The sequence below is a fragment of the Gossypium raimondii genome, chromosome 11 (genome assembly GCF_025698545.1).
Source record: "Gossypium raimondii isolate GPD5lz chromosome 11, ASM2569854v1, whole genome shotgun sequence".
In the NCBI taxonomy this organism is placed as follows: domain Eukaryota; kingdom Viridiplantae; phylum Streptophyta; class Magnoliopsida; order Malvales; family Malvaceae; genus Gossypium; species Gossypium raimondii.
This window is the reverse complement of record NC_068575.1, coordinates 22,256,476-22,328,564: the sequence shown is the minus strand read 5'-3', so window position 1 is coordinate 22,328,564 and position 72,089 is coordinate 22,256,476. Positions and strand designations below refer to the sequence as shown.

Genomic DNA, 72,089 nt, shown 5'->3' with positions numbered 1-72,089 from the left:
CTCAGACGAATGGCCATTTGAAACTCTAATGGAGAAATTAAACAAATTCTGGAAAAGTGGTAAATCCATCTCAAAAAGACTGGTCTACTGGATTGGATGAAGCCTTATGGGAATATCGAATTGTATTTAAAACACCATTAGGGATGTCACCTTTTAAACTTGTTTACAGTAAGCCTTGTCATTTACCTATTGAACTTGAGCATAAAACATTTTGGGCAATTAAGAAGTTAAACATGGATTGGGTTGTTGCTGTTGGTGAGATTTCTAGAATTGAATGAGATGGAAGAGTTTCAAACACAAGAATATGAGAATGCTCATTTGAATGAGGAAAAGACAAAGCGATGGCATGATGCCAGAATTTTGCCAAGGCAATTTGAACCTAGACAGTAGGTATTATTCTTCAATTCCAGGCTCAGATTATTTCCTAGTAAGTTAAATGTCAATGGTCTGCATGATATTGTTGTTGCTAAAGACCTAAGAACAAGTGCTACATTCAAGGTCAATGGACAACGCTTGAAGCATTACTGTTGTGCTCCTATCTAGCATGACAAGCAAAGCGTTAGCCTTCGTGATGTTTGAATTTTTTTTTCATTAATAAGTAGTTTTTTTTGTTTTATCTCCTATTGTTATTTTTATTTTTATCCTCTTTATTTTTAATACAATTTCATTTCCCTTTTTTTATGAACAGGAGCATAATAAAAGAAGCAGGATTTGTTAGTATGTATTGAGTAGCAGATTTTCGGAACATTACAAAAAAATGTTATGCCATGACAAATTGAATGATGAGGTGTTAATAAAAGAGTTAACTAGTTAAAAAATTCCAAAGGAAAGATTTTTAGGTAGTTGTATTTAGTGAATATTGGGAAACCCAAAGCATGAAGCCTACAATGTACGATGTTCTTTCATTTTCCCCCAAAAAGTCTTTTCCATTTTTAAATTTTCCTCCACATCATAACCCTTCTTCCTCACATTTCCCATTCCCTAAAAATTAACATCATTATCTTTTTTTCTTCAAATTGTTCACGTTTCCCACTTCTCACAAAGTTCATATTTTTACAGTTTTCTCGTCTTCAACCTCTCTTCTATTTGTTCTTTACTCTATTATTTTCTTATTTTGTTTCCTTGACTTTCTCTTCATGGCTCATGTAAAGAGTACTTCTAAAACAGCAGAATCTTTACGTGCTGGCGCCCTGTAACTGAAGTTATTCTTCAAAGCTGCTACAGCTAGAAGGTATTCAACTAATATTCTAAAGCATCCATTTTGCTTTGAACGAGGATTTTTATTGAAGGATGAACCCCCATGGGGTATGATGAACCGGTATCCTCGATTGTAAAAATGTACAACTGGAGCAAATTTTGTCTACACCTAAGGGATGTTATGTGTAAAGTGGTATGAGAGTTTTACGCTAGTGTAAATTCCCCAGGTTCTCCCTTCATTTATGTGAGAGGTAAATCTGTACCATTTGATGAAGACCATATTAATGCACAGTTTGGCATTGAGGAGGTTAGAGATGAGCATTCTAAATTTTCCCTAAATATTACAATGAAGGGGTTGGCAAAAGTATTCGAAGATTTATGCGTTGAAGGAACGTAGTGGATTATTTCATGTCAAGAGTGTTACGTGGTTGAAAGAGCTAGATTAAAACCATTTGGGAAGGTGTGGTACCACTTTTTAAAGAGTCGTCTTATGCCCTCTACGCATAACACGACTGTTTCGAAAGAAAGAATGTTGTTATTGCATTCTATTTTAAAATAAGGACAGATAAATGTAGGGAAGATTATCTTCCAAGAGGTTCATAGGTGTGCAAATAACAATGCCAGGAGTTTAAATTTTCCTTCCCTTATTTCTGCTCTATGTAAGACGACAAATGTGCTTTTAGTTGATGCTGAGGACGTTACCCCCAATAAGGGTGGGATAACACGAGTAATTTTTGTCAAGCAACGACAACTGAGTGTAAGAGTATGCCCAAAGATCAATCATGAGATGGTTGTAATAACATATTTGATTTATCATGTTTATTAATATAAGGCAATATAAGGCGTTACCGTTATTATTTCAGTTTCTTTTCTGTGAGTATAAATAAACTATTTTATAATAATGTCCTGAGAAAAATATGATTATTCTTAAAAGGTCCTTAGTCAAGTATTATTGTTGACTAGGACAACAATGATGCATTAAGACTAACATGTAGTTGATTGATGATAAAGAGTTGTCATTGATATGGAGTGTCAAAATCAATGCATGAAGATGTGAATTAGAGAACAAACATATTGGACTGACCCGCTATGAGTTTGTTTCTTGGATTATATGTAATTGTCACAACATTAATCATAGTGATCAATATGTATATGATCCTCAGACTTGAGATCATCATTATCCCAACATCGTGAGTTGTATATTTTGATATAGTCAAACGTACACCATAACTAGTTGTTCTATAAAAGCTGATGGTGGATATACCACAATCTATGTAGAGGGATATGGTTGATCAATATAGGATAAGTCTCTCCTAGATAATGGGAGTAATATCTTAGGCCACTTGATTGAGTGAGACTAGAAATGCATGATCATGCTCAAATAAGTTGATATGAGATGTCATACTTATTTGTATATCATAGTCTACTCAGGATATCAAGGAACGTGGGATGGACTATGCAAGTGTGACTATTCCATGACTTGTGTCCAATCCAGAGATAAAGGACTTAAGGATTAACGCATGAAAGGTTAATCCCAAAAAGGTTATGTCAAATCATGATTTCTTGTAACTTAGGTAGCAATGATGCATTACTAGATGCCACTCATTGTTTGTAACATTAGAATTGTTCTAGTATTACTGCTAACGTTACAAAAACCTACAAGGTCACACCCTATGGTTGAAATGAACGGAATAAAACATAGTTGGTATTGTGTTTGGTTGTCACATGAATTAAAGAATTAATTTAATTGGGTAATCAAATATCGAACATATTATATGTACAAGATTGTTGTACACATAATGAGAACATAGTTCTATTAATATATGAATTTGGTTTGTATATAAATTTAAATAAATTTAGTTAACCGAAATCCTTGTTATAATTAATGTAATTATAATTTTCGGTTTAAAACATTATTATATTTATTTTTAATTATGATTATTGTGTTCGGAAAAAAATTTTATGAATTATGATTCATTATATATATACCAATTATAAGAGGGTTAATGGGTGAGAGTTTAAAAAAAACCCTAAGAAATAAAATCCCAAAATTTTGCTTGTGAAGTCTAGTAGTCGTCAAGCAAAGAATTCTCCAAAACAATTTTGGGGATTTCTTCCGTTCATTGTCAAATCGGGTGAATTACGTAGAGGTCGGAATCACGAAAGGTTGCAGCCTGGTTCGATAGTAGACTAGAATTCTCATTGCCGAGGCGTCGTTGTCTACTCAGATTGAAATTACGGTAATTTCAAAACCATTATTTTACCCCGATTCGTTCCTCGTACATGGATCCATGGGTTGGATTGCCGAAATTATTTTTTATTAATTTTCACTGCGCCATAGGGGTACCGACATTCCCAACATTGAGTTTTCCGTAACATCCCAGCACAGTCAAGCTTCCCCTACCATATGGGTTCCCACAACAACATCTCTCGCCTCTCATGACCAGAAAATCTTGACTTCTCTAAAGCAGTAGAATAGAGGTTGTCTCTGTTTAAGGTGCAGCAATACTAGATGATGGAAGAGTTGGTACAAAGCAACAAATGCTAGGCTCGGTACTGGTCATATGTGAAATATAGGGATTTGGCATTAAAAAGATCCCTCTAAAAAAATTTCGAGACCCATGCCAAAATTTCCTACTTTCCCAACTACTTTGCTCTCGTCTAATGAGTACGAAGAAGAGCCAGTTCCATCCGCTGCCAAAACTGACTCTGTGACTAAAAGAGCCACTATAGATAAAAGAAAAGTTATTGAAGAGAAGTTAGAAAAGTCAACCTCTGCCGAACTAGAGAATGATGTAGAAGGAAAAGAAAAAACAAATGTCCCCACCATTGCACCAGCTACTATGACTAAAAAGGAAAAACTCTTGTATTGACATCTTCACCCACCTCCATGACTACACAGGATCAACCAATCGATCAACTGATCGATGAACTAACGAACACCAACAAAGAAGGTGAGGAAGCTGACCTATGGAAAAGGAAGATGCGATCCAAAGTTAGTGTTCAAAAGTCCACAAAAAAATTGAATGAAGTGCCAACATTCCAGCCCAAGAATGTTAAGTTTTTTTTTCTCTTATGCATTTCATAATTTTTTTTATCATTTGTGTGCACGTTCATACTTGTTATATACTTTTCATGATTTTACATGCATTGAGGACAATACATCCCTTAGGTTTGGGGGTGTATTGTGCATCTAGAGTTGCATTTTTTATTTAGTATGCTCATTTTGGTGTATAGGATATTTTTCCATGGCATAATAACTATTGAAATATTGCTTTGTCTATAAGAAGTACAGTACTTTATGAAGTTTGATGATGAGCTTAATTTTTTTCGATATACCTAGAACAAGTAACAATGGATTGGGTGAAGTTAGCTTAGGTTAAGTTGCTTGGAAATCTATTTCTAAAAATAGGATATCTTATACTCTTTTAATTCTCTTATGAATTTTTGAAAACAAACATTAGTTAAATTGCTACAGCATTTTGTTTAAATAAGTATGCACTCCAATGCTTAGAGTTGCTAAGTAGCTCAGCATCACTTTGTTTGATCCATCGTGCTGTTGATTAGAAATGAGGGTCTAAGTAAGAGTGTTTGATATATAATTTTAGGGGCATTCTACTGTAGCAAAGAACTGATTAGCTGAAAAGGTAATTGTATGCTCCATCCATCTTTTAGTTAAAGGCCTTAGCTTCATAAGTGACTTTTGGTTTAAATTGTGACATGATGTGGTACTTGGCAATTCGGTGTATGCTCTATCGTGATTATCAAGTCAATACCATTTTTTACATGACTAAATCCCATAATATGGTTTCCCTTAAAAAAGAAAAAAAAAGGAAAAAAAAGAATAAATATATGAAAATGTGAATAATATTTTTTGATATGGGTTTAAAGCAAGTGACTCTAGTTTAAGTAACGAATGAACTAAATGAATAAAAAGATATTTGTTATAGGACAAAAGAAAGAATGCATGGGTACATAGGAAATTTTGTTTTTAGGGATAAATTTTTGCACTACCTTTGCTGAACAAACCTTTGACAATCAAATCAGTTTTAGGAAAAGAGAATATTGCTGAAAACGAAGGTATAAATTGTTTTTCGAATAGCTAGGCAGTACAAGAAGGGTTTTTTTGCCCAGGCAAAATGGGTGCATTCATGCATTTAGGTGTATTTTGCTTGAGGACAAGCAATAACTCAAGTTTGGGGCTGTGATAACTGATACGAGTCACAAAGGCCCAATGCAAGCTCAAGGACGTGATGGGCTCAAATTACCACAAGGCCTAATAACGAGGTCAAAGGCCAAACAAATGCATTCAAAACTAAATGGACCCGTTCAAGAATTTATTAGCAAGGCCTTAGATGCGTACACGAAGGAAAAAGAAAATCAAGATTCACTTTCTTGTTTTCAAGAAAATCAAGAAACCGAATCTTGGTCCAATTTTGCTGTTTTGAGTGATTTCAAGAATTAAGAAAATCAAGATGTCAAATCTTAGAAATCTTGGTCCAAGAAATCGAATCTTGCAGCTAAGGCGCATCGAATCTCAGTTACGAGCATCAACGAACCAATTTCGAGAGAGAATGGATTACAAGCCCAAATGCTTGAAGAAATGACCCAATAAGATGTTCCAAGCCCAATCAAGAAATTTAAATTAGAATTAGTTGAAAATCAGGCCAAATTGTCAAAGTGGCCCAATTTGTTAAGTTTTAATTCTTTAAATACTTAGTTTTAATTTTTAGACTTTATGAATAAATTTCTATGTAAAAATTCACTCCAAGATGCCCATTTAAAGTCCTTGGCCTAATTTTCCTTTGAAAGTCCAAAAAAATTAGGGTTTTTTGTTAGTTTTCCTATTAGGACTAGGAAAATAGTTAGAAGGCCTATATGTATGGCTTGGCCAGGCACCCTTATACACATTACACTTGAAGAATACATTGAAAATACATTGAAATCAGATTTGTTTTGTTGAGTGAAAATTCTCTTTGAGTTCTCCAAGAATTTTCTCTTGAGTTTTCTTTAGAAGGAGTTTTAACAATCTTTTTTATTGTGGGAGCCATCTTCAATGTTCTTCTTGCCATTGTTCTTCATTGGAGGGGAGATTAGAGCCGTTTGAAGGGAGTTGTGAAATCTTTCTCGATTTCAAGGCTTCTTAGGACTTTATCTTTATTTTTCTTGCTGTTCAATCTTTTTTATTTTTTGCTTGTGTCGATTTCATTATCTAACTTGTTTAAACTCTCTTATTGCGTCTCCAGCCACGTTCAACCTTCAAGAATCTATTCGGCACCAACCTTGGACAACAAGAAACATTTTGATTTCACAAAACTCCTCTTTATTGCTGTCCAAACCCTAGATCTAATTGATTTCGTGATCTGCTGAGTTTTTTTTAAATTAACTTGTTGTTTTGTGTTCTTCTTTTCAGATTCGACTGTTTGGAACCTATCTTGAATTCAATTCCGTGTTCTTGGCTTCCAAGATTAGCTATTCCTAAGTGTTTTTAATCATTGGCTGATCTTTTATTGATTTGGGTATTTTCGTTTCAGATCTAATTGATTCTAAGCCGAATTTTTTGTTTTCGTTTCAGATCCAAGTGTCTAGCGTTTTCATGGGAGTTTTCCGTGACTTGGCAACTCGATCTTTGTCCACGCGCAACCCTCTATCAATAACTGTTAAAAATAGTTATATTTCATGCCTTTAGACCTAGCTAATTGTTTGTACTTAAGTACATTTTTGGGACATTTCATTTAGCATTTTTAATATTGCGTTAAGACTTGGAGTGTGTTGGAATTAGGTATTTTTAATCACTTATAGTGGAATTTTTTTATGTTTTCGTGTGGCAGGAATAGGTTTCAAAATGAGAAAATAAAAGAGTGAAGTTTTGTCATGGAAAAGCACTAACAGTTTGTCAGCACGGATGCCATGGCAATGCCAGGAAGACCAAGTCAATATTTTTCGCACAACAGTCCCAGCTCAAATTCAAACTTGTACCAAATAAGTCCCTCTAAAAGAGGAGAAGATAATCACGAGTTGTTAGTAGACCCTAACCTAATCTATCTATAAAAGTCAATAAACGGGACCTCACAAATGGCAAACAAGCGAACAAAAAAAAGAATGGGAGAGATCCTTAGGCATTAATAAGGGTTCGACTATTCAAAGGAAAGGAAATCGAAGGTAGCCCTTCTTAGCTATCACAGGACGCTGTGCTGCCGAAATGTGGACTGGGAAAGTAAAAGATGTTTCCCGATGTTCTTTCGTTATTTCTATTAGTGTTCCTTCGAAAGATTGAATCGAAGTAGTTGAATACAATGTTAGATAAAATTTTGGTTTGGAATTTTATTTCCCAGCCATGAGCTAAATCTCATAGGGTTGGGATTACTTTTAAGGGAACCTTAAACTATTTTTATGGATGTAGTATATATCTAATTTACTTTACTATTTCATTTGATTGTTCTTATCTTTTAATTAAAATGCAACGGTCTCTAGACATAGAATACTGTCCGTATACTTATAAATTAATTCTAATTCTGAAAGGGTTGGATTGGTTGGATTAAAATTAAATTATATGAGCTAGTATTCGATACACTTGTAGTCGACTCTAGAGGTAGAGTTGCTATCATACCGAAGGAACCCATGCAAGATATCTAAAAATCCTATAGACACAGGTAAAGAAACTTGAAGTTATGCTCTCACGAGAGGCAGGCCATTTTAAAACTCTTTTGTGCAGTAAAGTAGATGTGATTTTGCAAAGGCATTATTGATAGTAAGGGTCGGTTCTAGGTAATCCTGACCTTCCGAATCAACATCACTCTATACTTAATCTTTGTAATAGTAACTTTGCCAAGGCATATTAACTTGTTTATTTCTTTGTTTACATTCTATTCGGATAATCACTCTCGTTATCGCCATCACACTTTTTCCATAGCATTTCCAATTATTCATCAATTTCATCTATCTTATACATTATCATTCCTTTGAATTATCCCTGCATATTTACCTTAGTTTACCATAGCATCTTATTCGTCAGTCTTGCCATAACATTAACCATATTGCAATAACTTGACCAATTTTGTGCCTCAATATGATCCTCATAGGAACGATATTCACTCATCACTTTATTACTTGAACCGACATGTATACTTGCACAAAATCACACATTATTTTACACATGACAATACCCCTGAAGCAACCCTGAAGTTAAGCATATTGTCCTCGATATCGAGACACAAGACCTAGTGTGTCACGACATTGCCTCTATATGGGAAATATTTAGGATCTAGGGGCGTTCTGGTCTGCACAATCAATTGTCAAGTACGAGGACGGTAGTTGACCTAGGGTTAAGGACGACACCCTCCTTAAAGTCTATAAATAGGCTCATTTAACACATGTTATGGACACCTTTCATATTGTACAATTTTATCTTTAGATTTAGTCTTTAGATTTTCTCTCTTCCTAGGTTTTAGATTTTATTGTCATTCTTGTTATTTACTTTTGTGGAGAGATCAGGTTTGTGAAGTACAATCAAACCCTGTGAGGATTCTACGTTTAATTTTAATACAAATCAGGCTTCTTCTAAACTTTATTCCCTTTGAACTGTATTTTATGTTTATTCTTATTCTCAAGTTTATATTGTTTAAGAGATTCATGAGGAACTAATCCTCTTGTGGGGGACTAGCGAATGGATGTATGATTAATTAACCTTTTTGTAGGGGATTCTTAGTAGATTAGTTGTTTAGGAAAGGAAGAACCTAAAACCCTAAGTCTGACAACCCTAGGAAGTCATTAAGGTGGGAATTAACCCCGATTTGGTATGGCCTCACCGTGAACACCTTAACCCTAAACCAGTCTGGACTATGAGGTCGAGAGATAAGTAGTTCTTATTGACTTGGTATTTTAGTAGAAGAATTGGAAGATCTTGTTGAAGTGTTAACTAGTTGATTGAATAAGAATTGGAAGATACATTTTACTCTTTGATTTCTCAATTTTTCTTTATTTCCTTACTTTATTTTATTATTATTTTTAGTATATTTTATTGAACCCTTTCTTTTATTCTTCGTGCTATAATTCATTTAAAGTACTATTTAGATCTATTTACGCTTAGGTTAGAATTAATTCAGTGCTTGCCTCCTTTAGGTACGATCCTCAGAGTACTTACCTACTCCATTGTAACTATATTACAACCTGACCTGTATACTTGCGGATATCGCTTTTCATACCTTTTGTGCAGGATTTCTACTCTGGACGTTGATATGTCCGGAAGTGGTCAAGTTGTTGTCGCCATTACCGGGGAGGCAACATCATTATATTAATGTTAATTTTTTCCTTTTAATAGAATATTTAGGAATTTTTTAGGTTATAGTTACAAATTTATTTTATTCATACTAATCTTGTCGTTTTGGGTTTAATGTATGACTCATAGTAGGGGAACACCTTTAGAGCCAGTTACAAATCCAGAAAGAATAATCTAAAGGAATCGTTGACAACAATAGCAACAACAACAGCCAATGCAAAATCTATTACCTGCTGGATGAAATTTATCACCATGTGAGAATCCACTGTTCGACGACGCTAACAATTTAGAAGATCCACCACGACCACAACTATCCACAAACAATCTCATGGCACATAATGAGAGGAATCTGATGACACAAACCATTATGGCCAATAATTTTAAAGGGGTATACTAGTCAACCATTATGGCCAATAATTTCAATATTAAGTCATCTATGATCTAGATAATCAAGAATAATTTGCAATTTTGAAGAACAATGATAGAAGATCCAAGTCAGCATCTAAAACAATTCCTCCAACTTTGTGATACCTTCAAAGACAATGGGCTCACTAATGACGCTATTTGTCTTTGGTTGTTCCCGTTTTCATTAATCGATAACACTTTTTCTTGGCTAGGCCCGTAGGTACCAGGATCAATCACAACATGGGATGAACTCGAAAGGGAACTCCTACAAAAAATTTTCCTCGTTAGCAAGATGGTCCAGTTAATAAGGGAAATTTTGATGAAGCATGGAGCATTTTAAAATGTTGATTCAGAAATGCCCACACCACGGATTGTGATACGAGTCACAAAGTCCCAATCCAAGTTCAAGAACGTGATGGGCTCAAATTACCACAAGGCCCAATAACAAGATCAAAGGCCCGACAAATGCATTCCAAACTAAATGGCACCATTCAAGAGTTTGTTAGCAAGGCCTTAGATACATACACAAAAGAACAAGAAAATCAAGATTCACTTTCTTGTTTTCAAGAAAATCAAGAAACCGAATCTTGGTCCAATTTTGCTATTTGGAGCGATTTCAAGAATCAAGAAAATCAAGATTTCAAATCTTGGAAATCTTGGTCCAAGAAATCGAATCTTGCATCCAAAATGCATTGGATCTCCATTACGAGCATCAACGATCAATTTGGTAAAGATGGATCCAAGCCCAAATTCTTGAAGCGAGGCCCAATAAGCAAATTCAGCCAATCAAGAAATCCATACATATTTAGTTGAAAATCAGGCCAAAATGTCAAAGGGCCCAATTTGTAAACATTTTATTTGTTAATTTAATTTCTTAGGCTCGGAGATATTACATGTTAAAATCATTTAAAGCAGCCCATTTAAGTGTTAGGTAGAAATTCTTTTATTATTTTTATTATTTAAGGTTAATTTTGTAAGTTTTCTAATAAGGTTAGGATTAGTTTGAGGCCTATATAAGTGATGGCCAGCCACCTTGTATTCACTACTCAAATACATTAAAATTTGATTTGTTAAAGTCGAATTTTTTTGAGGTTTTCTCCAAGAATTCTCTCTTGAGCTTTCTTTAGAAGTTGTTTTAACAATCTTTTGATTGTGGGAGCCATCTTCAACCTTCTTCTTGCCATTGATATTCTTTGGAGGGGAGATTAGAGCCGTTTGATGGGATTTGTGAAGTCTTTCGGGATTTCAAGGATCCTTAGGACTTTATCTTGATTTTTATTGATGTTCATTCTTTTAAGTTTTCTTGCTGTTTGCGTTGAATTCCTTTGTTTTTCAGCCATCAAAATCTTCAAGGTCTTATTCGGTGGTCTTATTGGCAGAAAGAAACGTTCATTGTTGTCCCTTTTAATTGATCTTATCGACTGCACATTCTATTCCCAATTAAATTCGGTTTGCTGGAAAAATCGTTCTTGAATCCTATTTTTCTTTAGTTTCAGAATTAATTATCCTTGTTCGTTTCAGCCCATTCTCAAAAATCTAGATCTATTTTGCATAATATTTGACATCAAGAAACATTCTCATCTCTCCAATTTCAATTGCTCTTGGCGTCCCATTTCCTATTTTACGTCCAATCGGTTTCTTTGGAATTATAAAGTTAATTTGTTGTTTTGTGTTGTTCTTTGATTCGGTGAATTGGGTGATCTTAATTGCTATTAGTGTTATTGGCTTCCAAATCTCTTTCATAAGTTCTTTCGTTTCTTGCTCATCTATTCTTTGTTTTAGGGTTCTAATTTTAAATGGAAATTACGAAAGCGATCTTCTTTGTTTAGTTTCGAGATGCGCTTTCGTGTAGAGCCTCGTAGGAATATTCAGTGACTTGACAACTCGATCTTGGTCGTGCACAACCTCGATGCCAAATGATAGAGGGTTGTGATCAAATTGAAGATGAAAAAGGATGAATGACGAACAGTGGATCGATTTTAATTCAAGAATAAAATTGAGAACAAGATGAAAAGAAATAAATCATGAAGAAGATGATGAGATGATGGAATGAAAAGGTGTTGATGAAGAATGTCAGAGATGAGGAGATGAAACTTCGAGATCAAGCAGAAGATTGATTGAAATCAATTGAAATGGGAAAAGAAGTCAGAGTGATAAGAGAAAGTGGGATTGGAAAGCTTTCTGAATCTGAAAAGGAAAGGTTCAAAATGGTTCTGGATGGAAAGATCTTTGATCAGAAATGAGCCCAAAATTGAAGCCCATGAAATGATTGAGCCTTGATGATCGTATCAGATTACTGATGGTTACGACTACAAAATTTCTACAATGGGTTGGATGTGCATTCAAGGTTAGGATTTGATGCGGTAGCATGAGGTGCCCTAATGAATAGAAGTATGAGGACGCATACAAATTAATAGAAAGTATGGAAATGAACTCCTGCTAGTGTCCAACAACTAGTAATCAGAATTAATCGAATAGAGGCTAAGAAGAATGCACCGTCTATTTATGGAGGACACATACCGCTCTTTTACTGTATTAACAATCTTCCCAAGGATGTAAACTACATCAAAAATGAGCCTGGAAATCCCTATTCAAATACATACAATCCTGGATGGAGAGATCACTCGAATCTGAGATGGAGAGGAAACCAAGAAGAAAATAATAGCTCGAACCTAGTTAAAAACACTAACTATCAACCTCCTTATTTACAAAATCTTTAGGAAAGGTCCAACCCAAATGATCATACTGTATGTGGTCAACGTCTATATAGAATCGAGGGGGAGATGCAATCAATGAGAACGAACGTGAAGTAGGTGTAGTTTGAGTGCACCAATTTAACAAGAACATTGACTAAGGCTGAAGATCAGATGAGCCAATTGATGCTCATGATTGGGGGTGTACAAAGACAAATTGGCACAAGTATTCCTAGTAATACAAAAAATAATACTCGTAGAGAAGGGAAAGAGCATGTAAAAGTAATAACGCTCCATTCTCGTAAAGTACTGAATAGCCCAAAAAACCCAACTCAGGAGATGAATAAAAGGAATACTAATGATCTTCAGGAAGAACCCTTAGAAGCTAATGATGAACCAAAGTCAGAGGAAGTAATTACACCGGTAGTTCAACTAGAGAAAGGGACAATTAAAGACCCTACTGTGGCAAAGATACCATTCCCTTCAAGGTTCGAAGAGAAGCAAAAATGAGATGTAGATAAGTTTGTAAGTTTTCTAAACTTGTTCAAAACATTAAATGTCAACTTGCCTTTGATTAAATTAATTAAAAAGGAAATCATGTCCAGGCATAGGAAAATTAATGCAATAGAGTAAGTTAACATGAACGCTTACTGTAGTGCTATTCTTTCTAGACAGGTTCCCCAAAAGCTGAAAGATCCGGGAAGTTTTACAATTCTCATAGAGATAGGGAGTATTCATTATAATATAGCCCTATGTGATCTTGGAGCTAGTATCAATTTAATGCCTCTATCTATATGTAAAAAACTTAGGTTAGGGACCTTAAGAAAACCCAAATAACACTACAGTTGGCTGATAGATCTTCACTGTATCCGAAAAGGGGTATTGGAAGATGTGTTAGTCAAACTGCGTAGCTTTATTATCCCGACATGTAACTGACTATTTTTAGTGAAATCAGAATAGTGGTTTTGGGACCTCAAATCTGACATCAAAATAATTATTTTATTAATATTTTAATGACTATATCAAGTTAGTAGTGTCGTTTAAAACTTTTGTGAAGAAATTTTATCGTTTACATGCTTAATTTGATAAAAATGACTAAATCGCATAAGGTGCAAAACTTGTGTTCTATTAGTTAAAGGTATCAAATGGCTATGAAATTAATTAGTAAGGGGTTTATGAGAAAAATAAACCATTTTGTGTTTGACTGGACAAAAATGGACATTGAATAGGTGAATTTTAAAGTTATAAGTAAAGGTTAATTTGGTAATTGCATAAATCCATATTAAATCAAAATAATGAAAAGATGGTTCATCTTCTCACTTGAGCTACACCACCAAAAATTTGAACGAGAATAGCCATTTTTAAAGCTTAACTTTTGGCCAACCTTTATTCACTTGCATGTAAGTATTTTACATCCTATTTTTAATGATTTCTATGTTTTTGGAGTCGTTGTGACTTAATCTAGCTAGCCTGGAGACCAATTTGCAAAACTGTTAAAAGTCTAAGGTTTTACCATGAATTTATATTAGTTTTTTTTATGTTTCATGGATGAAAATGAATGTTTGATGATAGTTGAACAACTTTTGTAAAAGGAATTTTGATGAATTTGTCCATTAGGGATTAAATTAAAAAATAAAAAAATATTCATGGTGAAATTGTGAAATAAATGAAATACAGGGCTTGCTAGAGGCCTAAGTAAAATTCGGCTATAGTGGGTTGGTACCAAATTGCATGAATTTTATTTTATAAGCTTAAGGACTAAATTGTAATGAATTCAAAATTATAGGGGCAAAAGCATAATTTTACAAAAATATGATTTTTGGATTGAAATGAATAGAATGAACTTTGAATGTGTTAAATTTGATTATTTAGATCAGGAAAAGCAACGTACGGATTTAGATCGAGGAAAGGAAAAAGTGTTGGATTAATCGATTGTATTTCTTCATTTGTGATTGAGGTAAGTTCGTTCATTTATTTAACATTTTAATATCCTCAATTTAAATGCTATTATATTGTATTATGATAGTATGACTCTACAAAAATATCCAACGAAGTTTTGACGACTTTCGGATCACGTTTGAACCTTAGGAATATATAAGATACAAATGACATGTCATTAGGGGTTATTGTGTTTCAGGTGCTGCTCCTATACGTCCTACTGGTGGCTGAGTTTTTGGCATGTGTTGCGGTTACTTGACAACTTGTGTGAGTAGCACTGTGTAGCTACGTCCCCACCAACGGCTTGTATGAGCAAACCCACTTATGGCTTAAGAGAGAGTATTTATATGAGATAAGATAAAGTAATGGTTTCAACCATGTGTCAGCACATAGTGTGTGAGATTCGCATGTATCCAATATTATTCTAGAGGTTCAATGGGTATACAAAAAAAAGGAACGATAAATGTTTCGATTAATAATGCCATGACAGCATAAAAAGGTATGAGATGTTGGTGATTAAAGATTACTAGCTATGTTCATAATAGTATGAATGCTTGTATGATACGTACATGAGAACTCATTGTTGTCTGATGAGTTTGGCTAATTTATGTGTTAATCACTAATGTGAATTGTTGCTGATGCTTAGGCGTGTGCCAAGCTATGTTGTATATGCTCATAAATTGCTTTTAAGCTTATATATATTGAAATGGTAAGCTTTGTTTATGAATTACGAACTTACTAAGCATTATATGCTTACTTCGTGTTTTTTTCTCATGATTTTAGATAATCAGAAGTTGGTTCAGGTCGGAAGCTTGTAAAAAATACATCACACTATCTATCGGCTATATCGGTAAATTTTAATGATTTTGAGTCATGGTGATAATGGCATGTATAGGTGTCTTTGTGTGATGAAATTAGCCATTATGTGTGGCTTCTATATATATTTTATTTTGGTTGATAATATAGTTTATATGATATCATGTATGTATGGTATATTTTTAAGTGGTTGTCATATTAGCATCTAAGTACATAGTGATGGTAATTGAATAGATGAACATTAAGGTATGCTATGAGATGTTGTCTTGGTATGATATAGATAGTGCCTTGAATTGTTAATGGTTAGTTTTGGTAGCTTTGAACGTATTTGGCATTTTTTATAATTATTAAGATTAAATGGTATATGTGTGGAAATGGTCATAATGATATTTGTGGTACATGTAATTGGTATATGAACATTATGTTAAATGTCGCATTGAAGTTGTTCTATTGGTGGTTTGAATTATGAAGGAATTTGGTAGGTGTTTAGCCAAGTTTGATTGTAGAGAATTAGGTGTCAATTTGGCATATTGGTTGAATGGTTAGTTACTATACTATTCTAGCTTGTATATGCATATATTAAGTGCCATTTGAATGCATGAAAATAGGTACTTTTGGTTTCTGCAAGTGATTAGTTTTTGGGTGAGAAAAATGGCTTGGAAATGGCCTATTTTTCATCCACATAGCCAAACGACACAGCTGTGTGTCCTCTATAGCTTTCAAAGGGTTGCAAGTCAGGCTGTTACACTGCCTAGCACACGGGTGTGTGGCTTTGCTGTGTGACCCAAGTCAGTGAGTTATATGGGCACGGACACGTCTGTGTGTCCCTACTTTAAATGTCCACACGACTTGAGACACGGGCATGTCTCTTAGCTATTTGAGTCACATGGCCTAGCCACACGGCCCTGTGACCCCTGCAATTTGAAAAATTTCATCTTTTCTCGAAAAATCCTAAATGTTTCTGATTTAGTCTCGACTTGTTTCTAATGCCTTTTTAGGGCCTCGAGGGCTCGTAAAAGGGACAATATGTATGAGTTGGAATAACATTGCTATTATTTATGTTTTGTTTTGTATATGGTAAATAAATGTTCATTGTATGATGTTATCTTCCAGTAATGCTTCGTAACCTTAAACCAGCGTCGGATAAGGGATATGGGGTATAGACCGAGAATTTTTCAAAACTGAGTTCAGGAAGAAATATACAAGTCAGAGGTTTCTCGATCAGAAACGTAAAGAATTTCTTGAGCTTAAACAAGGTCGTATGACAGTCTCCAAATATGAAAGAGAATTCGTCAGGTTGAGCAAGTATGCCCGGGAATGTATTCCAACCGAAGTTGCTATGTGTAAATAATTTGAAGACAAGTTAAATGAAGGCATAAAGCTTCTAGTTGGGATTCTCGAGCTACAATAATTTGTTGGTTTGGTTGATAGAGCTCATAAAGCCGAAGAGCTTAGCAAAGAGAAAAGAAAAGATGATTTTGAAGTTAGAGATTCAAGAAAAAGATCAACTAGGAAGTCATACCAGTCATCGTCACAGAGATCGAAAGAAGATCATAATCATTCGACTACTTCAGCGGGATATCCTAGCAGATATCATGGTAAGCAACATGTAAGTTCTAAGGCTCAAGCTACGTCAGCGGCGAGCGTTGGCAGTGTTAAAGCCAACAAACCTGATTGTCAGTGATGTGGACGACGACATTTTGGTGACTGCTTGATGAAAGACGGAGCCTATTTCAGATGTAGTTTGCAGGAACACTTTATTTGGGATTGTCTTGAGTTACCTGAAAAAGAAAAGATTCAGACTGTCCAACCGAGTAATATAGTTGCGAGAGGGAGACCACCGAGGAACCCTAGAAATGTGGATAATAGTTGTAGTGCGACTAAAGACTCTGCTGTGAGGTCTTAGGCACGAACACCATCTAGAGCCTATGCGATCCGTGCTCGACAGGAAGCTTCTGCTCCAGATGTTATTACTGGTACTTTTTCTATCTTTGACACTAAAGTTACTGCTTTGATTGATCTTGGATCAACTCATTCATATGTATGGACAAATCTAGTGTCAAGTAAGAATTTACCTCTTGAGTCCACTAATTCGTGGTTAAAGTATCGAACCCCTAGGTCAGTATGTGTTAGTTGATAAAGTCTGCAAGAACTACCCTTTGATGATTCGAGATTATAACTTTCTGGCCGATTTGATGTTATTGCCATTTGATGAGTTTAGCATGATTCTGGGTATGGATTGGCTGACTCTGCATGATGCTATTATGAATTGTAGATGGAAGCTTATTGTATTAAAATGTCAGAATGATGAAAAGCTTCAGATTGAATCAGATAGTTTGAGTGTGTTGCGTATGGTTATTTTAGCTATGTCAGCACAGAGATACGTGAGAAAATATTGTGATGCATATCTTGCATATGTACTGTACTGGATTCTAAAGTGTCTGAGTTGAAACTTGAATCAATGCTTGTGGTTATGAATATCTAGATGTGTTTCCAAAAGAGTTACCCAGATTACAACCGATCAAAGCGGTTGAATTTTCCATTGAGTTAGTATCGGAAACATCACCAATATCGATAGCACCATTCGTATTGGCTCCTTTAGAGTTGAAAGAGTTGAAAGCACAGTTACAAGAGTTGATAGATAGGGGTTTTTGCTCAACCTAGTTTTTCACCTTGGGGTGCACTGGTTCTGTTCAATAAGAAAAAGGACGAATCAATGAGATTGTGTATTGACTATCATCAGCTCAACAAAGTTACGATCAAGAATAAGTATCTGTTGTCGCGGATTGACAATTTATTTGATCAGCTAAGACGTGCAACGGTATTCTCAAAGATTGATCTACGTTCTGGTTATTATCAACTGCGAGTTAAAGATTTGGATGTATCGAAAACTACATTCAAGACCAGGTACGAACACTATGAATTTCTTGTGATGTCTTTTGCTTTAACTAATGCACCTGTAGTATTTATGTATTTGAAGAACAGAATCTTTAGACTATATTTAGACCAATTTGTCATGGTATTCATAGATTATATTTTGATTTATTCTCGAGATGAGTCTGAGCATGCCGAGCATTTGAGAATTGTATTACAGACCTTGCGTTAGAAGCATTTATTTGCCAAATTTAGTAAATGTGAATTTTGGCTTTGGGAAGTCAGTTTTTTAGGACATATTGTATCAGCCGAAGGCATCAAAGTTGATCCGAGTAAAATTTCAGAAGTTGTTGACTGGAAACCTCCAAGAAATGTGTCCAAAGTTAGAAGTTTTTTTAGGATTAGCTGGTTATTACCGAAGACTCGTCAAGGGATTCTCTATGATTGCTACATCGATGATGAGACTTCTACAAAAAGATGTGAAGTTCGAGTGGTCTGAGAAATGCCAGCAAAGTTTTAATCAGTTGAAAACACTGTTGACCGAGGCACCAGTTCCAGTTCTAGTTCAACCTGAATCGAGTAAAGAATTTGTGATTTTTAGCGATGCATCTTTAAATGGTTTAGGTTGTGTTTTAATGCAAGAAGGAAAAGTGATAGCTTATGCTTCCAAATAGTTAAAGCCACATGAAAAGAATTATCCGATGCACAATTTGGAACTGACAGCTATTGTGTTCGCGTTAAATATTTGGCGACATCATTTATATGACGAAAAATGTCATATATTTACCGATCACAAGAGCTTGAAGTATTTAATGTCACAGAAAGATTTGAATCTGAGGCAACATAGATGGCTTGAGCTCTTGAAAGACTACAATTTGATTATTGATTATCATCCAGGCAAAGCGAATGTGGTCATTAATGCTCCAAGTAGACAGTATCTATTTTTTTTGCAAGCGATGAATACGCAATTGCCGATGTGTGATGATGGTTCAATTTTAGTTGAATTAAAAGCTAAACCGATGTTTTTACGACAGATTTGTGAGGCTCAGAAATGCGATGATGTATTAATAGCTAAACAAAAATTGTGTGAGTCAACTCTTGATTCAGATTTCCAGATTGGGTCCGATGATTTTTTACTTTTTAAAGGCAGAGTTTGTGTACCGAGGAATCTAGCGTTAATTCAAAAATTTTTGCATGAAACTCATAGTGGTAGCTTATCTTTTCATCCATGAAGCACTAAAATGTACAATGATTTGAAACAAATGTATTGGTGGCTGAGTATGAAGTGAGAGATTTTAGATTTTGTATCGGGATGTTTAGTATGTCAGCAAGTTAAAGCAAAACATCAGCTACCTTCTGGTTTGTTATCGGAATGGAAATGGGAGTGAGTTATGATGGACTTTGTATCAGGTTTACCCTTGTCTTTAAGAAAGAAAGATGTCATTTAGGTTATCACAGATCGTATGATGAAGTCTGTACATTTTATTCTGGTACGTACAGCTTTTTCTCTTGAGAGACTAGCTGAGTTATACGTTTCTGAGATTGTCAGATTGCACGAGGTGCCAGTTTCTATTATTTTAGATAGCGATTCGCTGTTTACATCTCAATTTTGGATCAAGTTACAAGAAGCTCTAGGTACACGGTTACATTTCAGTACTGCATTTCATCCACAGACAAATGGTCAGTCTAAGTGAGTAATTCAGATACTCGAAGATATGCTCCGTTGTTGTGTATTAGAGTTCGAAGGCAACTGGGAGAAATATTTACCGTTGGTTGAGTTCGCGTACAATAAAAATTATCAGTCAAGTATAAATATGGCACCGTACGAACCTTTATATGGTCAAAAATGCTGAACTCCCTTATATTACACCGAGCTCAGTGAGAAAAAGATTTACGGGGTCGATTTGATTCGAGAGACTAAAGAAAGAATGAAAGTAATTCGTAACAGCTTTAAAGCAGCTTCAGATCGACAGAAATCATATACAGATTTAAAACATACAGACATTGAATTTCAAATCGGCGATAGAGTGTTTCTAAAAGTATCGCCCTGGAAGAAAGTTTTTCGTTTCATTCGCAAAGGGAAGCTTAGTCCGCGATTAGGCCATATAAGATTATAGAAAGAATTAGACTAGTAGCGTATCAATTAACTTTACCGTCAGAGTTAGAAAGGATTTATAATGTGTTTCACTTTATGTTACAACGGTACCAATCTGACCCTTCACATGTTATCTCACCCACGAATGTTGAGATTCAGCCTGATGTGTCATATAGCGAAGAACCGATTAGAATTTTGGCACGAGAGGTTAAAGAATTGAGAAATAAGAACATAGCTTTAGTAAAGTTTCTTTGGCAACGTCACGAAATAGAGGAAGCCATCTGGGAACCCGAAGAAGCTATGAGAAAGTAATATCCGAACCTCTTTTCTAGTAAGATTATCGAGGATAAAAATTCCATTAGTGGGGAAAGTTGTAACATTCCATTTTCAGTGAAATCGGAATAGTGGTTTTAGGACCACAAATCTGACGTCAAAATATTTATTTTATTAATATTTTAATGTCTATAGCATGTTAGCAGTGTCGTAAAAATTTTCGTGAAGAAATTTTATAGTTTGCATGCTTAATTTGATAAAAATGACTAAATTGCATAAGGTGCAAAACTTGTGTTCTATTAGTTAAAGGTATCAAATGGCTATGAAATTAATTGGTAAGGGGTTTATGAGGTAAATAGACCATTGTTTGTTTGACTGGACAAAAATGGACAATGAATAGGTGAATTTTAAAGTTACAAGTAAAGGTTAATTTGGTAAGTGCATAAATACATATTAATTCAAAATAATGAAAAGATGGTATCATCTTCTCACTTGAGCTACACCACCGAAAATTTGAAAGTGAATAGCCAATTTTTAAAGCTTAACTTTTGGCCAACCTTTATTCACTTGCATGTAAGTATTTTTCATCTCGTTTTTAATGATTTCTCTATTTTTGGAGTCGTTGTAGCTTAATCTAGCGAGCCTATGGACCAATTTGCACAACTGTTAAAAGTCTAGGGCTTTACCATGAATGTATATTAGCTGTTTTTTATGTTTGATGGATGAAAATGAATGTTTGATGATAGTTGTACAACTTTTGTAAAGGGAATTTTGATGAATTTGTCCATTAGGGATTAAATTGAAAAATAAAAAAAATATTCATGGTGAAATTGTGTCATAAATAAAATGTACTGCTTGCTAGGGGCCTAAGTAAAATTCAGCTATAGTGGGTTGGTACCAAATTGCATGAATTTCATTTTATAAGCTTAACGATTAAATTGTAATGAATTCAAAATTATAAGGGCAAAAGCATAATTTTGTCAAAATATGATTTTTGGATTGAAATGAATAGAATAAAGTTTGAATGTGTTAAATTTGATTATCTAGATCAAGAAAAGCAACATGCGGATTTAGATCGAGGAAAGGAAAAAGTGTTGAATTAATCAATCGTATTTCTTCGTTTGTGATTGAAGTAAGTTCGTACATTTATTTAGCATTTTAATATACTCGATTTAAATGCTATTATATTGTATTACGATATTAAAACTCTGCAGAAATATCCAACAGAGTTTCAACGACTTTTGGATCACGTTTGGACCTTATGAATATATAGGATACAAACGACATGTCATTAGGGGTTACTGTGTTTCAGGTGCTAGTCCTGTACGTCTTACCGGTGGCTCAGTTTTCAGCATATGTTGCGGTTACTTAGTAGCTTGTGTGAGCAACACCATGTAGCTACGTTCGGACCGACAACTTCTGTGACCAGCACCGTGTAACTATGTTCCAACCGACAGCTTCTGTGAGCAGACCCACTTATGGCTCGAGAGAGAGCATTTATATGAGATAAGAGAAAGTAATGGTTTCGACGATGTGTTATCACATAGTGTGCAAGATTCCTGTGTATCCGATATTATTCTAGTGGTTCAACGGGTATACAAATGCTAAGTTATGTGTTAATCACTAATGTGAACTATTTTTGATGCTTAGGCTTATGCCAAGCTATGTTGGATATGCTCATAAATTGCTTTTAAGCTTATATATATTGAAATTGTAAGCATTGTTTACGAATTACGAACTTACTAAGCATTATACACTTACTTCGTTTTATTTTTTTCTCATGACTTTAGATAATCGGACGCTCATTCGGGTTGAAAGCTTGTTGGAAATACATCACACAATCCATCGGCTATATCGGTAGATTTTAATGATTTTGAGTCATGGTTATAATGGCATGTATAGGTGTCTTTGTGCGATGAAATTAGCCATTATGTGTGGCTTGTATATATATATGTTATTTTGGTTGATAATATAGTTGATATGATATCATGTATGTATGGTATATTTTTAAGTGTTTGTCATTTTAGCATCTAAGTACTTAGTGATGGTAGTTGAATGGATGAACATTAAGGTATGCTATGAGATGTTGTTTTGGTATGATATAGATAGTGCCTTGAATTGTTAATGGTTAGTTTTGGTAGCCTTAAATGTATTTGGCATTTGGTATAATTATTAAGATTAAATGGTATATGTGTGGAAATGGTCATAATGGTTTTTGTGGTACATGTAATTGGTATACGAACATTATGGTAAATGTCGCATTAAAGTTGTTCTATTGGTGGTTTGAATTATGAAAGAATTTGGTAGGTGTTTAGCCAAGTTTGATTGTTGCGATTGAGGTTCCAATTTGACATATTGGTTGAATGGTTAGTTACTATAATGTTCTAGCTTGTATATGCATATATTAAGTGTCATTTGAATGCTTGAAGATAGGTACTTTTGGTTTGTGCAAGTGGTTAGTTTTGGGGTGAGAAGAATGGCTTGGAAATGGCACATTTTTTGTCCACATAGCCAGAAAAATGGGCGTGTGTCTCAGCCGTGTGTGATACACGACTAGGCGACAAAGCCATGTGTCCCCATTAGCTTTCAATGGGTAATAAGTCATGCTGTTACACGGCCTAGCACACGACTTGGCACACGGGTGTGTGAGGCTATTTCGAGGGGTACACAACCTGGCATACAGGCATTTGGCTTCGTCATGTGACCCAAGTTAGTGAGTTACACGGGCACAGACACGGCCATGTGTCCCTATATCGAATTGAGCTCTAATTCTGTAGAAGCCAGCGATTCCATCTTGGAAATAACAGAGCAGTCTTCAACTATATCTGGCGATTTTGCAACATCAAAGTCACTAAAAGTCACCTCGTCATCAAAGATTTCTTTCAGCTGAGTATCATTTTGTTGCTTCTGGAATCTTTAGGGATATAACAGTGGTGGAATGTTAGCTTTAACTAGACAACTCTTTTGTGGAGATTTTTATGTATCCGACAAGGGTGTTAGGTAATCAGAACTAACTGATTTAAAGTTTACCTCATCAAGGATCATCATAACTGACTTTTGTGGAACAGGAGTTTCAACACTCAGTTAAACTTCCTCTCTGCCTTGAACTACAATAGGCTTATCTTCAACCTCGACGGCTTTGGGTTCCCATATCTTCCCACTTTGTAAAGTGACGATTTTGCAATGCTCTTTCCTCGTGCTTTTCAGATTTTTTGTATCACTAGGCCAAATACCTTGGGGTCTGCTTCTGAGCTCATTGGCTAGCTGTCCCACTTGGTTTCCTAAATTCTTCAATGTTGCTACTTGGCTTTGGATTAGTTCATCATTCTTCGCTATGTATGCCTTCAGCAAATTCTCAAGATTACTTGAAGATTTAGTTGGTGTGGGTTGTTGCACTTGTCGAGAATATTCTAGCAGGTAATTTGGTCGAAATGACATAGAAGAGTCGCTATGGTCCTCCCACTGATTACTCCATAGATAAATTGGATGATTCTACCATGAAGAGTTGTAAAAATTTGACAGTGGACCATTCCAATTTTGATTTCCCATGTAATATTTGGTCTCTTGTTCGATGAGAAATTTTCAAAGAAATGGCCATCTCCACAGTATTCACAATAAATATCCTCGAACTGGTTCGGTTGCTGACCTGTTAGATTACCATTGAAACCATTAACAGTTATATTCTTAAGCATAGAAGACATAAAGGATACCTGGGCTGCCAAAAAAGTAAGCGCATCAACTTCATGTATTCCTGCTACTCGTCTTTCTGAGGATGCTCGGTTGGTTTGCCATGGATAGTTATTGCTGGCAATTCTTTCAGTAATCTCGTAAGCATCATTATAAGGCTTAGAAAGAAGGGCTCCATTTGCTGAAGCATCCACCACCATTCTAGTATGAATATTGAGACCAATATAGAAAGTCTCTATTTGAAAGCAGCAATGAATACCGTGATGAGGGAACTTTCGTAATAAATCCTTAAATCACTCACATGCCTCATATAAAGATTCTTTGTCAAGTTGCTAAAATGAAGTGATTTCATTTCGGATCTTGGTCGTTAAAGATGGAGGGAAATATTTCATTAAGAAATGTTCAACCGACTCTTGCCATGTAGTTACGGAACTGAACGGTAGGGAGTGCAACCACACTCGTGCTCTATCTCTTAAGGAGTATGGAAATAATCTCAGTCTCAACGCATCCTCGGTCACCCCGACTAGTTTAAATGAGTCACTCAAGTCCATGAGTAGCCGAAGATGAAGATATGGATCTTCAGTAGGAATCCTACTAAATTGACCCATATTTTGCAACATTTGGAACATGACCGGCTTTAGCTCAAATTGTTGTGCCTCGATTTCAGGTCTTCTAATACTCAGGTTGAGCTTGTTGAATAGAGGAATGGCATATTGCTGAATGGCACAGTTTCTGTCATCGGCATCAATGATCGGATTGTGAGTATTATAAGCGAATGCTCCTCCTGGATTTTGGTTTGGACTTTCAAAATTCATCTCTTCGGTCCTTCTTTGGTTCGCTTGTTTCTCCTTTTTCAGAAAGTCCTTTCAATTTTAGGGTCTATAGAGAGTAAGTCAATAATTTGATCAATACTCATAAACACCTGAAACAAACACAAAAAAATGGAATTAAAATTTAACAAAAAAATAGACCAAAATGCAAAATTAACAATTTGACAAATATTGTCCTTTAAAGCAGTCCTCGGCAACGGCACCAAAAACTTGGAACGACAGAAATGTGTAAGTGTACATAATCGCGACAAGTAATGAAGTGACAAGTAAATGTCTCGTTATCGTACCCACAGGGACTGTGAAAAGAATTATTTATGAACGCAATTTTAAAAACACTTTGGTGAAGAAAAATATTTTGATTTGAGGAGGTGATTAAAAACTAGGATTTTAACTGACTAAAATTAATAAAAATAAAATAACAGTTCCAATGCACGATTTTAGAAGTTGATTTTAATCAAGATGACATAATAGTGTTAGATTAATTACGTTTCTTAACTTGAAATTATTAAACTCATGTTTATCTTGTTACGAATAAATTCACGGCAACTCGGTAATTTGCTAACTTATGAACATACTCACCTACAAAAATCCATTTATCTCTTGACTATATCTCTATGTCAGTTCAACCGATTAAACAAATTTTAATAAGTAAATGTGTTGACGCACATACATACTTATGAAATTAAAATAATCTCTTGTACATATCTCTATGCCAATTCAAACAATTAATTCAATCTCATAAGCACATAAAAGATTACGTGAGGAAACAATGTGTTTCTACCTTAAAACAGTTTAATCACAATAATCTTGCAAGTTATGCAAGGCTAATGTATAGCTAGATACCGTTGCTAATTCAACTCTCAGCTACCTTCGATGATTAAACATGCACTGATTAAGTATAGTGTCAATCTGTTTAAATAATTAATTCATTTGTTACCATGCAATTGTAAAGCAAGAATAACTTAGTCATGATTTTACTTAATCAAACATCTTACCGAGGCCTATAATAACACAAACACAATTTTAATAACTCAAGTAGACAAAATGTAACCAACCTAACATGAATTAAATTTAATCCATATTAATTAAATTAAACATATCAACATCACAAATATTCATATACATGTTCACAACAACAACAATAAAATTAAAAGGATAAGGGACAAGAATCAAATCTGGTGTTTCTCTGAGGCTTGACTAGTTTGCTCCACTCCTCCTTCTCCGCTTGTTCTTGTTGAGCTGAGGCTTCCATGAACACTTGAATGTTTCCCCAACTGGTGGTTGAATGACTCTTTTTCAATAGGTGAAATCGGCAAAGGAATAGGGGAAGAAAATGAAGAACATTGGAAGGGAATGAAGAGAGAAAAGTGAGAAAGAAGTGAAGAAATGAATGGGTCTTAGATGTGTTTGAAGTGAGTAGCCAAGGGGGTATTTATAGGTTGAGAAGGCTTATAAAAATAGCCAAAATTAGCAGCCAAAGACTCCCCCCATGGCCGGCCACACATGTGGCATGTTTGAAAATTCCAAATATATTATTTTTAGGTAGGGGCAAATCTTGAAAGGCATAAATCGTGGAGGGGTTTGAATGCAAATTGAAGGAGTCTTCAACAGCCATTTTGCAAGCAAAATTATCAGCCAAACAAGCTGATTGGGTCAGCATGTGGGACGGTTTTGGGCTGCCCAGTGCTCGGTAGGATCGATTTTCTCGGTTCAGCTCAACTGGCCCCTTTTCATAATTAATTAACAATAATTTATTTAACCCAAATTAAATTGGATTAAAATTAAAATTAATTATATTATGAATTAACACACATAATTTTGACCGTCTTAGGCTGAAAAATTAATTCACCTTGATGCTTCAAAATTACTTCTCGGTTTTACGCTTCTAGTAGTGTCTACCGAGTTGTTTCTCGCCCTCTGTGTGAATCTGTCGAAAATGATCAAAATTAATCAAAATTTATTATAAAAATAAGTAAAATTCAACATGTTAATAATTTAAGTACAATTTAATTATTTTATAATAATTATATATTTTTCGACAATAATTTTATCGAAACTGGATAAATTTGAGTTAAAAAGGGCATGAAAATGTGTGTATATTTTCGTATTTCTATATATGTTGGTTGTTGGTACCATTTGGAAACGGCTAGATTTGTGTCATTTATATGGTTTTGATGCATGTGAGAAATGGTCCAAATGGTAATGTTACTTTGACATGGCATGAATCTAGTATGGTATAGTTGAAATGTGTAAATTCTGATATTATTTGGTATGGAAATAAGTTAGTTGATGAATGGTTAAATATGCACATGTTTAGGTATGTTTGATACATTGTGTTTGAGGTGTCTTTTTTCATATTGGTTGTATGGATAAATGACCTCTTGAATTGGTCTTATTATGCATCTTTTAGGGATGTTTTAAGGTTTGATTGAATGTGCAAATGGCTTGTAGATGTGTGCTTGAATTGGGTGAAAGAAATGGCTTGAATTTGGCCTATTTCCTGTCCACACGGCCAAAGACATGGACGTGTCTCTTAGTCATGTGTGACACACGGCCATGTGTCCCTTGTAGGTTTTAAAGGTGATTTTTCAAGAGTTACACGGCCCACCACACGGCCTGCCACACGGCTTACCACACGGCGTGTGAGGCCATTCGAAGCTTACACGACTTGGCACACGGGAGTATGGCTTGGTCGTGTGACCCAAATCAGAGAGTTAGACGGGCACATACAAAGGCTGGGACACGGCCCTGTGCCCCTATTTCAAATGCCCACACGGCATGAGACACGGGCGTGTGTCTCAACCGTGTGACCCCAACAGTGTGAAATTTTCTATCTTTTTCCAATAAGTTTTAAATGTTTCTGATTTAGTCCCGAATCGTTTTTAAAGTGTCTCTAAGGCCTTGATGGCTCAAATAAGGGATGATATGCATGTGTTTGAGTGGACTATGATGTAATTTATGAAATGTTTAGAAATGAATGATTATAAGTTATGTTTTTTTATGGTAATGCTCTATAACCCTATTTTGACGATGAATACAGGGTAGGGGTGTTACAATGTACTTCCTTTAATCCATGCAGGACAAAAGAGCAGCTTTAATAAAATAGATAAGCGAAAGATGGTGAAGTGGCACGACGGGCGATTAACTACTACTGAAAGAACTAGCGAATCATCCTTATGTCAATTAATGGTGCTGTTGGATGAATCCAACAGTAAAACTGGAATTATTTACATTGATGTTTAAGTTTTTGTAAAATATTGTATATCTACCTAACTGTTAGTCTAGATTTTAATTCTTATTAAATTTATGTTGTATAAGAACCATGACACTCTGGTAATTGGAAATTTGGGCGAAAACTGAGTCAATGTTGCAACACGGTAATCCCGAGTTGCAATGCTAAGGCCAGAATCAAAAAATTTGAGAAAATCAACTTGACATTGTGACACAGACTTTGTGTGTCATGATGCCAAAGCCAGTTTACCCCGAAATCCAAAGTTCCAAGTGTGTCACAACATTGAACCCTGATGTTGCGCGAATGGCAACTTGTCAGTGGTGTCGCGACACAAAACCCCTGTGTCACGACATCGCTGCAATTTTTTACAAGGTATTTGCACAACTTGACGGAATAATCCCTATTATACCCGGTTTTAAGCCCAAAACTTTTTATTTTAAAACTTCTAAAAACTATTAACCATTACTTAAAATCTTTTAACCTCTAACTCTTTCAAAATCCTAAAATCCTTAAAACCTCCAAATCTCCTTTTGTTCCCAAGATCTTTGTTTTGCAGCTCTTATTTTTAGAATAGACTCCTTCAGTACAAGAACTTAAAGACGGAACAAACAACATTTTGCAAGGGAATCTGACGAATTTCCATATAAGGTTAAGGGTTGCTAACCCCTATTTTTACTGTTCCATTGGAAACTTCCCTTGCTAGTTCATTAGTTTTTAAATTTAAACAATATTCAAAATGCCTCCACGAAAGCTTAGAAAAACTAATGAACCAGAACCTTCGACAGTTCTAAACCCCTCTAATTTTCCAAATCCAAACATTAAATATTTTTATTGTAGAACTTCAAGGGAAAATGTTTATTCAAGAGAGGGGATTTCAACCATCGATAGTTCTATATCAAGAATATGGTTTTTAGTTAGATATCATAGATGGGAATGTTTAGGTACGATCACAAAAGACTCTATTGTAGTCCCTATAGTTCAAGAATTTTATGCATTTTTGTGGGACCAAAAGTGTAAAAAAAACTGAAGGTTATAGATGGGAATCAACACCTATACGAAGGAAAGATGTATGAATCACCCCTCAAGTTATTTGTGAATTTTATAATGCTCCATTTTATGAAAAAGGTTTTATAGGAGAAACTTATTTGGATTACTTTCGAGACATAAACATGGATAATATTATAAACTTCCTAACAGAGGGAAATGTCGCCTAGGTACTAATATTCCAACCTCTTGAAATCAAGCAATAATGTTTCCTGAAGCAAAAATGTGGATTCAATTTATGTGCACTAGAATAGCTCCTACTTTGAATGTTTCTAATATTAATACTTTTTGAGCAATTTTGTTTTACGCTCGTACCGTGGATACGTCAAAATATGTATCGATGTGTTAGCGACCAAAGAGTGGGAGTCTTCTTTCCTCACTTAGTGATGATCTTATGTAAGAAAGAAGGCGTTCCAATGGAATATATAGAGTAATCAATGAAGTCATCTCAAAGCATAATCGACGACACTCTGTATACATATCACCAAATTAAAGAGTGGAACAAACCCCAGCAAGAGCTGATGGCCACTTCAGCTTCATTGCAAAGAAAAGAAAAATCAACTGCTCAACAGGAAATTGGTGAGAGTAGTCATCCCAAGCTAGACTAGATGTTACACTGGATGTAAGAGTCGGGTATGATTTTTCAAGAATTTTCTCTGCAAAACAATATTAGGGTACCTAGTTATATGCCATATATGTTTAGGCTCATACATCCAGAGCAGAAAGAAAATGAACAAGAGAGTGAAGAAGGAAAAGGAACTGAATAGGGGGAGAGGATGAAGAGATGGATTTTGAGGAGGATGACTGAACTTTTAGTTTTATTTTTAAAGATTGTATTAATTTTTGGATGATTTTTAATTTATTTAAATTGTTAAGAGTAGAAGTTAATAAATAGCTTAGTAGTTGTTTTCTGTTTAAATTTTCTATGCAGCAACTTAACATGGAAGAAGCATAACAGTCTTGAGCCATCAATGATCAAAGGAAGAGGTACCCACCAATACCTCATGAACCTATCACGATTAATCAGGTAACTTCTTTTCCTATCTTTTACAGGGCTACACATTAAGGACAATGTGTTATCTAAAGTGAGGGGTAAATTTTGTTTTAAATTTTTAAATTTTTTCTTTGATTTTTCTTATCAATAGTGTACTTGAGCTTGTAAAAATACAAGTTATTGGTTAAGAGCATGTACATAGGTTGATTGTATTTACATTAAATTTGGATGAAATTAGGTGATTTTAAATTTTTAGACTATTAAGTTCTATATATTACACTGTAAATAGTTATTAAGCAATTGAATTTACCAAATGATATGGAGAATACAAGGAAACAAGCATGCTGGTATGAATAATAAATTGTTAAATTTGTGATTATTTGGTTGACTAAATTTGTCAATATTGAGATACCTAAGGATGACCTAAGGTATTTTTTGGTAGATACCCAGAGCCAAAAAGTTAACCTTATTTATACATCTTTAGCACCTATTTTTGAGCCAAAAAACACTTTTTGATGAACCTTTATATAAAACCCGAGCTAAAAATGATAATTTGTTCTTACCTTTTTCTTTGGTCCTAAACTACATGATTATAGACGTCTAACAATACATATTGAGGGATAAGTAGATACATTATAGTGGTTTTGTAAAAATAGAGCGATATGAAATATTAGTAGAGTATAGTGATTATAGATTAGCCTAAAAGTGCAAAAAGATAAAAAAAAATCAAAAACAATGAGTAGAAAAAGTACATGAAAAAGAAAAACAATTTTGAGTGAAGTACCATGAAAAAGGGAAAAAAGTGACAAAGTCACTTGATCAGCTATTTAGCATCACAGCAACAATGTGCAAGCGTACACTGTCAATGCAAGTATAGTAGACAGATATGAGTCTGTCGGATATCGATCCCACAAGAATGGTTGTCTTTTGTCTATCAATGTCAGAGCAATAAATAGATAAATTGTAAGAGTAGTTGTCGAAGCAATAACTTGAAAACAATAAGATAAAATACGATAATAATAAAATGGGATCCCCAACGTGAATATTAACAGAATACTAAGTGCTTAAAAGGTATAAAAGGATAGGTGATTATCAATGCATTAAATTGCAATGAATATCTAACCAAACTTAACTTCTATATTTAATCTAAGACTTAAACATGCACATTAATCACACCTTCCAATGATAGCAATGGAACACTATTAAGAACAAGTAGATTAAATTCCTCTAATCTTCAAGCAACTTCTGTTGTCATGCTTGTTAGCTTGAACTGCCGCTGCACCTTCCAGTGTCAATGACCGCAGTAACACTTCCACACTAAAAACATTTAAACTCAAAGATTAAACAGTAGAAAGAAGATTGAATAAAATAAAATTTAACCCAGAAATCATGTATACCTCCATACAAACATGAAACAGAAAGTAATCACCAGCATTTAGAAAAAGAAAAACAAAATAAACAAGTGGAGAATACTATTCCTAGACAACTAAACTTGAATCTCTCTATTCCCTCTTGTGTCACACTCAGGGCTCCTCATCAAGAGCCGGTCTGCATTCCTTTCGCATCGGTTCACCCGTAAGAGACTTAAGCTGCCATCGTTGAAAAGCTTCGAAAGATAGGTTGAAGAAGATAATCCAAAAGCTTTCCCCCTTCTTTCTTTTCACGTCAATATTAATATTTATCCAAATAGCACAGGTGTCCTTTTATCAGTATCATGTTGCCTCTGTACGTACAAGTTGGTTGTACCAAACTAGACAGCTCACACCTTTTTGTTATTATCTGGACAGCTGTCAGATGCAACGACAATTCTGGGTGCAATTTGAAAATACTCATGCAGCGACATTGGTACCAAAACATGAAAAAATTAATGATAAATAGGCTAAGATCCACTGAGTTATAAAATACGATTTTACTGAAGTAAAAATGCTAAAATATGTGCTAAAGATAACTAAATGGGTACAAATTAACCAATAAGTAGGGAGAAAACATATGTTATTTCTAGTATTATCACACCCCCAAACTTGAGTTTTTACTTGTCCTCAAGTAAAGTAGAAACTAGCAAGGCTACACAACAATTAACTAAGGCAAATGATCATTCTAACAACTTGAATCACCTAAAATCTGAATGAATGAGTTACATTTAGATGACAGAATATTGCTTCGACAATACATAAGTATGAATGAATAAGATTGCAACTTCATCAACACCAGCATCATGCTTTAAATCCTAAATTCTATCTACCAATATAACATTTATTGTACAATATATGTCCCTTTTTTTCTTTTTCTTTTTTTGTGAATAAGGGATATCATTGCCTTACTGTACCCTTGTTCCTGAGAAGTAACAATGGAATCCAACAACCCCAAGGAGTACATAATTGCGTCGACACACACTCATGCAGCGACAGCCTTTAGCTGGATTCATTTTTCTAGTGCTTGCATTGGAGTGTTCCCTCTTTAACATTTCACAATACACCTACCTTGGAGTGTCTCTTATTCATAATTATATATACATATAAGCAGCTGTAAAAGGCAGATTCATTCAAGATTTAAGGAATGCTACTAGTCATCCATTACTAATGCAACCTAAGTTATTCACCAACGAATTGAAGATACAACATTTAGTCAAATTTATCCAACTCATTTATTGATAGTTCACATGATTCAAGAATTAAGCAACGAATGTAACAAAAATTTTCAAACACATTTTTATTAACCACAAATAAACCTTGCATATTTCATTAAAAACTAAAAAAATAATTTAAAATGTGGGTGTATTTCCAAAGCCAATATGCATTCCCCCAAACTTAAAGTTTCCATTGTCCCCAATGCACTAACATTAAAATGCAATGACAATAAAAATGCAAAGACAATGTTCACTAACAAAATGAAAAGTACAGTTACATGCAATGCATGAATACTACAACTAAACCATAAAATAAACTAACTCAGTTTTCCTCGGCCATCAATGTGGCTGCACGATGTTTCTTCTTCCTCTTCTTTTTCTCTTCCTTCTTACGTTTTTTGTCTTTAGAGCGTTTTCTCTTCTCTTTTTTGGGTTTCACACGGTCCTCATCGCTCCTCAGTTTTCGACGTTGCCCCTGCATCATCGGCTGCTTATTGTGTAGGAGGGTTCACCTTAAGTGGTCTGGTATAGACCACTATCGCTAATGAGTTGTGGTGCTTCTCAGTTGTTACCTCTGCAGCTTCCATCGATTTAACTCCATCTCACTCCAGATTATCAATAGTTGCACCCTTAAAATCAGATGCATTGGTAATGTTCTCAGCAGGTTCTTTCTCAGTATTTTTTTCATCTGCCTTCTCGTTCACAACTGCAACACGGACTTCTTCCTCCTCAACAACAGGCGCCTCTTGACCAGCAATGAAGTCACCCTCTACTAGGCTATCAATCATTCGCATATACTCCTCAACGTCCCTTGAGTCCTCTTCTTTTTCAACATTAGAGACGTGCACAATGGGAAGGGATTCCACCAGTCTATCTCGGTCCCCTAAGTCATCTTCCTCAAATGAGGGTTCATAAACTCGGATGATTGGTGAGAACATTAGAAATTTTGGGAGTGGGGTCGAGCTTAACTGACTTAATGAGGCAACAATAGAGTTTTTTTAGGCCTTGGTATAAGAGTAGAACAAATTTTGTGATCTATCCATATCCTCTATTGTAGCGACAAGCCTAATTTACTTATTGCTGATGGAATTGGCCAACTTCTCGATATCCTGCATTTTGCTCAACAACAATGTCAGTGCAGTCAGGTTTGTTCCCCTGCTTTCTGCCTTGGTTTTGCCCTTCCTTGTCTTACTGGTCCCTGCCTCCTTCATTGTCAGCGTATTCTTGCCACAGGTTATTCTTTCAATAAGGCTTCATTTATCGGTCTCTTATTCTCAATGACCTCTTCATCATCGAGGCACAATCCCCTTCTACTGGCACAATAGCATCGCCAACGATGGGAAAACCAAAATTCCAGTTTGCCTTGCGGCGTAATCAATAATCTCCTAGTAGAGTATTGTGTTGACATCAATCTTTCTGCCTTTGACAATTGAATGTATCAGACACATTCTATCGAGGTTGACCGTGGTGCTGTGAGTAGAGGGCAGTAGCTTAAAGTTGACAATAAACCATCTTTTACTTTGCAGTGTCAAGAAGTGGTAGTGCATCGTATAATTCTTTTGGTGTGAACCCGTCCACAATGCTCTTTCGACATAAAAATTCGTCACCAACAGGTCCCTTTTGTCGTCTATGGTATCCCCAATAAACTATAATGTTCATCTACATCTACTTTAGTGTTGTACAACTCATTAATTTTTTTAGCATCCCATGGGATTAAGCCTTCTCAAATAAAGATAAACTCTAACTCATGGTCATAAAGGTTAGCGTAAAACTCACGTACCAACTAAGGAGAATGGCTTCCAGGATGCGTGCAGAAAGTCTCCCACTTCAGCTTAGAGATGGTTTTGTAGACTTACTTACCCAAGTCTTGCTGTTGCAAAAGGAGAATGCCATGTTCTGGGTTGAAGTTTTGCTTCAAAATGTTGTCTTGAAACTGGTCCTTGGCCGCTTTCGTTAAAAAGATCATCGGCTCCTTTTCTTCTCCGTTGGCATGAAGGATTTCAATTCACGAGCTACAGTTGCAGAGGATGAGTGTTCTTCAGCAGGCTTGGTGGCTTTCCTAACTAATTCTCTCATTCTTGCCATATTTTGTTTGTTTTGTAGAGTGAAGATGGTTTAAAGTTGTTAAGGTAGAGCTTGGGGAAGAGAAAGTGAATAAAAATGGCTGATTTGTATGTGTTATAGTTGGCACAATAAAGAGGGAATTTATAGCGAGTGAAAGAAAAAGATGGGAAGGCGTAACTTTTGTGAACGGAAATAAAATTGGTGGGAATAAATACGTCCAATGAGAATTGCTCCCACTTAGACAGACTAGACGGCTAGGTGACTTTTGATCAAACGGTGGGATCTAAAAATTCTGATTTGCCCTTCATTCGTGGTGAGTCATACGAGACAGTACAATAATACGAACTACGTTGACAATAAAACCCAAGTGCTTCAACAATGGTACCTAATTATTCTGCAAAAATAAAAATAAAAAAGTAAAACAAACTTGAACAGAAACAAAAATAAAATAAAATTACATAATAATAAATTTCATCAGAATTAAACTTTTTTGACCAATTTAATGGTCTCTACTTGCTTTTGATCAATATTCCCAAGGTAATGTTTCAATCGCTGGCTATTCACTTTGAACTAGTCTCCATCATGTAAATCTCTAATTGTGACCGCACCATGAGGAAATACTTCGACAACTTCGAAAGCTCCAAACCAACGAGAGCACAATTTACCCAGGTATAGTTTCAGTCTAGAATTGAATAATAAAATTTGTTGACCTACGATAATTTGTCGCTACAAAATAATTCTATCATGCCATCGTTTAGTCTTTTCATTGTAAATTACAGCGTTTTCATAGGCATTTCTCCTAATCTCCCCTAGTTCAGTGATATCCAACAACCTTTTCCTTCCAACAGCTTCATAGTCCATGTTCACTTGCTTAATTACCTACATTGCTTTGTGCTCCAATTAAACTGGCAAGTGACATGCTTTCCTAAAAACCAATTGAAACGATGACATCCCTAATTGAGTTTTGTATGATGTCCGCAATGCCCACAAAGCATCATCAAGTCTGGAAAACCAATCGTTCCTCGAAGGGTTCACAACTTTCTCAAGAATGTTTTAATTTGTCGATTCAATACTTCGACTTTTCCATTAGTTTGCGGATGATAAGTAGTAGTCATTCTATGATTAAATCCATATCTCTTCAGTGCAATTGCCACTTGGTTGCAATGGAAGTGTGTACTTTGATCACTAATCAATGCCTTTGGTGTGCCAAACCGGGTGAGTATATGTTTGCGAAAGAATTTAAGCACTGTCTTTGCATCATGCTTTGGGATTTGCAAAAGCTTCAACCCACTTCGAGATGTAGTCAACAGCTACTAATATATAAAGATTTCCAAATGAACTTGGAAATAGTCCCACAAAATCCATACCTCAAACATCGAATAATTCAACCTCCATAATTGGCTGCTACAATATTTCATTACATCAGGATATAGAGCTAGTGCACTGACATCTATCGCATTGATTCACAAAATTATGATCGTCTTTGAATAATGAAGGCCAGTAGAATCCAGATTGAAGAACCTTAGTAGCAGTTTGCATGCCACCAAAATGACCTCTAGAAGGAGCATTATAAAAGTACTTCAGAATTGAAAGTATCTCCTCTTCCAAAACACAACGCCGAATAATGTTGTCATTGCATACCTTGAATAAGTACGACTCGTTCCAATGGTACTTCATTATTTCACGAAAAAATCTCTTTTTTATGGCCTATGACACCTAATGGGAGTTTTATAATTAACCAAATCCGCATACTAAGGGGTTGCATCTATAGCAAATAACTTCTCATCTGGGAATGCGTCAACAATTTCAAGTATGTTTCCATCTTTGCTGCCAATTTCCAACCAAGACAGAGGGTCTATAACTTGATTCTCTGAACCTTTACGGTCTTTTATCTCGATGTCAAATTCTTGCAACAGTAAGATCTAACGTATATGTCATGGTTTTGCATCCTTCTTTGCAAAAAAATATCTCAATGCCCACTGATCAATAAATATGGTAACATTTGCGTCAACAAGATAAGAACGAAACTTGTCGAAAGCAAAGACTACAACCAACAATTCTTTCTCTGTAGTGGTATAATTCATTTGAGCCTCTGTAAGAGTTTTGCTAGTATAATAGATGGTGTGAAATATTTTTCTCTTGCGTTGTCCTCGAACAGCACCCACAGCAAAGTTGCTTGCATCACACATTACTTCAAAAGGTTGAGACCAATCTGGTGTAACGACAATGGGTGCGTTTACTAGCTGCGTCTTGAATTGAATGAATGCATCCAGACATGCATCGTCAAAGATGAATTTTTTATTCTGTTCCAGTAATGGGCATAAAGACTTTGCAATTTTCGAGAAATCTCTAATAAATCTTTGGTAAAACCCCGCATGCCCAAAAAAACTAGAAATACCTTTCACATTTGTCGGTGGAGGTAATTTCTCAATTATTTGCACTTTAGCATTGTCTACTTCAATGCCTTCACTAATGATGCGATGGCCTAACACAATACCTTCAGTTGCCATGAAATGGCATTTTTCCCATTTTAGAACAAGATGTGTGTCTTCACATCGCTGCAATACTTTATCCAAATTGTCAGCACAATAATCAAAATCATTCCCACACTAAGAAATCATTCATAAAAACCTCTAAAGAATCTTCAATCATATTCGAGAACATTACTATCATGCACTTTTGAAATGTAACTGGTGCGTTGCAAAGACCGAAAGTCATACGGCAAAAAGCAAAAGTACAAAAGGGACAAGTGAAAGTTATTTTCTCTTGATCCTTCGATGCAATAGCAATTTGATTGTATCCAAAATAGTCATCTAAGAAACAGCAATAGGCTTTTCTAGCAAGCCTATCCAACATTTGGTCAATCAAAGGAAGTGAAAAGTGGTCATTTCTTGTGGCAGCATTAAGTTTGCAATAATCCATATGACTCGCCATTACGTAGGAATACGTGTAGGAATTAATTCGTCTTTTTTCATTGCTAACCATAGTGATGCCACTTTTTAAAGAACGTTTTGCACTGGACTTACCCAATTGCTATCAGCAATAGGGTAAATAATTCCAGCATCAAGCCATTTTATAATTTCTTTCTTAACAACTTTCTTCATCTTCTCATTTAACCTTTTTTGTTGCTCAACCAACTTCTTGCCTTCGTCTTTCAACTTTATCTCGTGCATGCAAAAAGATGGACTAATGTTGCGAATATCAGTAATACTCCAAGCAATAGCTCGTTTATGTTACTTAAGAATATGGATCAATTTCTCTTCTTGAGTTACACCCAATGTTGCGGAGACAATAACTGAAAGAGTATTGTTATCACCAAGAAAGACGTATTTAAGATGAGTAGGTAGTGGTTTCAATTTGGAGTTGTTCTGTTGGCTAAGTCTAAGGATTCAATCTACCATCCATGCCTGAGTTCAATATTATTAGCTTCAACCATGCTGTCACAATTATCTAAGAATTCATCATCAGATGTCACTGCAAACTCCTTAAAAATTATTGTGCTTTAGTCATTGAATTTTTCCTCAATTAGATCATTGAGCACATCAACAATATGGCATTCTTCTTTATCCTTGCATTGAATAGATTCGAAAACACTGAAGGTAATGTGCTCATCATTAAGTCGCATGGTTAGTTCACCTTTGTAAACATCAATAAGAGTTCGTCCAATGGCTAAAAATGGTTGTCCCAAGATTATGGAAACTTCCTTGTCTGCCTCGCAATCAAGTATGATAAAAAAAGCTAGAAAAATGAATTTATCCACACAAACTAAGATATCTTTGATTTGCCCTTCAGGTTGAGCCAATAATCGATCAGGTAGTTGCAATGTCACTGCAATAGGTTTCATGTGACCAATTCCTAACTTTCTAAAAGTAGATAGTGGCATTAGGTTGATGCTAGCTCCCAAGTCACATAAAGTCTTGCCCAAATAATGGTTGCCAATTGAACATGGAATAGGAAAACTTCAAGGATCTTTCATTTGGGGGGCAACTTGTTTGTCAAAACAGCACTACAACCCTCTGTAAGTGCAATAGTTTCCATATCACTGAGCTTCTTCTTCTTGGACAAGAGCTCCTTCATAAATTTCTCATAATTCAGAATTTACACAAGAGTGTCTACTAAAGGAATATTGACCTGAAATTGCTTTAGTATGTTTAGGAACTTTTGGTACTGCTTATCCTACTCATTCTCCCTGAATCTTTCCGGAAAATATAAAGGTAGAGATGCATTTGATTGTGTCGACACCTTTGATTGCATCGATAGTTTTAAAGATCAGAAATTAAGCATATAAGTGACAATTTATGGAACTTCCATGTCTAGTACATCAACAAGCTCTTCAGATTCAACCTTTTCACCAAGGATCACTTCACCAGTATCTTAAGGTCCTACAGTAGAGTCTGTAGTCGGCTCACCAGTTTGTTTACCACTCTTGAAAGTGATAGCCTTACAGTGTTCTTTCCCTCTCGGGCTGGGATTTTTCATGTCACTAGGTAGTGTACCTGGTGGTCAAGTATTCAAATTCGAAACAAGTTGTCCTAATTGTGCCTCCAGCGCCCAAATAGAAGATGAATTCCCTTGCACAATAGCTTCTATGCGAGTCATATGTTCCCGCATTAAAACCTCAAGAGCTACTAACAGGTCAGAAGGAAGAGCTTGCATATACTATTATCGTCGATGTTCTTGAACATGCTGATTCGACTTTGAAAAGTACTGTGACTGCGTCTGATTCTGGTGTGGATGCATCTAAGGGTGCTGATTGTAGTTTTGTTATTGTTGATTGTAATGCCCTTGTCTTGAATTATAATTTCCTTGAATAGATATGTTCCTATATCGGAATATCGCAGCATTTTATCTAGTATTTTGATTTCCCCAAGACTGTTGATTGCGTGCAGAATTATTATATAATGTGCTATAAGAATTGTTGCGGATGTTACTGACATAAAAGGCATTCTCTGCATGTTGTGGACAATCTTCATAGTTGTGGTTGTCACTGCAAATCTCACAACAAAAAGTAGAAGCATCTTGTTGAGCGACTTGTATAAGTGCAACGTCACTAGTCCCTTTTATCATATTTGCAAGAGAAGAAACTTGAGCACTAAGTGCAGATATTGCGTCCAATTCAATAACTCCCAAAGTAGCTTTTGCTTGTGCAGCTCTAGAGATAGAATATTGATAATCATTCTGAGCAAGTCTTTCAAGAATTCTAATAGCATCATTATAAGTACAATCCAGCAAAGGGCCATTGGCTGATGCGTTGACAAGAATCCTCGTATGTAAATTCAGCCCATTATAAAAAATCTCAATTTGTGTTTCCTGTTGAATGTGGTGCATGAGACAACGTCGAAGCAAAGATTTATAACATTCCCATGTGGTGTAAAGATTCTCATCATCCAGCTGATGATAAGCTGTAATATCATTTCGGAGATGAGCATTAATTGTCGACAGGTTAAATCCAAAACAAACTATGTTGCTAGTGCATTCCAAGAAGTAATTTATCCGGCAGGTAGCCTAAGGAACTAAGTACGAGCTCTTCCGTGCAAGGAATAAGGAAATAATTGTATTTTCAAAATGTCATCAAGAATGTCTGGTTGACTAAAGGAAGCACAAATCAATAAAAATGATTTAAGATGTTCTCGTGCATCATCATGTGGCAGTCCAGCATATTGCCCATTAAAATCCAGCATTTGAAACATTATTGGTTTGAGTTCAAAATTTTCAGCTTGGATTCCTGGCCTAACAGCTCTCGGTTGTAAGTCATCCAAGACAGGTATTACAAAATCTTGTATAGTCCTATTTTGTATTTGAGCGTCTTTCGGCAACGGTAGGTCATTAGCATTTTGGTTCAGCATCGCGGGTATGACTTCATCGTTTCTTGGTAAAGTCATTCCTTTGTTTTCGAAGTCTCCTCCGAACGGTTATTTCAATTTCTAGATCAAAATCGACAATAAACTCCGAATTTTGTCGGGTCATACTACACCTAAAATAAAATTTGAAAATAGCAACAAAAAGAAAAGTTAGTAACAAAATATTATGAAATAAAAAATAAACAAAAATAAATATCAAACAAACGTCATCCCCGACAACAGCACCAAAACTTAATCGGTTGTTTAACATCACAGCAACAATGTGTAAGCATACACTATCGATGCAAGTATAGTAGACAGATATCAGTCTGCTAGATATCGATCCCACGAGAATGGTTATCTTTTGTTTATCAATGTCAATGCAATAAATAGATAGAAACGAGATAAATTGTGAGAGTAGTTGTCAAAGCAATACTTGAAATCAATAAGATAAAATACGATAATAATAATCTGATATCCCTAACGTGAATATTCTACAGAATACTAAGTGCTCAAAAGGTATAAAAGAATAGGTGATTGTCGATACATTATATTGCAATGAATATCTTACCAAGCTTCTATATTTAATCTACGACTTAAACATTTACTTTAACCACACCTTCCGATGGTGGCAATAGAACACTATTAAGAACAAGTGAATTAAATTGCTCTAATCCTTAAGCATCTTTCGTTATCATACTTGTTAGCTTGAACTGTCATTGCACCTTCTAGTGTCAGTGACTGCAATAACACTTCCATACTAAAAACATTCAAACCCAAAGATTAAATAGTAGAACCAAGATTGAATAAAATAACTTTTAACCCAGAAATCATGTATACTTCCATACAAACATGAAATAGAAAGTAATAACCAGCATTTAGAAAATGAAAATTAAAAGAAACAAGTAGAGAATACTATTCTTAGACAACTCGACTTGAATCTCTCTATCCCCTCTTGTGTCACACTCAGGGCTCCTCATCAAGAGCTGGTCTGCATCCCGATCGTGTTAGTTCATCCGTAGGAGACTTAAACCGCCATCGTCGAAAAGCTTCAAAAGATAGGTTGAAGATAATCCAAAAGCTCTCCCCCTTCTTTCTTTTGACGTCAATATTAATATTTATCCAAATAGCACAAGTTTCCTTTCATCAGAATCATGCTGCCTCTGTACGTACAAGTTGATTGTACCAGACTGGACAGCTCATACATTTTGTTATTATCTGGACAGTTGTCAAATGCGGCGACAATTGGTACCAAAACATGACAAAATTAAGGATAAATAGGCTAAGATCCATTGAGTTATAAAATGCAATTTTACTAAACTAAAAATGCTAAAATATGTGCTAAAGATAACTAAATTGGTACAAATTAACCAATAAATAAAGAGAACATTTGTTCTTTCTAGTATTATCTTCATAACTATAGAAAAACTCGATCATTGTTGCACAAAAACTCGTGAGCTAGTCATAATTACTCTATGATATTGAGTTTTTCTATAAGATAAAAAGAATGTGAGAGAATGAGAAATAAGGTAGTGAGCAGGAAATGGTCACTAAAGGGGATAATAAGGGACAATATGATGTGCTAAACGATTTTCATATTTGAAATTATTTGATGCTTACCATTCTTGAAATCCATACATGTCCTAAGCCTCAGAATGTTACAAGCCAAAAAGCCTTATGTTATCTAAGTAGGCTTATTCACAATTTAAAAGCGTACTGAATAATTCCACTTATGACTGCTAGTATTCTGCTAGGATAATTAAATTACTTGTATAATTTATAAATGGATTCTTACATTTGAAACCATTAATGCTTGTATGTTTTGTAATATACTTTACTCATACCAACATTATATGTGGATATGAAATGCCTGTTCATGTGCTCCAATGCTAACACGTATACCATACATGTTCAAAGGTTGTCTTTTCATTTACTGCTTTTGTTTGTGTTGCTTGAGGACAAGCAATGACTTCAGTAAAGGGGAGTTTGATCTGTCGTAATTCAATGTAGTAGATTAAACTAGTTTTCGTACTTTAAGAGCTTGAACATAAGCATATTAGTTAAGTTTTAATTATATTTTCGAAAGTTTTGGTAAGTCCAATAAAATGCTTAATTTAAGTCTTTTGTTGACCTGAGGGGCTGAATGAGGCCTAAGGGTGAGCTAATACACTTTGAGAGCGTGCAGAAGACCGTTAGAAAGTGTGATAACTCAATTCTGGTCACTAGGTTGAAACATGGAGCACTAGATGTCACAGCATAAAGCACAAAATAGAAGAATTTCAAGAATGTCTTCGATGTCGTGACATACCCCTAAAGATAACCTAAAGTTGAGCATATTGGCTTCGATGTCACGACATAGGACTTGGTGTGTCATTACATCGCCTTTTTACCGAAAATATTCACAAGTCAATAGCGTTTTGGTCCGCACAATCAAATATTAAGCATGAGTACAACAACTGACCCAGGGTTAAGGACAACAGCCAAAAAGTCTATAAATAGGCTTATCTAACACATGTTATAGACAATTTTCACAATGTATAATTTTCTCTTTAGATTTATTTAGTCATTAACTTTTTTCTCTTCTTAGGTTTTAGATTTTATTTCCATTCTTGTTATTTACTTCTGTCGAGAGATCAAGTTTGTGAAGTACAATCAAACTCTGTGAGGATTCTGCTCTTAATTTTAATATTGCATTTTATGTTTATTCTCTTTATTAAATTTATATTGTTTATGAGATCATGAAGAACTAATCTCTTGTGGAGGACTAGCAAGTGGATGTGTGATTAATTAACTTTTTTTGTAGAGAATTCTTAGCAAATCAGTTGTTTAGGAGAGAAAGAACATAAAATCCAGGGACTGACAATCCTAGGAAATCATTAAGATGGGAATTAACCCAAATTTAGTATAGCCAATTCGTGAACACCTTAATCCTAAACCAATCTGGACTATGAGGTTGAGAGATAAGTAGTTCTTTCTGACCCGATATTCTAGTATAAAAATTAAAGGATCCTGCTGGGGTATTGATTAGTTGATCAAACAATTGCAAGTAATTCCTACATATACGATGTTTTGCTTTCTACTGCCAAAGTCTTTTGCATAGAAAATTGAGAATATAATAAGATTTTTTTGATGGAAAAAAAGTCATGGGAAACGATGCATGCACTAGTACAATTACGGATCACTATGCACGCTTAAAAAAAAGGGTGGTATGGGCTTTCGTAATTTGTCATATTTTAATGTCGCATTATTGGCCAAACAGGGTTGACGTTTGTTACATAATCCTCATTCTTTATTAGCGCGAACTTTGAAAGCTAGATATTTTAAAGACTCAAATTTCTTAAATTCGAAATCTACCTTATTTTACTTGGTAAAGTCTATGGGCTGCAAAAGGGCTCCTTGAGAAGGGTTTGGGATAGAGGATCGGCAATGGGAGGAAAGCCTCTATCTAGAATGATGCTTGGGTTCCTGACGATGAAGATTTCAAAATTCAAAATATGGAGTCTAATTTGGCTCTAACTCCAAGTAAAGTTGCAGAGCTCATTGATTCCAATACAAGAAAATGGAGAACCGAATCAATTCATAATACCTTCACAGAGGGAGATGCTGAGAGAATTTTATGCATTCCTTTGTCAATGAATGCGCACAAAGATCACATCGTATGGCAAGGAGAGGCGACAAGGGAGTATTCCGTTCGGAGTGGGCATAAACTACTATTACAAGACATGCAAACTCAAAGACAACAAATTTACAGACAGTTTTCTAAGAAAATGTGGAACTTAGATTTACCTCCAAAAATTAAAATTACAAACTGAGGGATTTCTTGTAATAATTTGCCCACTTTTAGAAACCTACAGTATAGAAGAATGATGGGATTTGCAAATTGTTGTAGATATCAAAGTGGAGCAGAAACGAGGGAGCATCTATTTTGTGAATGCCCTACAACAAAGGAAACATGGGAGAAGCTTAATGTTACTTGGCCTATAGCAGAAGCAAATACTGAATACAAAGTTTGGATTAAGAACTTGTTCAAATCTAATTCTTTGTATAAGTGCAGATTGATAGCATGTGCAATGTGGGCGATATGGATGTTAAGAAACATATTCATTCATAAGGGATAAGGTTACACGCACACTTAACTGGGCGAAGGTTACAGTCGGGTAGATGGACAGCTCCAAACGGGCCGACAGTTAAAATAAACTTTGACGCAGCGTTTAACAGGTAAAGAACAGAGTTTTGCTCTGAGTTAGTGGTACGAAATGAAAAGGCAGGGGTTATTTGTCTAAAAATCGTCCTGCATGAGAACATACCACTCGTTTTTATAGCAGAAGCGATGGCATGCCTCCAGGCGATTCAGCTAGGGTTAACTCTCGGACTGCTGGGGGTTGTAATTGAAGGAGATGCTCGTTCGGTGATTTGTAAACTGCAAGCAGAGTAAGCAGACAAATCTGAAATCGAAGTCTTTATTAGATATTCTAAGCAGCTAGGTTCAAGATTTAAATCTTGTGTTTTTCGATTTGTTCACGGAGAATCAAATAAGGTTGCTCATATCCTAGCTACAGAGGGAATCAAGAGGAGGGAGACAACTTATCTGATGAATGTTTTCCTTCTTTTTGCGGTGGAGGAGGTGGACGTTGATCGGAGATGGACAGAATCTCTGAACGAAAGAAGATGAAGAAGAGCCCTAGAGAGATTGAATCTGGAATGGAATGGGTAGGTGAGGAGATGATTAAAGGTGCGTGATGAAGAAGGTTTTTGTTTCTGATGGAAGATTGATGGCCAGTAATGATAATGACTTTCTTTGAGGTTTCCCAAGCCTAATTTGTTGTTTTTCAGAAGGGGGGGGGGTTAATTAATCGATTACAGTTGGGATAGTTATTGTCAAAAATAAAATATTTATTTTAGACGTGTTGTTATTAAATAAAAAATATAAATTTAAATAATATTTAAATTAGTTAATATTATTATATTTTAGTAAGAATATAAAAAATTATTATAACTTGTTAATATTTTAATATATGAAATATAAATTTTAAATATTTTTAAATAATAAATATTAATTATTTATAAAATTTAATTATAATATATAAATTATATTTTAAATATTTAAATATAACCATTAAATATTTGTAATTAATATTTTAAAAATATTTTTATTTTAATTAATGATTTTAACATATTTGTAATTAAGCACCAAAAAAAAAGTAAAATACTATGTTATTGGAGGGGTGAAAAGTAATTAAGCACCAAAAATACTTTTGGGAGAGGAAAAACTAAAAATTTCAGCTAAAAACAGCTTGTTCTGCACAACTTTTTTTTAAAAAGTATTTTTAGAGTCGTAAATATTTTTTTTAAATAATGAATAACTAGCCCTTAGCATTAAAGCATCATTTAGTATTAGACCTAGGCTTCTAAGTGTTCGAAGTTGAATTTTTCTTCCGTTTGTAGAATTCTTGGCGCCTAAAGCGAAAAGTCGGCCGAAACCTGCAAAATCAGCCTTTTCTTTTACTGAATTTGCGGGCTTTTTCTTCCTACTATGCGATCTTATTCCGCTTATTACTTGAAATTTGTTGTTTTCATTCATTAAACACACACACACAGAAACGTTTTCTGTTAAAAAAAAAAAACATAACAGTTACGCACAGTGCTTGCTCTGCTCTAATAGTATGAATTCTTTTATCCCATTCGCATTAATTCACTCATTTGGTAGCAGTTCTGGCCATCGAATTTCAATAGCCGCTACTGGCAAGAACGCTGTCTTAGATATAACCAATTCCAACCTTCTATGAGACCGTTGAAAGAATCCTTGCACTTTGTTTGGAATGGAAAGGAACAAGAAAAGCACTGCATAAACGCAGGGGCAATGACAGCTTCTGTTGTTAATTAGAAAAATTACAACTATGTTTTTTATGTTTTACGGCAAAAAATGGCAGAAAAATTCCATGGCGCATATGTAGTGAATAGTGGAGCACTGAGAATACGTGCACATCCCAACAGGGAACAAACTATAAATGCCAAACACCATTAAGATAAGTGCTAAGTTTCAAAATTGTCTAAACATCTAACTTAGCACATACCAGCCTAGACACAAGCACGATGCTAAAACGAGTAAACAAACTGTTTCAGGCACTAGATTTTGAATCATCACAACTGGTACAAAGTGGTCACACATGCAGAAGTGCCAATATCATATGTTAAACTTCTAAAACAGAAGCAACAAAATATCTACAGAGTTAAAAGTCACTACTTAACCCTACTTCCAAGGAATAAAACACATAAATATCAATTGAAAAGATTAGCATTTTTGAGAGGTGCTGAAACTAGATAAAGAAAGGGGACAAATGACAAAAGATGTAATAGCCTGGATAACTGTAAAAATAATAGCACAAAAAGACATAACCATCCCTATTTCTTTCAGCTCTTCTGAAACTTTTCGACATATGCCTGCAACAGAATAAAAATTTGTAAGCACAGCATGTTATGCATAAAATGGAACAGTCTTAAGATGAAATAATCAAATTATGAAAAGCATTTCTACCAACTTCAACCATGGACATTGGAAATCTTTCAATGAGTTTATACTTATCTGACAATAAGCACATTGAAGGTCCCTGGCTATTAGCAAGTTATTGAGTGATAACTAATCACACAAAACAGACACATGATGGCTCAAATGAAAGACAGAAATAAAATGCAGCGCAAAAGGGAAAAGACAACAATGGAAAGGCCTTATGTTCTTCCCCCACCCCCCCAAAAAAAAAAAAAAAAACTCTAAACCCTTCAATTTAAAAGAAAGCTGCACTAACCTGTACAAGTTTGCTAAGCTTTGGTTTTGAAAATGACAGATATTGATCAATTTTTTCAGGTGTTTGCGGAATATTAGTCCCTTGAACTGTAGCAATCACTTTGTCAACAACCTTCTTCACAATGTTTTTGTAAGCCTCTTTGCCAATTTGACCTTCCTTCCATGTCGGTTTGAGGAGATCCTTGACAAACTCAACGAGTGCAAATTTAAATGCACGAATTCCCTTAGTATCCTTGTTCTTCTTGGCCTCATCAGTCTTGTCATCAGCATCTCCACTCTCTGATGGGCCATTCTCCCCTTCAGCTTTCTTGGTTTCCTCAACTCCTTCATTTTTCTTCTTTGCCTCGGAACTTGCAACAGGCTCCAGCTGATTTGGCTTATGGCTATTAAAATCAGGCTCTCTTCTGGAACTGAGATCATTATGATAATCATCATCATTATTACTACACAAAAGAGATGAAGGTAACAACTTATTAGCCGATAGTTCAGGTTGGCCATCAGTATTTTTCTCTGCAACAGGCTGTATTGAAAACCCCAAAGGCTTTGTATCTGTGCCCTGCTTCTTGGCAGGCTCAATACTATCAGATATAGGGTCATATTGTTTTGGGAAAGTAATGTCTTGATCTGGCTGTAGATTTGGCATGGAATCTGGCTCAATATGACCTCCAGAGTTTGCAATAGAAGTCACCTGCATTCCATTATGGGCATTAAGAGCAGCATGAAGTAATGGAAGTTGCTGCCCCTGTCCAAACAACTGAGCTAGAGAGGCTGAAAGATTGGTAAGTTGGGTGAGCTGCTCATTGCTTACCATAGTCTGAGTTGACTTAGACCCAGAATTACCATGTAATACATTTGCATCCCCAATATTTAGTTCATTGCTTCTTTTCTCCTCTTGAAACAGCAGGCCGTTTTGGGCATCTTCCATAGTCACTTCATTAGAAGGGATTGTCACTTGACTTTGTCCAACTGCATTTAAGTTTGAACAAGGTAAAGTACTAGGACTTGGCCCAGGCTGGTCAAAGCTTGGCAACGGCGTGTTGTTGATAGAAAAATTTAGAACAATGTGTGAATTGGAAGTTGTGTTAAGAGCATTGCTGACACATGGCAGTGCTACACCACTGCTGCACCTCATCAGGTGGTCCTGGTGAACATTAGATTTCTCAGTTAACATTGGCAAAGCTGCAAGCCCATCATGTACCTGATCTGAGGCCGCTTCAGTTATATTCCTTTCTTGAGAATGTAAAAGTGTTTCGACAAGAGCTGGTTTTGAACCATGAGAGAGTTCCTTTTTAATAGAAGACTGTATCTTGTAATTCCACTCAGGGGACATTTCCATATCACCAAGCGACTCTTCAGCACCTTTTGGTTCAGATACGCCAATATTAACACCAGAATTTTCTATCTTCCTCGGAGTTTGTTCATCCTTGTCAATATCAACTTTTTTATACTGCACATCAGCCTCAATGTTCTTTCCACTGACATCATAGTTGTGCTGCCATTTCTCATCCATGGACCAATTAGAGAATCTTGGTTCAGAGGCACCCTTTTTTCCAATTGTGTCCTTGCTGAACTTTGTAGCCCCTAAGTAGGCACCTGTATCACTCCATTTTGAACCAGTCCATGAATTGTTCGCATCATTTGAGGCCTCAGCATCACTCCATTTTGAACCAGTCCATGAGTTGTTTGCATCATTTGAAGCATCAAGATCACTCCATTTTGGACCAGTCCAGGGTATCTCAGCTTCATTTATCACATTAGCATAACTTCTTTCAGGAGCATTCCAAGATTTATTCACATTGAATGAAGCATCTGTATCTCTCAATGTTGGACCATCCTGCAACCTATCCACATTAATGGAACTTGGACACCATACACCTCTATCACCACGTGACCTTCTATCAGGACTTGCACGTGCCTGACCATGATGAGAAAACCTACAATATTTTCCATTATGACAATTTCCAGAAGCAAAGAATTTGCAAGGAATATCACTGCTTCGACGAGCTTCACGCTCACCATCACGATCTGGAGTTCTAATTCTGTTCCGCTTGGTGTTTTCCCTTTCACTACTTATCTCATTCGTTGTTCTTCTACTGAAGCCATCAGTAGCACCATCATGAGCAAACCTACATGATGCACCCCTGCGGCAGTTACCTTTCAGATAATCAGTGCAGCAATCAGTAGACCTTCCACTCTTAACAAGGTAATCTTTACAATCATCGTGAGTAATATATTTTGAAACACCAGCTCTCTTTTGTCTATTATCCCAACCATCCTCACGACTTTGAATATCTTGGTGAAGAAAGTGACACTGACTGCCTCTCCTGCATCTACCAGCCATAAAATCTTTACATAATTGAGTTGACACTCCAGATCTGTTTATGGTTCTCTCATGTAATCCAGATTGCCACCGAACGCTACGAACTGGACTCCGGCTCCTGCTTATACTTCGACTTCTGCTCCAGCTCCTACTCCTGCTTCTGAGGGTAGAACTAAGATTAGGAGACAAATTAAAAATCAATATTATTCAATAGAAAGATGAGACGCAAGCAGAAAGATGAAGAAAACAGAATCCTTTATCCAAGCTACTTAAGCGTGTCCTAAACCATTGTGTTCAAAGAATTACGGTGAGATGCAACCTCAGTAACAAAAAAGATTTTAAGAGAACCAACAAGGGGGGAAATCACAAACTAGGAAAAAATAATATATTTTGTGTAGAGGAACATTTTCAACATAAAATGAAAATGCAAAAGAGAAAAAATATGTGATTTTAATTTTCATACGGAACATTGAAGAATTATTACATACTGATCTCATGGAGTCAGATTTTACGAATGCTATACTAACAACCAGGATACCATCAAAAGAAGATAATAACCAAGGATAAACAGAGTAGACAATCCAACCTGTGAGACCCATTCCAATCACCTTTAGGAGAACTGTGGCGTTTTTTAAGCCTCCAATCATCAAGACCAGGTGACATTTTCATGCTGTAAGTCTCATCCCCATCCCATGGAGTTGCAGTTTTCCAATTTTTAACAAAGTCATTGTTATCATCCTTTTCGCCAACTCTGCTTCCATGTAAAGATTCCCTTGAAGGCATTCCATGCTTAGATTTCATCATGTCACTGACTCCGACAACAGACCACTTGTCCTTCCTACCAACCTCTGCAGAGAAATATCCATGTTCTGATTCTCTATCATGAAAAGGCGCACTGCCTTTCGCAGACCAAGCTTTATCTCGTACATTTTCAAGAGAATATTGTTGTTCCTCTTTTGAATTCCACTTAGAACCACGTTTTCTGCTTCCACTCATCTCACTAGTAACAGGAATTCTTATCTATGCAGTATGATCTGGAAGTACGAAATTAAGACATTAATAAACTGCCACCCTCCATATGTCTCATGACAACCATTGATTTAATTCAGGATCCAATTACATGCCAATCAATCTCATGTCCACTCTGCTGCGAGATTTAATTCCCTAGGGGGCAAAAACCTGAATCCATTAAACAGATTCCAAATTTCAAAGTAACAAAAATCAGGACATGAACACAAAAATAAAGATATCCCACATTCAGAAGTCAATATGCAGTTATAATTGCAAGCACTAGTGTACAGCATTAATCTACTGTTTGAAACTAGATTCTGCTCAATTTCACTGTTTGATTTCTGCAAGACTATTTTGCCTAGGGAAACTGCTACTCAATGATAGAATAAGATAAAATGCTATACCAAATTGCTCCTAACACATGAGAGTAAATTTAATTCCGGCTCCTGGTAGGAGTCTCTGCATCTGAAGCCTGAACCAAAGATGTCATCTACGCAATAGATATATGCTCAAAGTTACATTAGGTATCTGGATCTAGAAATCAAGCTTACAGTCAAGCCAGGTTGAGTTTTCACACAAGCATCAGAAAAACATACACTCCCCTATAAACTAGTATTTTATTTGTAAAAGTAAATTTTTTTTCTTTGTGCATGCAAATTTTTTTAAGCGTATATAACAACCCTTACAATCTAATAATCAAATATCAAATTTGATGTCCTGTTTTAAGTTGACCATGCAAGACTAATCTTTTTAAGCCATGCACAAAGTTCACCAATTTGAAGTGCTACAAACCAAAATTAACTTAAAAGCTGACACACATTTTGTGTGAATAAACCATGGAAGCTAATAGTCAAAACAGTGAAATGTAAAACTATACAAAAGTTTCAACAGTGTACATTAAGGTTTCTGGTTTCTTATACTGATATAGGTTATCAATTGCACAGATATTATCAGTGTTTAGACCTTTTTTATACAGTTGATCTCTATTCAATCAATGATCTTACTTAGTACTATAATCATAAAAGGTTATGCAACTAAGGGTTCCAGCATTTACCAAATACATTTACTAACATGAACAAAAAGCAATTTTATCAATCAAATTGTTATAAATATCAACTTAGCTGAAAACTAGCATGCATATCGCACATAACTAATTCCAGTTAGGAAAAGAGTAAAAAATAAAAAGCTATAGAACAATAGACAGAGTTGAAGCAGCTTTTGTTGTAAGTATCATCCTTCATGTTGCACATACAGACTACATTAACGATATATCTCTATGAAATGAGTTTCAGATTAATGAACTGCAAAAAATCTTCACAGAACACATTAAGAGGGCATTTGGTTTAAGCAATGTAAGATTGTGTTTCGTAATAGGATTACAAGAATGTAAGATTACAGGGTGGAATGTACAGTATGTTACATCGACTTGTTTGGTTCATTTGGATGAAATCCAAGATTCAGGAGTTTAGTTCACAAAATATAATATTACTTAAAAGCACAATTTAATAAATTAGCCAAAATTCAACATTTTTATATTATGGCGTCTATTGTTTCACTGTTAAGGGAAAGAGGGTTTTTCGTTTTTAATTAAACATAAATTTTATTTGGGAAAAAGGTCTAAACTAATTAAAATAATAAAAAAACAGTAAATCAGTCCAGAATTTAAGATTACATACGTAATTTAAGATTACCTAAGGAATATGTGATAGTGAGATTACACCCTCTATTAGAGCATACTCACACTATTTAAGAATGTGAGAACACAAGATAACCGAAATGTTGAAAATTCAAGCACCATGATATTATTACGGAATGTAACATTACAGGCCATAACGTAAGATTCAGCTAGCCAAACACACCCTAACATTTTCAACATAGAAGATTCAGAAAATAGTGCTTATAACTTCTCAATCCCTTCCAAGGAAATGTTAGTAATACATGATTCATCCTAAGTAAAAGATTATGTCATAGTAGAACAACTTACTGGGCGTAGCATGGCTTAAAGTTAATTTGTTACATTAGATCTCAAGTGCCACCACTTTAAAATGCATGGTAGCAAATACTATCAAGCCTTCCTTAAAATGTAATTACACATCTCATAAAGCTTTCATTAGACCATAGTGCCCCCCCCCCCCCTTTTTCCAAAGTCATATATGCACTTTAACTTCAAAATGAGGCAAGAGCATTTTCACCCAGCATATGTTAAAGAAAAGTGGAAGATGTGATGAATATAGTAAAATTCAATAAAAATTGCTTATGTTATACTTACATATGGAACATGTAGAGTATAGACTAAAGCATTATTTTGCAGTAACCAAGTAAAGGAGAGAACATCCAAAATGAAGAGAGATGCACTCATATTGTGCCCACACCAAAAAATAAATAGATAAAATTTAAAAACTCTTCAACTCATCCAAGAGTCTAATAAAAATATCTAACCAAAAATTGTGAGATTAAATTTTCCATAATGCGGAACATGAAGCAGTTGCACAAGTCTAAAGGTCAAATACAAATAATGACCGAAAGCTCCATTAGCACCTTCATGAATTGTTAAGAATCCATGTGGTATGTGCAGGTACAAAGAGATAAGTGCATATTGCAGTAGCAGAAAGCTCTAGTAGCCCATGACCTATTGCCTCAACATCATCAGGCATAGAATATCCTCAAATTTAGCAAGTATACTTGCATGACTGGGCATAAATTTAATCAATACAGTCAAAGAATTCTAAATATCGAAAACCATACACCCATAAAGACATGAACTCTAATTGCTCTTAACAATACCACTAAAACACAAAATTTGTATAATCCTAATACATAAATATAGCAATTCTCATAATGAAGAAAACTAATTTTAAATTTTGGGACACAAGTCAAATTCGAATTATGACGGTAAAACAAGCCACTTCCATGTAAAATCTCCAATTCAACACATAAATCATCTGGAACTTCTTGTTATACAGAAATGACCACTATCGTATATAATTTCTCAGCTTTATATCACGTAGAGAAGTACATTAAAGTTACGTACTTCTAAAAATTTGTTCCAACCAACCAAACCACAATCTTTAGCCATTTCATGCATAGAAGCAACATCTTCCTTCCACACCCATCCTTCACTTCACAATGACAATGATATTGAACATCAAAAGGATTCACTGAGAAACTCTTTATTCTTGAATTATGATCTAGATTTTTATATGCCATGTCGAAATCTTTGGCACTCTCCACTAAACAAACTGCTATAAATGCATAATATGGGTTCATATCCAATATGTCACTTGAGGAAGGAATTCCTTTGCAAAAACAATTGCATCAGTTATGGAATGCACTTGCTAATTCCTCCAACCACTGACCTTGTAAGAAGTACTGCAGCAAAATTATGTCTGATATTAGAACTCTGGTAAATGTACTCCCATGAGATACATAGAACTATAGCATTTGCAGGACTATCTAACCTGATATCCAACTCATGTTGTCTAGGAATGGAAATAAAACGTAATAAAGACAAATGCAAACAGATATCACAAATCCCAATAGGAAATATTGTTAACTATCCAAATCAATAGGTGCCTAAATCCCATTCAAACAACGAAAAGATAGTCTACAACTATCACAACTATATAAATTTTAAAATATAATTGATTATAGCACACCCACGAAGTGGGTGAAAAACCAAATTATGTAACAAATATATTTATAAAAAATTGATATAGAAAACAATTGACGCTTTGGTTGAAATGGTGAAGTAAAGATGTTAAAAACCATATCTAAATAATATAATTTACTTTGTAAAGCAATGGTACTTTAGTCATTACTCAATTGTGTTGGTGCCCGATTGACTTGTGACACCAACTTAGTCAAAGGCTTAATATATAATAAAGATTTTTCACTGGTATAACACATGATATTTTAACAAAATTTTCTGAAAAACCTATAAAGTTCAACATGATGGCAATGTTGCTAGTCAGCTACAATGCCCAGTAATCCTACTATTTTTTCTTTCCATAGCAAAACATTTAGCGCCAAAAGCCCCACAGTAAGATTGAGTAACTAGCTATCTGAAAGAGTAGCATATCAGTTAGTTTAAGCTTAGAGTTTAAGAAGCCAATCTCCTAACAAAGAAACAAAGAAAAAGCTATGAGGTTACAATCTGCGCAAAATAACTAAAATAGCAAGCTGCTAGACTTTATTCTCATATTTTTACGCAAATATCCACTCCATCAACTGTTTCCTATGTGCTTCTAACTCTTTCAATCTAAAACAGAAAATACAATCACAAGAAAGAGAAAATCATTTAGCACACACTGCACAACAACTCAATTGCTTGAAAAACAAACAAGAAAGGAAAAAAACCATCAAGGATTTTCAACATTCAGAATAATTCAACAACTCAATCAACTATAACCACCCTAAAAGTTCCTTACTAGAAAACGGGAAAAAAATTAAAAAGAACTTCCAAGGTCAAACCCAAAGAAACCCCAGATATCAACAGAGATCCATTAATCAAGAGAGCTAATGGAACCCTAAAAGAACCCTAACTATTCTGCCTTGTAAAAATTAACCCGAAGTTCTATAAACAAAGACTAGTGACAAAACCCTAGAAACAATCGAAAAAGAGTCAGATAAAGAGGACTCACCTTGAGAACAAGAAGATATAACAATGTAAGAATCGAGCAAAAGGGGAGAGAAAAGATGAGTTAAGCCGCCAATTGATCTTCAATGGAGCGAATAAGAGAGTATGGAGTTCGAAAAGTAGACTTGGTCAGCTCGAGTGCTCCACTAGGTATATATAATATTACCAATATGTTGCTAGATTTTTTTTTTTTTTTTGGTAAACTACAATAATATACTCTAAAATAGGCTGTCTATTATTTTGTTTACTTAAAACCATTTAATCAATTTAAATAAAATAATTCTACGAATTAATCATAGTTATTAAATTTTTTTTTTAACAAATTGTTAACTTATTAAGTGAACATGTGTCTTTTTTTATTGACTTTTGACTAAAGTTTAAAGACATTTATATAAACTTTATAGGAAAAAGTTTTGGACTATTGTAAGGATGTTCCTAAACTTTAATTAAAAGTCAACAAAAAAAAGACACGTATCGATTACTCAATATGCCACATCATCAATCTGTTAAAAGAAAATAAAATTTTAAACACCATGACTAATTCACATAATTATTTTATTTAGAATGATTAAATTAAAAAATTAGAGTGATAATAGGATGAAGCCTATTTTAGAGTGATCTATCTTTTCCTTTATCCACTTTGGGGACGTTTCCTTCCTTTCTTGTTGGATTTTTAAAAAGTGAAATAAATAAAATTATTTATGATTTGTTTTGCTTTAAAAATTAATTTATTTACATATTTTGAAATATTAGTTTCTAGAAGAGCAAAATAGGAAAACTATTATTATGTACTAAAAAGTTGATAGAATTATCTATCTCATGCATTTAGTATTTAAGTAAGCCGTAAAATTGAACATGTCTTCGTCATAATAAGGCCTTATCATATGAGAGTTATTGTATGGACTTGGTTTTCATAAAAAGTCCAATAACCAATTGTAACACCTTGCAGATAAGCTTGGAAGTTTTAGTCTCACAACTGAAGGGTTTGCTAGTGTTCTAGCAAACTAGGTATTCGCCAAGAGTCAGGCAAACTGGGTGTTCGCCAAGGTTTAGGCAAGTTGGGGATTTGGTAAAAGAACATCAACAAGGGGATTCGCCAATAGTAGTGTATGACTGAAGATGTGGTAAGGGGTTCGCCAAATCCATTACCAAGTTGGGCTCGCTAGTTTCTCTATGAGGTAGGTTTGCTAAATGTGTTGGCGAGCTGGTGTTCACCAAATTGTTTGGCGAGCTGGGGTTCACTAGTCTTGCCGTGAACTAGGGTTCGTCGGTCAAAGATACAGTTAGACTCGAATTAGGAAATAAAGATTTAGTGAATCTAGGAATACTTTATGTACAAGTAACAACTTTCCTAAGTTAAATAGGGTATCTAAAGATTATCAAGACTCTTAGGTCTATATAAATACGACATTTAATTCTGTGAATTATTCACTGAATATTTTTCCATCAAAGTATATGTTCTAAGTTCAGATCGTAGCCATCAGGGTAAGTCTCTGTCTTGTTGAGTGTGATTGTCTAGGTTCACATTGCATGAATTCTATATGTCTTGTTCTGCTTAAATAATAAGTGTGTATGTTGTTGTGAACCAGTCGGACCGTCTTCCAGCAAGGATAAAGGCAAAGCTAAACTTGTTTAAGTTTCTCTGTTTTTCGGTGAGTGGCCTGGAATTATTTGGAATATGTTAACCGCCATATTGTTCAGTTTATACTAATACGTTTTCAAATACAATTTGAAAATATGATTTTTAAAGCACTGTTTTTTGTGAGATCCTATGCAAGCTAAGGTTTTAAAGAATATTTTCAGAAATGGTTTTATAAGTTGTGTATTAGCGAAGCTCCCTTCGAGAACTGATGGATAAGGTGTGTATCAGCGAAGCTGCCCTTGTGAGCTTACGGGTAAGTTGCGTATCAGCGAAGCTCCCGTGAGCTTAGTGATAAGCTATGTATCAACGAAGCACGAGCCAGTCTTACGACCTAAGGTAAACTCTACTCGTAAGTGTGAACTGGTCTTGCAAGCTAAGGCAGACCTTATTCAAAGAAAAGGTTTTTCTTGAAAAGTGCAAGATGGCTTCATGATTTTAGGGCAAGCCTAGACTTAGTTTTTAAAAGGTTTTTGATAAACTAAATAGGTCCCGCGGTTTTAAGGCGAGCCTTGCCAATAATGTTTTACGAAAAGGTTAATGAGTTTTCAAACACTGTTTTAAGCATAACCTAATGGTTTTTGATTATTCACTGAGCTCTCAAGGAACTCACCCACTCCTTTCTTACTCTTTCCCAGGTAAGTCGTGAATAGCGTAGGCGAGGTCGATGATTGGGCAAGGACGTTCTTGAGCAGATATCGGCGAACATAGGTTAAAGGCGATAGGAATATTGTTATAGGTTTTAGATTTATTTATGATTTCGTGATTCTGACATTGTTAATTAAAGATTTGATATTTTATTCTGTTAGATTTCCAGTTTATTTGATTGCGAACCATGTCTTAAGGTAACTAATTTTTGCATGAATAAAATCGATATTATCCATGCATGAGAGCATTATGTTTTATTTTTATGCAAGACATATTTATGCTTAAGTGTCTGCGAACTCTGTATGTTGCGTGCCACAATTATATGCGAAACCCTGTAATAATTTCCATATTTATATGTATACCCCTGTAGTGTTTGTTTTATTACTTGCGAACCACTAGTAAAATATTTGAACCCATAAATGTGCGACCCCATGTATTTATATGAACCCTACTAAAGTTTAATATCCTTCCATGCATGATCCTTTTAACTACGAAGCCTATTTATTTGTAAAAGCATGATATTCCTGCGAATTAATGATTTTATATAACCCTTAGTTTTGAGCAAAATTCATACCTTAGGAGTTATGTGAACCCTTACACTATTGTTTTCATGCAAAGTCTTTTATGAATGCGAGCCTGAAACGACGGAAATGTACAGCTGTACACAATTGCAACAACTGATAAAGTGACAAATAATGTCGAGTTATCATACCCACAAGGATTGTGCAAGAAAATATTTATGAAATGCAAAATTAAACAATTTGGTGTTGGAAAATATATTGGTTTGAAGTGGTTTTATAAAAACTAAAAATCAACTAAGTAATTTAACTAAAAAATAAAAATAAATTATTCCAATGCATGATTTCTAAAAGATGAGTTTAATCAATATGACATAAATGTGTTAGATCAATTTTATTCTTTAACATAGAATAATTAAACATGTGTTCATGTTGTTACGAATAATTTCACGACTCGGTAATTTGCTAACTAATGCTCATACTTACCTACTAAAACCCAATAACATATTGACCATATCTTTTGTCAATTCAAACGTTTAATCAATTTTAATAAGCAAGTAAAAGATTAAGTGAAATAACAATATATCTCTATATTGAAATAATTTAATCACAATAATCTTGCAAGTTATGTAAGGTTAATGTATTGTTTAATATCGTCGCTAATTTAACCCTCAACTATATTAGAAGATTAAACATGCACCAATTAAATATTGTGTCCATTAATTATAATTTTAATCTGTTTAAATAATTAATTCAATCGTTACCCCATTTCTCTTCATCAGACTTGTAATTAATTTTAACCCAATTTGTGTTGGATCAAATTTACTTATAAAATATGTTCAATAATTATTATTGGAACGTCCATGACTGGAAAAATAATTACCTTTACTCTTGGGCCACTTGATACAAGAATTGCCTCAACGGTTCAAGCTTCTCAAGGTGACTGCCGAGCCGATTTTCACCCTTTGTGCAAAATTGTCAAAAATAAATCAAATTTGTGTAAATTTATTATAAAATTAACTAAAATTCAATATGTTCATAATTTAAGTGCAATTTAATTATTTAATGATTAAAATATGAATTTTGACAAAAATTACTACGAAATTGTATGAATTAGAGCTAAAAAGGAGTTGAAAAAGTCTATATATTTTTGTGTTTTCACACCCAAAACTTAATTCATTGTTCGTCCCAAGTGATGCAAAAATTGCAAAAGAAGTTGCTTGAAATCACCTTTGAAAAATTTCTTCAGAAATTATTTCTCCCCACAATTATAAGTTTAGTGTAATTATGTCCAAAAACAAGAATTTTGAAATTATGCAACTCAAGTATACATATTGTTCGAATTATTCTCAATTATTATCATGATAGCAAGAATAGACTAAATGCTTTCTCAATAAAGATATGCTAAATTATTACGAAATTCTTATTCCCTCTTTTAAGACTAAATTGCAATCAGTAAGTTTAATTTATGTCTTCATATGTTGAACTTAGCAATTTCTTTCCACTAATGTAGCTAGCACAAAAATCTAAAAATCAATAGGCCTTTTAAATAAGTTGTAACGTGGCTAGGCTAGGGGGAGTTAAAAGATAGATAATTTTAAGCTAAAAACCCTAGACTCAGCCTACATCAAACCTTCGAAATAAATACCTTCAAATTCACCAACTCATTTTGCATTTGAGTTCAAATGCTCTTTGTACATCTATTTCTTTTGAGTACATACGCTCTTTATTTTTTCTTTTTTTTCCGAGCATATTACTGTATGTAATACAATTTTGAGCACTTAATACTTTTTCTCAACTCCTCCAAATTTATTTTCAGAGAATATTCTGGATAGACTGAGTCTAGTGTTTGAGGCAATTTAAAGACAAACTATGAGAGAAAGGGATGGCTTATTATTGCAAAGGTTCAAATAAAATCAGGTCATATAATCTCAAAGTTGGATTTCAAGGGATAAATATTCGTTGAGGTTAGCTTGAAAGGCTCAAACAGTCCAAACAAAAGCTTGCCTAAGTCATTTTCAGAATTCCATGCTTCCTAGGATTTCACCTCAAGAAATTACCAAGTCAATTTTAGAGACTTAAACTTTCATGCATGCTTAGCTTTCCTAAGGAATTAAAAACTTTATGGTTCGATTTACATACTTTATTGAGAGTAACATTTATGTCACTTCAGCTAACATAGTAATTATTAAGATAATATAACTTTATTTATACTAAAGTTTAGCATAATTGCCACAAATTCAAATTTTTGAACAAAATATAACTTAATCATAATTATAAGAAAAATGTATTCTGAAAAAAACAATTTCAATTTTTGGTCCCCCTACTTAAGATGAACAATGTCCCCATTGTTAAAAACAATAGAGAAATTGAAAATATAAAAGTGAATAGATACTTACACCAAGTAGGATCCCAGAAAAAGGAGGTGAGTCAAATTTGACTACTTAAATACCAAGCTCTTCCTAGATCCAATTCGAGACATGTACATATCTATTGACATAGTACTCCTTATTTTGCAAATTGTTCACTTTTATTGATGATTTCTCCTCTTATTTTATTATGTGCGAAATAAAATATCCTAAAAGAACTTAAGCCTGAAAGCTTAAAATATCCTAAGAAATATAATGAAATAAAGTAAAGACAAGATCCCCCCATTTATTTATTTGCAAACCCCTTAGAATTCAATCCATCTTTTGCTTCATCGTCTTTGTTTTTGCATGAATCGCCTCGTTCCTTCCTCAAAATTGGAGTCCATGGACCAAATATAAAGTCTGGAAATTCAGGCACAAAAACAAATGGGTCATGAAATATTTTTGTAAAAGTGTCTTTCATTGCATCGTCCCGTATTTTTTAGTATCTCCAATAAGCTTGTTGCTACCACTGCATATGTTGCATTATGTCCATCAACTTTGATAGCTCATCATGAAGATCTAGGCGAGGTGAACGAGTCCTAAACATTGGGGTAGCCATGTTAGGTTCAAAGATTGGTTCATTTGGCTCTGCCAAATAAGAAATTTCAACTGGCTACATTGGTTCTGTCTTTGTTGGAACTTTTTCTTCTTCGAGTTCATCATTTGATTCAACTTGCTATTGTAGAATAGAATTTCTTATTGCTCAGAAAGTCCCAATCTGTGATTATGCCTTGGCTATACCCTATCTTCTTTACGTTTGCAAGAATTTTAGCTTTCAAGCATAAAACTATTATTGTAAAGGGAACGTAAGCTGGACCAGAACGTCTAGCGGCACAATTTTGAATATCTTTTAGAATGATCTTTCCCACATTAATGGTCTTCGCTGTCATAATTGAGTATAGCAAGATCATTTGTTCTACTGAAATTGTAGTCCATGTGAGATAGACATAAGGCTGAACTGAATAAAATAAAACCATACATTCGCTAATGGTGTTAAATATTCTCTATGACAAGCGTGAATCCCATGCTTTGACACAATCCATTTAGAACCTAGAACTGTAAGTTCTTTTAAAATTCCTTGCAATTTCTCAGCCTCAATATTTTCTATTAAGGAAGAATATTTGTCATTTTCGAAATTAGGTAAATCAAAGAATTCATTAATAGTATTTGAGTTTATTGGTACCTTGATTCCTCGGATAGAGACTTCTGTTAATTCGCTTGAGGTCAAATTTGCATAAAATTTCGTAAACTAACTCTTCATCTGCACTAGGTCTTTTCTCACAAAACACTTCCTAATTTAAAGCTTCAACAACTTATCGTATACTCACCATGAAATTATTATAGTTGCCTTCTTTCAATATAAAACATTTCTTTGGAAGCATTTGCTGATTTTTGAAGATGCTATCGTATCTTGCTTTGGCTTATTCAGAATGAAATTTGTTTTGTGATTCTTCAACTTGGACAGAGGCACGAGTCTTTTTGCGAGGCATGATTGAACCTGAATATTACAAAAGACGAAAACAAATGGTAATTTCCCAAAATTTAATTAGAAATAAAAGATTAAAAATTTAATAAATTGAAAAATTAATCAATTAAAAATATTAAAATTCTGGGAAGATATTTCGTACCACCTTTGTAAAAAAAAAAGAACTTAAGAAAATAATGAGAGTGTGAATCAAATAGTGTTGGGTTAGGGTTGATTGGAGGGTGATTGATTGGTGACTTGATGGTTGCAGTAAGTTTCGATGATGGCGTGGTGCAAAGGGAGTAAGGGATCACGCGGGTGGTGTGTGCGATGGAAGGGCATGCGCGGGATATTGTGCAAGGAGCAGAGGCGCGCAAGGGAGCAAATGTGTGCGCGACTAGGTGCTGGTTGTACGTGGTGCATCAGCTGCTTTTTGGTATGAAGGGCGCATGGTTGCTGCTAGTTGAAAAGGTGGCTGACAATTGTAGAGGGTTGGAAGGTATGGTGTGCAACGATGGAAAAAGAGAAGAAAGGTGGAGCTGAAAGTGAAGTGAATAGGGAAGAAATGTGGTAGTATTACTCCTAATGCTATATAAAGACAATAACAATTAATATATGTTAAAAATATATTAATATATTATTTGTTAGTATCTTATTTATTTAAAAATAAAAACTCTTAGGTAAAATAATGAACAATTCTAATCCTATAAAAGGTTAATAATAATTAATAAATAATTATATATTAATTTTATTATCCTATTTATTAAAAATAAAAATTGAAAAACTTTATTTTAGCTGTTTTAAAATATTTACAAAAAGGACAACTAATTTCAATATTTACAAAATGACACCAATTATTGCAAATAATTCAATTAAGTACCTTGACTTTCAAGATAATTTGAAATTTGAGTAGAAAACTAAAACTTGGATCAAAATCAACCCTTTTATTCAAAAAATTAAAATTTTATTTTTTTCACTTAGGAAATACTTTCTCGGAAGATTATGTTAAAATCAATTCTCAAGAAAGATTTGTAACACCCCAAAATTGGGTTTAGAAGTTTCGAGGGTATTTTAGGAATTTTAGCTTATATGTGCTCGAAATTTCTTAAAGTTGGTAACCGATAATATTTTCGACAATGGCTATTAGGAAATTAAGTCAATTTTTGAAAATGGGTTTTAAATACCTTTAATTTGGAAAATAGGACTGATTTGTAAAAGGGTCAAAACTTTGGGTTTTTATAAAGCAATGTAACCAAATTTTAAAATTCACCCTATATCTTCCCCAACCTAGTTTATTTTCACATTAACTTTTCCCTTTTATTTGCTTTTGCCGTCCCATGCTCTCCCAATTCCTCCCATTTAATTTTTTTTGTCAAACCTAAATTCAATTCATTAAACCTCCATAAAATCCAAGAAAAACACCCAAAAACACCATAGGTTCCTCCCTTATCAAGTTTGTGGGTTTTTTGGGTTTTTGATTAAACACTCATTTTTCCATCATCTAAGGTAATGATTCAGCTCTTAAATAGTTTTAAATGTTATTTACTCTTTAAATTGAGTTTTTAGTCGTTAAATTACATTTTTAAATAAAAGTAAAAAATTGGGTCGTTAATGGTGGATTTCGGGATTTTTGGTAAAAACGTAGTTTCAAAGTGATTTTCAATTAGTTTTGACATTATTAGAAGGTTTCTAAACCTTTCTTAAAGTTTTGTTAAAAAATTCCAATGTTTTAATGAATTTTCGTGAAAATTGTCATAACATGTCGAAAAATTTTGATACCATGAATTTGGTAGTTTTACTTAGTTTAAAGGTTGAGAATTTGTCGTAGGTGAATAATTAGATGAATGGAATTTGTTTTAGGTAAAAAGATTAAGTATAGACCTAGATAATTGAAATTCAAGTTTGCTATGTCGAAGGTTTCGATTACAAGAGAATTTAGCTTAGGCTTGTGTTTTGATTGTTTGAAGTGAGTTTTTGGCTGATTGTTGATTGTGTATATTGTGTGGATATTATGTGTGAAGCATCAGAATTGTTGAAGCCTTCTACGAGCAAGGTGAAAGGCAATGAAAAGCTAATTTAGGCTTTCGACAATTAGGCAAAAACTCAAACGGTGAGTGTTTGGAATCGCTACTTGTAGACATGATTCATAGTGTTAATTGAGGGCTTAGGTGTAACACCTCTAACCCATCTCCATCGCCAGATTAGGGTTACAGAGCATTACTATACAAGCAGAAATATTTACACATCATATCATTCAACATATTAATAATATCATAAACCATTCATTCACATGCATACTGTCCTTAAATCGAGCCATCAAGGCCCAAAAAATAGCTTAGGAGCAATTCATGACTAATATGAAATAATTCGGAAAGTTTAGGAAAAAGCTGTAAAAATTAGAAATAGGGGTCACACGGCGGTGTGGAATCACCCTAGGCCTTGTAACTTTTGAACAAGAGACACACGGTCATGTCCCAGCCCGTGTCCTTACCCGTGTAACTCACTGAGTAGGGTCACATGGCCATGTCACACGCCCGTGTGCCAGGCCGTGTAACTTACTGACTTGAACCCTAAGAAAACTTCCGATGACACACGGCCGTGTGCCTCACATGGCTGTGTTGCCAGGCCGTGTGCCTCATACGGCTAAGTCATACGCCCGTGTCTCAGGCTGTGTTAGCCCAAACTTCACCTACATCAGGCCATTTCATAACCTAACCAAGCATAAACATTCAATCCATTTTTTGCACACTTTAAAGGGACCTAAACATCATTCAAACTTGCATAAACATACCATTTCAAACATCCTAAATTACCTAACCAATATGTCATTCAAAGGCACCACAAATATACCAAACATAACATGCCAACACAAATCAACAATCCTTATTTCAAGCATCAAACCTAGTTCAATTACTTACCAAAACATACCACAAAGTGACCATTATCAAACCTTTCCAAACATACCATAAGGAGCCTTATAAACATGCATAATAAGGTAACCAAAATGACATAATTTGACAAAGCATCAAATGGTACCAAACCAAGATAACTTTGAAAACTTATACATGCCAAAACCATTAACTCATTCATCAAAATACCATTACAAACACCCTATACATGCCATTATAAACCTTGGCCAAAATGCTCAAAAACTACTGAATTGACTATTAGATAGTGTGATAGATATCTGACGAGCTTCCAACCAAATCGAGCTTCCGATAATCTATAAAATAAAACAAAATAGCAATGTAAGCAATGAATGCTTAGTGAACTCGTATAAACCCATAACTTACCATTTCATTTGCATAATATAAAGCATAAGTATAAAATCAACCAAAACCATAAGCTTGACATAAACCTATACAACATCATCAAATTCACAAGTTAGTACACTTGTTCATATATATATGAAATCAACCATAAGATATGTGGTTGATCATGTATAAACATAACATTTTGCACCATCAATATTACCACAATATCATGATTCATTGCATTTACATACTTACCATTTCCTTTTCCTTTTCTTGCCCGTTGAACCATCTAGAATTACATCAGATATGCGGGAAAGCTCACATGAAGTGTGCCTTTACATATAACCATAATCTTTCCTTTACATCATTGCTCACACGAGCTGTGAAATAGGCCTGCTCACATGAGCTGTGGGTCAGAATGTAGGTTACACGATGTTGCTCACACGATCTATGGAGAATTTGCAACAAATGCAGGACCTCAGCCATCGGTAGGACATTCAAGACTAGCACCTGAAACATGAAATCCCTAATGACATGTCATTTGTATCCTAAGAATTCCTAAGGTTCAATCGGGACTCGATATCCATCAATTCATCATAGCATTGATACATTTATATATCAATCCCTTTACATTATAAATAACACAATAAACTTACATTTTAAACAACATTTATGCGATTAGAGTTCACACAAACTTACCTCGATAACTATAGCGTATGTAACATCCCAAAAATCAAGGGTTAGTAGAATCGGATTTGTAAATCGAGAGAGAGTGGTCATGACTTAATTTTTAAGATTATCTATGCATTTTTAGGAAATAAATGAGGTATTGGTTTTTTGGATAAGTGTTAGTGAAACATTCCTTGAAACCTAAGTTCAAATCCCTTCTCTCTCACCATTTTTATTATTTTGCAAATTTTGTTTTAAACCCTAGCATGCAATATGCCTTGTTTTTAGAATAAATATTGAAAAATTATTTCAATAATGAGGAAAAATCCTAATGGTTAAAAGAAATAAGAGAAATAATGGAAATTAAATGATGTCCCAAGTTTGAATCATTTCCCTTGTTAAATAATTTAATTTTTGGCAAAAATTCCTTGTTTTTAATGTGTGTGCCACCCAAGCCTTGTAACCCTAGGTATAAATGTTAATTTTTCACAAATAATCAGTATTTAATCCTCCTCCTCATTGCCCTAGTCGTTCATCTCCTCCTCTCCCTCTCTTTGATTTTTTTTCCTTTCCTCCATTATTGCCGTCGCCTACACCTCCCATTTTACAATCTCTTTCTTTTTCTTTTTGCATCAAGATTGTGCACCATCTTATTTATTATATTTCATTCATTTATCCTCATCTAAATAAGCCCCAAATCTGAAATCTTGAACCCCAAGATCAATCCTAAACATTGCCAAGAAAGTGTCATTGTCGTTTCTCTCAACTAGCTTGGGTAAGATATATTTTCTCTTCAATTTCTTGATTAATCTTGTCAATTAAAAACCAAAATTTCCAGATCTGGAATTTGGGGGATTTTAAATGATTTCAAAGGTATTTTTTTAGATTTTAATGAGATCTCAAATAGTTTTAAAATTCAGCCCTAATTTTGGCCACCATGGGTGGTGGTGCGTGCGCCTATGTGCAAGAAAGGGAGTTCTTGTTTATATTTTTCCAACCTTAATTTGAGTTCTTGAACCCTCCTAATCAACTTTCAAACCCATTTAAATTAGGGAAAAATGTTCTTGATCGATTGGCCATTTGAAACCCACAAATCGTGAAGCGTAAGTGCAGTTAAGGATAACTAGTTTGTTATTTTGACATAGTTGTTGGGTAAAGGTTATGAATTGATTAAATGAAGGAATTTAATCATTAATTAGCTACTTATTTTCCAGTATATTATTGAATTAGGTGCTGACCCAAATGCCCCAAATCATCCGTAAAGGTCAAGAATGATTGTACGTACGGTTCCCATCGATATAGTGTAAGGAATCTAACTAGTTTGGATTCATAAAATTGTTATAATTTCAAGGATTGGTTTGAACTTATAAGTGGGTGTTTGGGGGCTGGTTTTGAAATTGCTCGATTTTTAGTGGTGTCGAAAATAGTGGTTTGAGGCCACCAAATATGGCGAGTAAGCTTGTAAATTTTATTATTTAATATTTATGTGTTTTATAAGGATTTATTAGGTTAAGTGGTTTAGAAAATGAGGTATCGAGACCTCGATTCTATAAACTGAGCCGTAAATATTTTTATAAATATTTACTGAGTGTCATTAAGGTAGTGTTAAAGTTTCGTTAGAAAATTTTAACATTTTGATAGTTAATTAATTAAAAAGGACTAAATTGAAAAAGCTGTAAAACTTGTGAATTATAAGAAAAAGTGAATAAATGGTTTAAATGGTAAACAAGGGAGGACTTAAGGCATAAATATGCCTAAAGTAAGTGGCTGAAGCGACATAAGAAAGAAAATAATAATAAAATAAAGTCATTAATGGTAAAATTGTAAATAAAGTGAAATTAAACATACAAATTAGAAAAATTAAAGGTTTCTAGGCAATTCATCATCATTTTTAGTAAAAAAATGCCATAGGAGAGCTCTTTGAGTTGATTTTCATATATTTGCTTCATGTAAGTTTAATTCTTGCCCTTTTCTTGAAATTTTTATGTTTTTGAGACTTTTAGAATTAGGTCCAACTAACTATTTCATTAGTTTTTTTTATTTTGTTGAGAGTTTTGGAAGTTACCATTAATGATTTCATATGATTTTAGTTATTAGATGATGAAATTGGGATGTTGTTATGTATTTAAAAGTATTTTGTTAAAGAATTTTGATGAAATCACGATTTAGGGATTAAATTGAAAAGATGTAATATTCATGGAAAAATTCTAATTTTTGTGAAATACATGGGCTGCTGTTGTGATATATGAAAACCGGCTAGGCTTGGAATAAGGATTAAATATCATGAATTTCATTTTTTGAGCCTAGGGATGAAATCGTAATTAATTAAAAGTATAGGGGCAAAATGGTAATTTTACCTAAGGTGTGAAATGTATTGAATTGAATATGAATTGTATTGAATTGATGTTAAATCCATTTGTATAATTCTGGATAGATCAAAAACGGAGTTAGATCATGGAAAAGAAAAAGTATCGAATTAGTAGATTACAATTTACGAACAATTGTTGAGGTAAGTTCATGTAACTTAATTATGTAATTATATGCTTGAATTGTATGATATGTATGTGAATTGTCTAATGGCCATGTATATGAAATTTAATCACATATCCAGAAATACCTAACAAATATTAAGTCCTATTTGAATAAATGAAATTCGATTAGATACAGGGTTCCCGATTGGTTATGATCCTGCATATGTTGCGGACATACCGTAGCTCGAAAGAGCATCTCGTTATAAGCCCTCTCAAGCTTCCCGTTATATGGTTCTTACGAGCTTCCTGTTAATAGCTCTTCGGAGCATTCCGAGCGGTCGTGACCCTACATGTGTTGTGGGCACACCGCAGCTCTTATGAATGTCCTGTATATGGCTCTTTGTGAGCTTCCCGATTAAAGGCTCTTTGTGAACTTCCTGTTATTGCTCGCTTGAACTTTCCGTTATATGGCTATCCGGCGCTTCCTGATTAATTACTCTTCGGAGCTACCCGTTAATTGCTTTCTAGAGCTACCCGTTATATTACCCGGATAAGCTTCCCGTTACATGGCTCGCATGAGCTTCTCGTTATATGGCTTGAGAGAGAGCTTTCTGTTTATGTGCTCATAAAAGCACTCCCGAATATGAATTGACGGATTTACAGTAGTGTACACTTCGTGTGCACTACCCATGTATCCATCGAGATTTCAAATGAATCAACGGGTAAAATTCTGACATGAGAACATATGAAATCAAAATTAATCATTAATTGTATATACATGAAATACTTGGAAACTCGGTATTTGATGAGCTCATCCTTATTATTGATATTTACATGAAATACATTCTAATGTGTTTGATGAAATTATATGCTTAGGCTTATGGCTAAGTTGTTTGGAATGTATTTATATGCTTACCTTAATTGTAAATGAATGGTAAGTTAATTTTCCGTTATATGAACTTACTAAGCATTAAATGCTTACTTTGCTTTATATTCCTATGTCCTATAGTAATCGGAACCTTGTTGGGTTGGAAGCTTGGAGGAGATCACTCACACTATGCATCGGCCTATTTTGGTACAAATATGAAACTAATTTTGGTTATATTGGCATGTATAGGTTAACATAGCCAATGTTGGTATATAAATGTTTTGGTTTTAACTAGCCATTAGTATGGCTTGTGTTTGGTATATATTTTGAGATGTATATATATATATATATAGCCTTAACATGTTTGATGTGTGAGTTTGAAATGGTTAAATGATGGTAAATCATATGGATGGATTGAGATAGCATATTTGATAAAATATGCATTTATGTGAATTTGGTCAATTAAGTAAGTTTGAATACATGAACACATGTGATGATATGTCGTGCATAGGACTTGGTTGGCTTGGTTTAAATGTCTTGAAATGGTTGGTGAATGTGTTTAAATGTTTATGTAGGTGGAAGGTAAATTTGGGTGAGGAATAAGGCTTGGTAATGACCTTATTTTGTCCATATTGGCAGAGACACAGGTGTGTTTCTCAGCCGTGTGTGATACACGACCTAGCTCATGGGCGTGTGTTTTGGCCCTGTGTCCCCTACATCTTAAAATTTCAAAATAGAATACTCATAGTTGATCACACGGCCTGGTCTACAGGCGTGTGGCTTGGCCGTGTGGCCCCTGCACCTAATTAGTGAAAATTATAATTTTCACATGGCCTAGCACACGAGCGTGTGACTTGGCCGTGTGACCCAAATTAGAGAGTTACACGAGTATGCATACGGGCTAGGACACGACTGTGCGCCCTATTTCAAATGCCACAATGCCTGAGACACGGGCATGTCTTGTAAGCCCATAAAGTATAATCTAATATGTTGGACCAGTCTTGTCAATTTGGAGAAACTACCTTCTCGAGTATACCTTTTATCTCCTTATTTGTCAGTTTAGCTTGCTCATTTGTCTGCGGATGGTAAGTTGTGGCAATCTTGTGCTTCACCCCATGTATATTGAGAAACCATTTCAACCATTTGTTCACAAAATGGGACCCCTCATCACTGATGATAGCCCTAGGAGTTCCAAACCTTGTGAACACATGTTTCAGCAAAAACTTCATTACTACCATGGTATCATTCGTCGGATATGCCTCGGCCTCAACCCACTTAGATAGTCTATTACTACTAATATATATTTGTGACCAAAAGAAAGAGGGAAAGGACCAAGAAATTCAATACCCCGAACATTGAATAATTCTACCTCAATAATGTTTGTACGGGGCATCTCATTGTAAACTCTAAATGATATATAGTTTTTATTTTTGTTTTATGGCACCTTTGTACTTAAAAATTTATGTTAATCTCGAGTATTTGATAGTTAGTTAGGTGAATTTTGTTTATATTGAGATAATGGACATGATTTAATAAAGTATGCAATTTTATGCTTTTATGTATTAAATTTTTTTTATAATTTGATTAATTCATGCTACATATTAATTTCCTCTATTTAATTGTTACACTGGGACCATGGAGTTAATAATTTGTGAAGCTTATTTTAATTTTCCATGGACATGAGCTTTATTCTACCTTAGTTAGATGAAAAGGGCATGCAAATTGGGTCAAGAGGAAGTTACTTTGATCCAGTGAAAGATGATTTAATTAAAGGACAAGTCTGACAACTAATTGGGGACCCAAAACCGTCCAAGTAAGGGGGAAGAAGCCCAATTCGGCAAGGGCATATAAGCAGCCCAAAATCATCTTTTAGGAGAATTATTCAGAGGTCCCTACACTTAGAAAACAATTAAGATCAGCACACAAATTTTACCCATGAAACTATCCACCTCCTTACTTAACTCATCCATGAAATCAAACATGAATCAAGCAACCAACAACCTCCCCTTTCCACAATTCATGGCCAGCCAAGAGTGAGAGAAACCTAAGGGAATTTCAACCAATTTTAAGTAAACCTATTAGCCATCCATCAAGTATAAATAGACCTCCCATTCACCTTTCATAACACATCTCATATCTCATCCCTCATTCTTCACTTCACACTCTCTTCTCTCATTTCATTTTCCTCTCTCTTTCACGCATAGTCATCCCCATTTCCCCTTTCACGGATAGCAATTTTGTTTAGCTAGAATGATTACATCAATTGGATGAAGTTGTTTTGATTTATGTTCATGGTGTTCTGTGCTTCAATTGTTCATTCTTTCAATTAAAATCATGCATGTATTTCATTCATTAAAATGTGATTAAATGCATTAGAATTAATTGATTAATCTAAACTAGATGGTGATTAATGGACATAATAATTGAAAGGTTCATGTTTAACTTATATCCAACTCAGAATAAATTGAAGGTTCATAATAACTTGAACGAG

General features: G+C 34.7%; 1 protein-coding gene, 1 long non-coding RNA gene and 1 other non-coding gene across 11 annotated transcripts; 1 reads left to right on the top strand and 2 right to left on the bottom strand.

The window, feature by feature from the left end:
• The first annotated feature begins 24,511 nt into the window (after positions 1 to 24,511).
• On the top strand, positions 24,512 to 24,618 carry LOC128035214 (small nucleolar RNA R71). The gene has a single exon (XR_008191614.1). It is a non-coding gene; the product is annotated as a small nucleolar RNA R71 (small nucleolar RNA).
• Positions 24,619 to 40,578: 15,960 nt separating this feature from the next.
• On the bottom strand, positions 40,579 to 45,728 carry LOC105788090 (uncharacterized). Of its 4 annotated transcripts, none has more exons than XR_008191194.1 (4): positions 45,017 to 45,728; positions 44,241 to 44,822; positions 41,803 to 42,104; positions 40,579 to 41,020 (listed from the first exon to the last, which is right to left on the bottom strand). It is a non-coding gene; the product is annotated as an uncharacterized LOC105788090 (long non-coding RNA). The 4 variants fall into 4 exon arrangements; XR_001131865.2 differs by lacking the exon at positions 40,579 to 41,020 and having other exon boundaries at positions 41,689 to 42,104; positions 44,241 to 44,351; positions 44,473 to 44,822; positions 45,017 to 45,724; XR_008191193.1 differs by lacking the exon at positions 40,579 to 41,020 and having other exon boundaries at positions 41,689 to 42,104; positions 45,017 to 45,725.
• Positions 45,729 to 46,992: 1,264 nt separating this feature from the next.
• Positions 46,993 to 55,824, bottom strand: LOC105788088 (zinc finger CCCH domain-containing protein 38). 6 transcript variants are annotated; one of them, XM_012614810.2, is made up of 5 exons: positions 55,660 to 55,824; positions 50,595 to 51,172; positions 48,497 to 50,180; positions 47,690 to 48,376; positions 46,993 to 47,327 (listed from the first exon to the last, which is right to left on the bottom strand). In XM_012614810.2, the coding sequence occupies exons 2-5, from the start codon at positions 51,002 to 51,004 to the stop codon at positions 47,298 to 47,300; spliced, it is 2,811 nt and encodes a 936-aa protein (XP_012470264.1). In that variant the 5' UTR covers positions 51,005 to 51,172; positions 55,660 to 55,824; the 3' UTR covers positions 46,993 to 47,297. The 6 variants fall into 6 exon arrangements, with proteins under 6 accessions (XP_012470264.1, XP_012470254.1, XP_012470253.1 ...); XM_012614800.2 differs by adding an exon at positions 54,051 to 54,388 and having other exon boundaries at positions 47,690 to 50,180; positions 55,660 to 55,823; XM_012614799.2 differs by having other exon boundaries at positions 47,690 to 50,180.
• Positions 55,825 to 72,089: the final 16,265 nt, after the last annotated feature.

Bases quoted from the DNA above. Each gene is read 5' to 3' on its own strand.
- LOC105788088 (XM_012614799.2), bottom strand. From the start codon at position 51,004: ATGAGTGGAAGCAGAAAACGTGGTTCTAAGTGGAATTCAAAAGAGGAA. The intron at 50,181-50,594 runs GTTGGATTGTCT...TCCTAATCTTAG, and splicing joins GATTGGAATGGGTCTCACAG to TTCTACCCTCAGAAGCAGGA. The intron at 47,328-47,689 runs GTTAGTGCAGCT...ATTCTGTTGCAG, and splicing joins AGCTTAGCAAACTTGTACAG to GCATATGTCGAAAAGTTTCA.